At 40.1% G+C, this 71587-nt stretch overlaps 5 protein-coding genes and 2 long non-coding RNA genes across 10 annotated transcripts; 4 read left to right on the top strand and 3 right to left on the bottom strand.

The window, feature by feature from the left end:
• Positions 1-35175: 35175 nt before the first annotated feature.
• Positions 35176-37935, top strand: LOC116028954. Its single transcript, XR_004100256.1, has 2 exons — positions 35176-35728; positions 35922-37935. It is a non-coding gene; the product is annotated as an uncharacterized LOC116028954 (long non-coding RNA).
• A 1208-nt stretch (positions 37936-39143) lies between these two features.
• Positions 39144-40370, bottom strand: LOC116029651 (uncharacterized mitochondrial protein AtMg00810-like). Its single transcript, XM_031271698.1, has one exon. It carries the CDS (start codon positions 40368-40370, stop codon positions 39144-39146), a length of 1227 nt encoding a protein of 408 aa, XP_031127558.1.
• A 6376-nt stretch (positions 40371-46746) lies between these two features.
• On the top strand, positions 46747-57668 carry LOC116030477 (RING-H2 finger protein ATL67-like). 2 transcript variants are annotated; one of them, XR_004100416.1, is made up of 3 exons: positions 46747-47497; positions 49109-49285; positions 57627-57668. XR_004100416.1 is itself a non-coding variant. In XM_031272733.1 (1 exon), the coding sequence occupies exon 1, from the start codon at positions 46861-46863 to the stop codon at positions 47464-47466; it is 606 nt and encodes a 201-aa protein (XP_031128593.1). In that variant the 5' UTR covers positions 46747-46860; the 3' UTR covers positions 47467-47772. The 2 variants fall into 2 exon arrangements, 1 of the variants encoding a protein (XP_031128593.1); XM_031272733.1 differs by lacking the exons at positions 49109-49285; positions 57627-57668 and having other exon boundaries at positions 46747-47772.
• LOC116029650 lies at positions 50278-52281 on the bottom strand. The gene is made up of 2 exons (XM_031271697.1): positions 52049-52281; positions 50278-51016 (listed from the first exon to the last, which is right to left on the bottom strand). The coding sequence occupies exons 1-2, from the start codon at positions 52279-52281 to the stop codon at positions 50278-50280; spliced, it is 972 nt and encodes a 323-aa protein (XP_031127557.1).
• Positions 57669-58491: 823 nt separating the features above from the next.
• Positions 58492-60291, top strand: LOC116030476. The gene has a single exon (XM_031272732.1). The coding sequence runs from the start codon at positions 58719-58721 to the stop codon at positions 60090-60092; it is 1374 nt and encodes a 457-aa protein (XP_031128592.1). The 5' UTR covers positions 58492-58718; the 3' UTR covers positions 60093-60291.
• Positions 60292-62557: 2266 nt separating this feature from the next.
• On the top strand, positions 62558-65066 carry LOC116029094. 2 transcript variants are annotated; one of them, XM_031270983.1, is made up of 2 exons: positions 62558-64511; positions 64826-65066. In XM_031270983.1, exons 1-2 carry the CDS (start codon positions 63266-63268, stop codon positions 64858-64860), a joined length of 1281 nt encoding a protein of 426 aa, XP_031126843.1. In that variant the 5' UTR covers positions 62558-63265; the 3' UTR covers positions 64861-65066. The 2 variants fall into 2 exon arrangements, with proteins under 2 accessions (XP_031126843.1, XP_031126844.1); XM_031270984.1 differs by having other exon boundaries at positions 64764-65066.
• Positions 65067-69315: 4249 nt separating this feature from the next.
• Positions 69316-71462, bottom strand: LOC116030785. Of its 2 annotated transcripts, XR_004100448.1 has the most exons (4): positions 71293-71462; positions 71011-71155; positions 70429-70478; positions 69316-69701 (listed from the first exon to the last, which is right to left on the bottom strand). It is a non-coding gene; the product is annotated as an uncharacterized LOC116030785 (long non-coding RNA). The 2 variants fall into 2 exon arrangements; XR_004100447.1 differs by lacking the exons at positions 69316-69701; positions 70429-70478 and having other exon boundaries at positions 70911-71155.
• Between the last annotated feature and the right edge of the window lie 125 nt (positions 71463-71587).

Raw genomic sequence — 71587 nt, 5'->3', positions numbered from 1 at the left:
ACTTGTTCGAGAAGTTCTGCATGACTGGCTTGGGATTCACTTGTACCAGCAGCAGGCATTGATGCGTTGCGAACAACAGTGAGTATGCGCTCAATTTGAGCCATCTTCTGAGATTGATCGGCCATGAATTGGCGCATCTCGCCAATGAAAGCTTCTTCGGCCTGTCGATCACAGTCAGAAGGAGGAGAAGAAGGAGTAGTTCCTTTAGTCGGAGAGGACTTGGGTGCTTCCAGAATTTCACCCATGATTTGCAACTGTGAGTCCTCCTCTCGATTGTGTGTCTGAGGATCAGCAGGGACACTGGGATCAGAGCTTGAAGGTAGCTCCATATCAGGCGCTTCCCGGTTTCCACCTGAGGGATGGATCACTTCGCGCTCATCACCTCTCGAACCTGGAACATCAGCTTCAGCAACTGGTGGTTTTGGATCAGCTAAGGAAGGAACTTCTGTATTGGATGCTTCCTGGTTTCCATCCAATTGAAGATCCTCCTCAGTGGTACCTCTCGAACCAGAGCTAGGAACTTGATCATCTGCCGGAGGGATCGGATTTGAGGGAGGAGGTTGTGCATCGATAGGTGCTTCCCGGTTTCCACCATTGATGGGAACATCTTCCCCCTCAGTACCTCTCGAACCAGCAGGACCTGAAACTGTCTGCTCTCGTTGGTCATCCGGCTGCACTTCAGTCTGCTCAGGTGAATCAGGAATCACGATGGTTTCAGGAGCAGCTGGTGCACTCCACCTTTGTCTATCAACCATCCTGGCTGCAAAGGTTGATGCGGTGTCATCTGGTAGCAGGAATAGTGACGGCAGCTCCATGTAAATTGGAAAGCCTGGCAGTGTGAGCAACGGAATTTCACCCTCTCGAACTGTCTGTGCTTCGTCGGTGTCAACCGAGGGTGTGGACTCAGGAGCTGGCAGAAGTAGGACTGAGTTGGGTTCTGCCTCAAGTGCTTCAGAGGTCTCGGATTCACCTCTCGAAGCTGCTACCTGTTCGTCCANTGCTTGTCTGCTTTCCTCTTCTCGTTGATAGCTGCTCGTGTCTTGATGGGGTCTTTAGAGTTTACCAGATTTAGGTACTCATCCGATACATCAAGATGAAGGTAGTTGATGAAGGCTTCACCTATGAAATCACCTTCGATTACCCCATCTCTCCACCATTCAATGCATTATTGAGGAGTGAGACCGCTGTGAGAAGATAGGTCAGTTTTGGCAAGAAGACTTACTATGATTCCATTGAGATATTCTGTTGTGTCTTCTCTGAACCCTGATTTATAGTTTTTCATAAACTGCTCGTCCTTCTTCTCTTTTGCAGTTTGTTGTTCTAGCCTCTTCCTTTTACTTTCTCGGTCTTTTTCTCTCCTCTTCTCCATTTCCATTGTACGCTGGACCCTTAGAAACTCCTGCCTCTTGGCTTCCTCCATTGCCTTGCTCATTATTTTTGGAACTTTTGGAGGAGGTCCAGTGGTTAAGGGTTCACTTGCTGCCCTTTTCTTGCTGGCTGATGTCCCTCTTGATCCTTGATTCCCTTGATTTTCCCCCTTGTTGGCATCATCCATACGGGAAAGGAGAGTGGACATACCTTCAAAAGCATTTGAAGCTGGGCAGGTACTTGGTTCGACAGGTCATCGAGTAGGGCTTTGATTACATCCTGTCGAAGTTCACTAGAGTTCTGGAAAGCTCGAAGTTCAGCTCTTAGTTCTACAACTTCAGCTTTTGCTCCTGCAGCTTCTGCTCGAGCTTCCGCATCCTCATTTGCGGCTCATCTTGCTGCATCTTCAGCCCATACTACTTGTTCGAGAAGTTCTGCATGACTGGCTTGGGATTCACTTGTACCAGCAGCAGGCATTGATGCGTTGCGAACAACAGTGAGTATGCGCTCAATTTGAGCCATCTTCTGAGATTGATCGGCCATGAATTGGCGCATCTCGCCAATGAAAGCTTCTTCGGCCTGTCGATCACAGTCAGAAGGAGGAGAAGAAGGAGTAGTTCCTTTAGTCGGAGAGGACTTGGGTGCTTCCAGAATTTCACCCATGATTTGCAACTGTGAGTCCTCCTCTCGATTGTGTGTCTGAGGATCAGCAGGGACACTGGGATCAGAGCTTGAAGGTAGCTCCATATCAGGCGCTTCCCGGTTTCCACCTGAGGGATGGATCACTTCGCGCTCATCACCTCTCGAACCTGGAACATCAGCTTCAGCAACTGGTGGTTTTGGATCAGCTAAGGAAGGAACTTCTGTATTGGATGCTTCCTGGTTTCCATCCAATTGAAGATCCTCCTCAGTGGTACCTCTCGAACCAGAGCTAGGAACTTGATCATCTGCCGGAGGGATCGGATTTGAGGGAGGAGGTTGTGCATCGATAGGTGCTTCCCGGTTTCCACCATTGATGGGAACATCTTCCCCCTCAGTACCTCTCGAACCAGCAGGACCTGAAACTGTCTGCTCTCGTTGGTCATCCGGCTGCACTTCAGTCTGCTCAGGTGAATCAGGAATCACGATGGTTTCAGGAGCAGCTGGTGCACTCCACCTTTGTCTATCAACCATCCTGGCTGCAAAGGTTGATGCGGTGTCATCTGGTAGCAGGAATAGTGACGGCAGCTCCATGTAAATTGGAAAGCCTGGCAGTGTGAGCAACGGAATTTCACCCTCTCGAACTGTCTGTGCTTCGTCGGTGTCAACCGAGGGTGTGGACTCAGGAGCTGGCAGAAGTAGGACTGAGTTGGGTTCTGCCTCAAGTGCTTCAGAGGTCTCGGATTCACCTCTCGAAGCTGCTACCTGTTCGTCCAGAGCAGAGTCACTTACTTGGGACAAAGGGATTGCTGCTATTGCAATTGGATTTTCAGGATCATCTCTTGCAACCCTTGAGTTTTCCCCTGTACCTCTCGTATCCTCTACATTCTGTCCCAAGGATAGAGCAGTGGCGAGCCTGATGTCTTCTTGGTACTTTGCCTCTACTTCAGGATCCATTCAGGCTCGTTCTCTTGGTCATCAGCAGCTATGCCCTTGCCTTTGTCAGATCGTCCAAGATTCCCCTTGTACACATACATTTCATGGGCTAGGTCTTGAAGTTCATTGGTTGAGATCTCGGTAAGATTTAGCCAGTTCAAAGCAAAGATTTCCTCATCCTCCATAACTGCTGCCTGAGCTACCAGTTAGTTACAGGGACCTGTTCTCCAGTTGATCCATCGAAGCACTCTAGAGAGATCATCCAAGTGTAAATCTGTTTCAGCACAAGAATTCAACTGAGCAGCTACTTCTCTTTCCGTCTCAATCTATCCAGCAGATTGATCCTCCATAATATGTGCATCTTGCACAGTTTGTTCACTGATCTCTCGGCCCTGACTAGAGAGATCATCACCTGTCTCCACATCCGCTATCACTCTGGCAATAGATCCTTCGACTTGAGCAGATTCAGTGGGTGTCAACTTCACATTATGAGCACTTTGCACTGGGTGACCACAGTGCCCTGATCATCAGCAGCAGTTACCACTGTGTTGTCTTGGACTTCAACTGCTGGAACTGCTATCTCTTGAACCACCTCTCGTGGTTCCTCAACATTTCTCTGCACTGGATCACTGATCCCAGTGCCTTCAAACTCTCGAGTTTCCTCTCGAGACATATCCACAGATTCATCAGCATCACCAGCACCATCAATATTCAGATCAACAACAATTTCACCCGAGATGGACCTGGTAGGGGGCACTCTCTCAACCTCAGCGGCCATTGTAGCCTGAGGTTCCCCCTGGGCTTGTGCCCTGTCCTCAAATGGTACTGGAATCACAGAGGGTGTCACCTCTCGAGTCTTGGTGACAGCATTTGAATTGGCTTTCTTAACCTTTTTTGGCAAAACAACCCTCTTAATCAGTACACCAGTGGTGTATCATCAGAATCCTCTTCCTCAGATTGGGCTTTCCTTTTGCCTTTTCCCTTAGGCTTTGAGGGAGAGGGTGCAATCNGCAGTTTGTTGTTCTAGCCTCTTCCTTTTACTTTCTCGGTCTTTTTCTCTCCTCTTCTCCATTTCCATTGTACGCTGGACCCTTAGAAACTCCTGCCTCTTGGCTTCCTCCATTGCCTTGCTCATTATTTTTGGAACTTTTGGAGGAGGTCCAGTGGTTAAGGGTTCACTTGCTGCCCTTTTCTTGCTGGCTGATGTCCCTCTTGATCCTTGATTCCCTTGATTTTCCCCCTTGTTGGCATCATCCATACGGGAAAGGAGAGTGGACATACCTTCAAAAGCATTTGAAGCTGGGCAGGTACTTGGTTCGACAGGTCATCGAGTAGGGCTTTGATTACATCCTGTCGAAGTTCACTAGAGTTCTGGAAAGCTCGAAGTTCAGCTCTTAGTTCTACAACTTCAGCTTTTGCTCCTGCAGCTTCTGCTCGAGCTTCCGCATCCTCATTTGCGGCTCATCTTGCTGCATCTTCAGCCCATACTACTTGTTCGAGAAGTTCTGCATGACTGGCTTGGGATTCACTTGTACCAGCAGCAGGCATTGATGCGTTGCGAACAACAGTGAGTATGCGCTCAATTTGAGCCATCTTCTGAGATTGATCGGCCATGAATTGGCGCATCTCGCCAATGAAAGCTTCTTCGGCCTGTCGATCACAGTCAGAAGGAGGAGAAGAAGGAGTAGTTCCTTTAGTCGGAGAGGACTTGGGTGCTTCCAGAATTTCACCCATGATTTGCAACTGTGAGTCCTCCTCTCGATTGTGTGTCTGAGGATCAGCAGGGACACTGGGATCAGAGCTTGAAGGTAGCTCCATATCAGGCGCTTCCCGGTTTCCACCTGAGGGATGGATCACTTCGCGCTCATCACCTCTCGAACCTGGAACATCAGCTTCAGCAACTGGTGGTTTTGGATCAGCTAAGGAAGGAACTTCTGTATTGGATGCTTCCTGGTTTCCATCCAATTGAAGATCCTCCTCAGTGGTACCTCTCGAACCAGAGCTAGGAACTTGATCATCTGCCGGAGGGATCGGATTTGAGGGAGGAGGTTGTGCATCGATAGGTGCTTCCCGGTTTCCACCATTGATGGGAACATCTTCCCCCTCAGTACCTCTCGAACCAGCAGGACCTGAAACTGTCTGCTCTCGTTGGTCATCCGGCTGCACTTCAGTCTGCTCAGGTGAATCAGGAATCACGATGGTTTCAGGAGCAGCTGGTGCACTCCACCTTTGTCTATCAACCATCCTGGCTGCAAAGGTTGATGCGGTGTCATCTGGTAGCAGGAATAGTGACGGCAGCTCCATGTAAATTGGAAAGCCTGGCAGTGTGAGCAACGGAATTTCACCCTCTCGAACTGTCTGTGCTTCGTCGGTGTCAACCGAGGGTGTGGACTCAGGAGCTGGCAGAAGTAGGACTGAGTTGGGTTCTGCCTCAAGTGCTTCAGAGGTCTCGGATTCACCTCTCGAAGCTGCTACCTGTTCGTCCAGAGCAGAGTCACTTACTTGGGACAAAGGGATTGCTGCTATTGCAATTGGATTTTCAGGATCATCTCTTGCAACCCTTGAGTTTTCCCCTGTACCTCTCGTATCCTCTACATTCTGTCCCAAGGATAGAGCAGTGGCGAGCCTGATGTCTTCTTGGTACTTTGCCTCTACTTCAGGATCCATTCAGGCTCGTTCTCTTGGTCATCAGCAGCTATGCCCTTGCCTTTGTCAGATCGTCCAAGATTCCCCTTGTACACATACATTTCATGGGCTAGGTCTTGAAGTTCATTGGTTGAGATCTCGGTAAGATTTAGCCAGTTCAAAGCAAAGATTTCCTCATCCTCCATAACTGCTGCCTGAGCTACCAGTTAGTTACAGGGACCTGTTCTCCAGTTGATCCATCGAAGCACTCTAGAGAGATCATCCAAGTGTAAATCTGTTTCAGCACAAGAATTCAACTGAGCAGCTACTTCTCTTTCCGTCTCAATCTATCCAGCAGATTGATCCTCCATAATATGTGCATCTTGCACAGTTTGTTCACTGATCTCTCGGCCCTGACTAGAGAGATCATCACCTGTCTCCACATCCGCTATCACTCTGGCAATAGATCCTTCGACTTGAGCAGATTCAGTGGGTGTCAACTTCACATTATGAGCACTTTGCACTGGGTGACCACAGTGCCCTGATCATCAGCAGCAGTTACCACTGTGTTGTCTTGGACTTCAACTGCTGGAACTGCTATCTCTTGAACCACCTCTCGTGGTTCCTCAACATTTCTCTGCACTGGATCACTGATCCCAGTGCCTTCAAACTCTCGAGTTTCCTCTCGAGACATATCCACAGATTCATCAGCATCACCAGCACCATCAATATTCAGATCAACAACAATTTCACCCGAGATGGACCTGGTAGGGGGCACTCTCTCAACCTCAGCGGCCATTGTAGCCTGAGGTTCCCCCTGGGCTTGTGCCCTGTCCTCAAATGGTACTGGAATCACAGAGGGTGTCACCTCTCGAGTCTTGGTGACAGCATTTGAATTGGCTTTCTTAACCTTTTTTGGCAAAACAACCCTCTTAATCAGTACACCAGTGGTGTATCATCAGAATCCTCTTCCTCAGATTGGGCTTTCCTTTTGCCTTTTCCCTTAGGCTTTGAGGGAGAGGGTGCAATCTTCACACCCTTAGACTTTGGAGCCTAAGATTTCGTCCTACCCATATAGGTATTTCGATGAATCTCTCTCCCTTCCCTCAACTGCAAACCCTTTAAACTTAGTAAATACTGAACAACAAAGCCGAAACCAACCTTTTTACTGATCGACTGGTTGGTGTTTGAAACTGAGCCTTGCACTTGTAGTTTTACGAAGTTGAAGATGATGTGCGCCCAGTCCATTTGAACGTTGTTCTAGATGGCATGGAGGATTTTGAGGATGTCCAGATTTATCTCATCGGTTCCGGACACCTTGCTTAGGATGAACTTCATGATGAGGTCAATTGCAATTGCAAACCTCTCCTTCAAATGGAACTTGCGGAGAGCAGAGGTTGCACTGGACGGAGCAGTCTCCAATTGAATTTTGTCCCAGAAGGCTTGCTTGTCTAGGCTGTAATCCGAGAGGTGCTTGACTGCCTCCTCTGATGCAGTAAAGTCGAATGCAGCCCTTAGGTCACCCACGGAGGTCGTGATGTCAATCTCATTGAATCGGCTCTCAATCTTGCCCTTTGTGACCTTAGCATTCGCGAACCATTCGGTGAAGTCGAGGTCGTGGATGGTTTGATAATCATGAGTCATATATTTCATGAGCCCGGCCTTCTCGAACTTCTTCAAGACTTTCTCTGCTAGCTTCGGGTTCGTCGAGTGGTTGACGAAACCTTCTCTGTCAAGGATGCTCCCCGCCTTGACCTGCTTGATGAGAGTTCGAATGTGGGCCAACTCTCTTTGGTAAGCATCGGAAGATGAGGTTGATGTTGATGATTCGGANGATGTTGATGATTCGGACGCCATCGTTGAAAGCTTGATGTTTTGGAGGGAATGTGTACAGTGTTTGGAATTTGGGGATTTTGGGTATTTGGTTTTGAGCTTGAATCCGGGTAAAGAAGATGGGTTTGGCTTTTATATCTTGTGGATTTGGGTTGGATATATGGGTAGGGTTGAGAGTGTAACCCGAATTAGGATCCCGGTTGATTTAAACGAATTGAAAGGTTAGAAAGACCCTTTTATAACGGTTATGTGCATATGATATGGTGATGGTATTTTTGGGAAAGAGTGTGACGGTTTAGGGCGAGAAAGTGGGGTTATAAAATAAGATAACTTTATAAGCATGCTCCCACTAAACACGATAGCGCCCTTAAAACTTGGAAAACCGTCAGTAACCGAAGACCACGTGGCTAACATTAATTTCCAAATTAGTCGTTCCACATATATCCGTTGAATACATCAGTTTCACCTTTCGAAGGTGAACACTTGGCTGTACTAGTTTAAGGATCTTCCCCCTGAGTTATTGATCCCTAAACCTCCTTATTCCTCCGTCTTGACTTGGTTGAACCTATGGCAACATATTCAAGCGGTTAAGGATCTTCCCCCTGAGTGATTGATCCCTAACCCTCCTTATTCCTCCGTCTTTGAGATACATATAGAATCAGTTTGTTATCTTTCGAAGTGATCTCTCGAACTCCCCTTCTTCGAGATATATCGTATATAGCCAAACTGAATGAGTATCTCTCGAACTACCTTTCGAACACATATTGCAAAAAGAACAAGATTGATTCATCCAAAAGATATCACTAGGAACATTTCCTTGAGTTCATTTAGTGATTTCCAGATACATTACATATGAATCAATATACTATTAGATTCCCTAGAAACTTTTGTTTGGCCTTGGATAGTCATATAGGAATCTAACGTCAGAGTAGGAACTAGCCATCTAAAGTCCTATTTATTTTAGTTATAGAACTAGAGGTGGCTTAATTTTTCTTGTTCTTCTCGACCTCTCCGCTGCTGCACTCCTCACAGGCTCCTTCTCCCTTTTCCTTGGTTCTCCATTTGGTTTAGGGAGATCCTTTTCCGGAATGTGCAGCTGTAAGAGTCCCACTTATACGAGACTCTTCTCCTGATTCCAGTATCCCACCGTTGTGGATCTCCTCGCATTTGGGGATCCATTCACCTTGGATGGGAACAGAATGCTTGCTTGGATTATCAGGAAACTCCGCAATCTGTTCACCCTTAGTTGATTCTGGATAGTTTTCTCCTTGAAAGTCTTTGGACTTGGCTGCCGATTTCCTTCCTCTATACCAGAATGGTACATCGTCTTTTCTTTTCTTCTTCTCCATGAAGAAGTCGATGACATGAATTTCTGAGAAAACCCCTCTATTTATAGCCCAAAAACTTAGCACTGTTGAGTCACGGGGTGCTAAATAAATGACCATTCAATGCTGTGTAACTCCAAAGCTGCCATAAAGTTGATGAAACCACTCCTCACATGCGAAACAGTTCATGGCACTAAATACAAGGAGATAAGATTTGACCGTTCAACCCAATTCTATCATTCCCAATTCTAACCTTAGTTGAGAGAATCTATTTTCACATAACACCTTTGTGAAAATATCTGCTAGTTGCTCCTCCGTTGCAACATATTCCAAAGTTATATCCCTTTTCTCAACATGGTCTCGGATGAAGTGATATTTTATGTCAATGTGCTTTGTCCTTGAATGTAACACCGGATTCTGAGTAATAGCTATGGCACTAGTGTTGTCACACATAATCTTAACCTCTTTACATTCAACACCATAATCCAGTAATTGTTGCTTCATCCATAAAATCTGAGCACAACAACTTCCAGCTGCTACATATTCTGCCTCAGCGGTACTTGTAGCTATCGAATGCTGTTTCTTGCTAAACCATGAGACAAGTCTTCCACCTAGAAACTGACATGTCCCAGATGTGCTCTTACGATCAATTTTACAACCGGCAAAGTCCGCATCTGAATATCCCATAAGTTCGAAAGATTCACCTCTCGAATACCAAAGTCCAACACTTTGCGTACCCTTGAGATATCTAAGAATCTTTTTAGATGCATTTAAGTGACTCTCCTTAGGACTTGCCTGAAATCTAGCACATACACCTACTGCAAAGGATATATCTGGTCTACTAGCAGTTAAATAAAGAAGAGATCCGATGATACCTCGATACGTAGTTTGATCAACCTCTCGGCCTTCACTATCAACATCGATGCGTAGAGAGGTTCCCATAGGTACTTTGACTGAAGATTTCCCTTCTATATTGTATTTCCTGAGCAGATCCTTGGTGTATTTCTCCTGGTTGATGAAGATACCTTCCTTAAGTTGTCTTACTTGTAGTCCGAGGAAGTAGTTGAGTTCTCCCATCATGCTCATCTCGAACTTCCCTTTCATCAAACTGGAGAACTTCTCGCACAAGTCTGGATTGGTGCTTCCAAAGATGATATCGTCCACATAGATTTGCACCAATAAGATATGATCTCCATCCTTAATTCTAAACAATGTTTTGTCCACTAGGCCTTTGGTGAACCCACACTGAAGTAGAAAACAGGATAAAGTGTCATACCAAGCTCTCGGAGCTTGTTTCAAGCNGGATAAAGTGTCATACCAAGCTCTCGGAGCTTTTTTCACGCCGTAAAGTGCCTTCTTCAACTTGTATACTTTGTCAGCTCCCACGTCCTTCAAGAAACCCGGAGGTTGTTCAACATACACCTCTTCTTCAAGAAGTCCGTTCATAAAAGCGCTCTTGACATCCATTTGATACAGTTTGAAGTCTTTGAAGGCGGCATAAGCGAGAAAGATGCGAATGGCTTCGAGACGTGCTACCAGAGCGAAGGTTTCATCAAAATCTATTCCTTCCTCCTGGCAATATCCTTTAGCAACAAGTCTGGCCTTGTTCCTAACAATAACTCCATCCTCATTCATCTTGTTTCTGAAAACCCATTTTGTACCAATGACATTCTGATGATGAGGTCTCGGAACCAGTTCCCAAACGTCATTCCTCTCAAACTGATGAAGTTCCTCTTGCATGGCTTGTACCCAATCAGGATCACTTAGAACCTCATCAATCACCTTAGGCTCTATTTGCGATAGAAAGCAAGCAAGCATGCTTTCTCTGTATGCTGATCTGGTTCGAACTTTGTCACGTATATCTCCAATCACTTGATCAGCGGGATGACTTCTCAGCCATCTTAGATCGGGTTGTGGCTCCTCAGTTGACTCCTCGAGTGTTGGTTGGGATGTGGGTTGATCATCCATGATCTGGATTGGATTAACTGAGTCAGGAGCATTTTTCTTTGTAGTCTCTTCATTGTCTGATTTTGACTGGAGTTCTGCTACGTCTCGAACTATCGGCTGTTTCCCATCGAGAAGTAAGTCTGATCTCTCGATCGTTTCCAGTTGAGCTTCCTCAGAACTTTCAGCTGCTTCTATTGACTTTGATGGTTGATTAGCTGATGCTTCGTCATCAAAAGAGACATGTATAGATTCCTCAACCACCAATCTTCGCTTGTTGAAGACTCTGAAGGCTTTACTTGTCGATGAGTATCCCAGAAATACTCCATCGTCTGCCTTTTCGTCAAAGGCTCTTAACTGAGTCTTTCCATTGTTGTGGACATAGCATTTGCATCCGAATGTATGAAAGTAGCTTACATTAGGTTTCCTTCCATTCCACAACTCATATGGAGTCTTTCCGACTCCTTTCACGATCAAGGACCGATTTTGGGTATAGCACGCTGTGTTTACTGCTTCTGCCCAAAATCCTTGTGATATGTTAGCCTGTGAGAGCATGGTCCTTGCAGCTTCCTTGAGAGTTTTGTTCCTCCTTTCAGCAACGCCGTTCTGTTGAGGTGTTCGAGCAGCTGACAACTGATGATGAATCATGTTCTCGCTGCAGTAGCTCTCGATCACTTGGTTAACGAACTCTCCACCTTGATCTAACCGAATCTTGAGTATCGAGACATCCTTCTCAACTTGAACTTGCTTCAAAAGATTTGATAGGGCAACTTTTGTCTCGCTTTTCTTGGTTAAGAATACGGTCCAGGTGAATCTTGTGTAGTCATCTACTACCACAAGAGTGTACTTCCTTCCTCTCATGCTGGGTGGATCCACCGGGCCAAATAAGTCCATATGAAGAAGACTTAGTGGTCTGGTAGACGATGTCTCAGCTTTGGTTTTGAAAGAGGATTTGATCTGTTTGCAACGTTGACATGCCTCACAAATCTTGTCCTTCCGAAACGTGACTTTGGGCAGTCCTTCCACAAGATTCCTCTTAGTAAGCTTGTTGATGGTTTTGAAGTTTAGGTGGCTAAGCTTACTGTGCCAATCCCAGCATAAGTCCTCTTTGCTCCTTGCTAGCATACATAGGGATGGTTTGGCAGATCTCCAATCCATTATGTACATGTTTCCTTTCCTTGCTGCTTCCAGGACGACTTCGAGAGATTCCTCTTGTANAACAGGATAAAGTGTCATACCAAGCTCTCGGAGCTTGTTTCAAGCCGTAAAGTGCCTTCTTCAACTTGTATACTTTGTCAGCTCCCACGTCCTTCAAGAAACCCGGAGGTTGTTCAACATACACCTCTTCTTCAAGAAGTCCGTTCATAAAAGCGCTCTTGACATCCATTTGATACAGTTTGAAGTCTTTGAAGGCGGCATAAGCGAGAAAGATGCGAATGGCTTCGAGACGTGCTACCAGAGCGAAGGTTTCATCAAAATCTATTCCTTCCTCCTGGCAATATCCTTTAGCAACAAGTCTGGCCTTGTTCCTAACAATAACTCCATCCTCATTCATCTTGTTTCTGAAAACCCATTTTGTACCAATGACATTCTGATGATGAGGTCTCGGAACCAGTTCCCAAACGTCATTCCTCTCAAACTGATGAAGTTCCTCTTGCATGGCTTGTACCCAATCAGGATCACTTAGAACCTCATCAATCACCTTAGGCTCTATTTGCGATAGAAAGCAAGCAAGCATGCTTTCTCTGTATGCTGATCTGGTTCGAACTTTGTCACGTATATCTCCAATCACTTGATCAGCGGGATGACTTCTCAGCCATCTTAGATCGGGTTGTGGCTCCTCAGTTGACTCCTCGAGTGTTGGTTGGGATGTGGGTTGATCATCCATGATCTGGATTGGATTAACTGAGTCAGGAGCATTTTTCTTTGTAGTCTCTTCATTGTCTGATTTTGACTGGAGTTCTGCTACGTCTCGAACTATCGGCTGTTTCCCATCGAGAAGTAAGTCTGATCTCTCGATCGTTTCCAGTTGAGCTTCCTCAGAACTTTCAGCTGCTTCTATTGACTTTGATGGTTGATTAGCTGATGCTTCGTCATCAAAAGAGACATGTATAGATTCCTCAACCACCAATCTTCGCTTGTTGAAGACTCTGAAGGCTTTACTTGTCGATGAGTATCCCAGAAATACTCCATCGTCTGCCTTTTCGTCAAAGGCTCTTAACTGAGTCTTTCCATTGTTGTGGACATAGCATTTGCATCCGAATGTATGAAAGTAGCTTACATTAGGTTTCCTTCCATTCCACAACTCATATGGAGTCTTTCCGACTCCTTTCACGATCAAGGACCGATTTTGGGTATAGCACGCTGTGTTTACTGCTTCTGCCCAAAATCCTTGTGATATGTTAGCCTGTGAGAGCATGGTCCTTGCAGCTTCCTTGAGAGTTTTGTTCCTCCTTTCAGCAACGCCGTTCTGTTGAGGTGTTCGAGCAGCTGACAACTGATGATGAATCATGTTCTCGCTGCAGTAGCTCTCGATCACTTGGTTAACGAACTCTCCACCTTGATCTAACCGAATCTTGAGTATCGAGACATCCTTCTCAACTTGAACTTGCTTCAAAAGATTTGATAGGGCAACTTTTGTCTCGCTTTTCTTGGTTAAGAATACGGTCCAGGTGAATCTTGTGTAGTCATCTACTACCACAAGAGTGTACTTCCTTCCTCTCATGCTGGGTGGATCCACCGGGCCAAATAAGTCCATATGAAGAAGACTTAGTGGTCTGGTAGACGATGTCTCAGCTTTGGTTTTGAAAGAGGATTTGATCTGTTTGCAACGTTGACATGCCTCACAAATCTTGTCCTTCCGAAACGTGACTTTGGGCAGTCCTTCCACAAGATTCCTCTTAGTAAGCTTGTTGATGGTTTTGAAGTTTAGGTGGCTAAGCTTACTGTGCCAATCCCAGCATAAGTCCTCTTTGCTCCTTGCTAGCATACATAGGGATGGTTTGGCAGATCTCCAATCCATTATGTACATGTTTCCTTTCCTTGCTGCTTCCAGGACGACTTCGAGAGATTCCTCTTGTATGATCTGGCACTTGCTTTTGGTGAAGATAACTTTGTAGCCCTTGTCACAGAATTGGCTCGTGCTAAGGAGATTGAACTTGAGCCCTTCAACGTAGGATACTTCCTTGATCACCAAATCATTCTTATGAATCTCACCAACAGCCTTCGTGCGTCCTTTCTTCTCGTTGTCTCCAAATGTCACCAAGGGACCTTCGATAGGGTGGATGTTCTCTAGCAATGTTAGATTTCCCGTCATATGTCTCGAACATCCACTGTCAATGAACCATACGTCCCTAGTGTCCTGCATGCAAATCAAGCAGATTTAGGTACCCAAACTTTGGGTCCTGGTTGGTTAGTAAGTTTAGGCATCCATTTATACCTGGGCCCATTACTCCAGGCCTAGGTGCAATGTAGCCGTTATACGATTGATAATCATAAGAAATGCTAGCAAAGACTCTGGGCCTCTTAGGTGCATAAATCAGGTTAGGTTGAGGCTTGACCTCGAACTTACGCACCATGCCCTTCATGGCCTGTTTGGTCACGTGGTACCGTTAAAACTGAGATTTATTCCACGGTTCATATTCTTGTGACCAATCCCCATCAGATGGGTAGTGTCTACCTTCCTCCATCCGTGAGTTCCTAACTCTATGGATCTCAGACCTTCCATATTTTCCTTGAGGCGCATTATATGGAATGTAGCTTCTTTTGTACTCGGAATGGCCTTGCGAGAGATAGCTAGGTGATCTTTCGATATTGTTAACCCGGCCATTCTTCGTAGCTTTCCTATACTTTCCATTGCTGGTGTATAGGGACGGTTTGTGAATAGCTACCCTGGTCTTTCCTGTTGGTCCTTTATGACCTTTATTCGGTTTGGATTGAGATCCTCCATTACTTGAAGTTCCCAAACCGTTGGTCTGCTTATCTCTCGAGAGACAGTTCTGACGGAACCCTAGTCCGGTTCTATCATTCGTAGGTCTATGATCATTTACCATTTTCTCCACTGCTTTGGAGGAATTAGTAAACGATGCAATAACCTCTCTAAGATTAAGCTCTCTAGCCTCTCGAGCTTTGCACTCTTCCTTAAGTTGGATTATTTCAGCTTCTAAATTGCTTACTTTGAGATTTAGCTTTGAATTCTCTTTCGAGACATTCTTAAGCATTTCTCTTTCAGCAATTAGTCTGTTGTTCTCCTCCAGAACTTTAGCATGAGTGCTATTAGCGTTGTTGAGGTCCCTCCTGAGTAATTCCATGGTCTCGAAGAGATCCTCATCGCTTCTAAAAGAAGAACATTGGGAAGTAGAGATAGAGCAGCGAGATGTAGAAGTGGAGGTTACTTCATTGTTAATAGCCATTAAGCATTGATCCTCCTCTTCTGTAGTGTATAAACAGATGAGCCCCCTCTCATCCTCTGAGCTGCTGCTGCTCTCGCTGGAGCTTGATGTCTCGGACTCCTCGATTGCCTTCTCAAGTTCCTCAGCCACAAGCGCCTTCCTGCGCGAATGCGTCTTTGATGAACTTTTGAAGCCTCCTTGTGTTGGCTTCTCTCTGGATTCCTCTTTCCTCCTGGAATCCTTGCCTTCTTGGCCTTGATATTTGCTTACCGGTGGGTAAGGACATTCGGCCTTGAAATGCCCCGGTCTCCTGCAGTTATAGCATAGACCTTGGTTTTCTTCCTCCGTCCTTCTGGATGGATATCTTTCATTTTTCTTTCTTGAGGAGGAAAGTGAACTTGTATTGCTCTCTGGTGTCTTCTTCATGAACTTCCTGAATTTTCTCATAAAAAGAGCAAATTGTTCGTCAGATAAGAGATTTGTGGGATTAGGATCTAACCTTGAGGAGATGGATGGTTGATCAGCAACCAGTGCCACATTCCGTCTGTCCACCACGTCCTCATCTTTCGGAAACATCTCAAATTCGAAGGCTTTGAGATCTCTAAATAGTTGGTCGGTTGTGGTGTTCTTCAGATCCCTGTGATCGCGCATTGTGATCACCTTCATCTCCCACTCCTTGGTAAGGCCTCGTAAGACCTTCAGGTTTAGCTCCTTTTGTGGGATCTCCTTCTTGAGATCACTAATCTCGGTTGACAACTTCATGTACCGAGATTCCATGCTGTCGATGCTCTCTCCTGGCTTCATCTTGAAGTCCTCGAACTTCTTCATTGCCACAGTGAGCTTGTTCTCCTTTTCCTGTTCATCACCTTCACCAATCAACATCAAAGTATCCCATACCTCTTTTGCCGTGGTGCACTTTCTGACTCTTGGGAAGATGGTTTCGTCTATAGCTCTGAAGAGGATATCCTTGGCAATGTTGTCAAGGTTGTTTCTCTTCCTATCATCACTCGTCCATTCTTACTTAGGTTTTGGTACGTACTTTGGTGTGTCTTTGGTTTGCTCTGCAGAAGTGTTGACCATTAAAATCTTGACTGGTCCAGTTGATATAACCTCGGCCATCTCATCATGGAGGGCTGATAAGTACGCAATCATGCGTGTCTTCCAGTCATCGAACCTGCTAAGATCAAAAAGGAGATGTCTCGACAACATGCTGTCCATATTGAAAATTATCTCATGCTTTGAAAACTTTTTAAAAGATTTTTCAAAGAAGGATCTCTAGGCAATATAAACAAAGGTTTATATCGATCAGAGAGGGGTCCCAAGGGGATGGGGTACAAGTCTAGAGGGGGGGGGTGAATAGACTTGTATAAGATTTTTTTGCAAATCTTTTTCGACCTCTCATGTGTATTGGACTTAGGATGTTTAGGTCCGATACCTCACAAGATGAAGACAAAGTTTTATGCGCAGCGGAAAAGTTATCCCCTTTTAATTTGCACGAGTTTGAGTTAGTTCGAGAGGTGTGGTTATATGCAATGCAGTTCGAGAGATAGTTAGCGAGAGGTAAAAACAGAAAGTAAATGTGAGAGAGAGTTTTAAGTGGTTCGGCCAACCCGCCTACGTCCACTCTTCTTCTAGAAACTCCCTAGAAGGATTGCACTAAAACTTCCCTTTTTAGTACAATATCGAGCGCTTGAGCTTTGATCACGAAGCCCGCCTCAAGCCTCAGGTTTTTCGCCCCGCTTCTTGTTACTCCACNATATTTGCTTACCGGTGGGTAAGGACATTCGGCCTTGAAATGCCCCGGTCTCCTGCAGTTATAGCATAGACCTTGGTTTTCTTCCTCCGTCCTTCTGGATGGATATCTTTCATTTTTCTTTCTTGAGGAGGAAAGTGAACTTGTATTGCTCTCTGGTGTCTTCTTCATGAACTTCCTGAATTTTCTCATAAAAAGAGCAAATTGTTCGTCAGATAAGAGATTTGTGGGATTAGGATCTAACCTTGAGGAGATGGATGGTTGATCAGCAACCAGTGCCACATTCCGTCTGTCCACCACGTCCTCATCTTTCGGAAACATCTCAAATTCGAAGGCTTTGAGATCTCTAAATAGTTGGTCGGTTGTGGTGTTCTTCAGATCCCTGTGATCGCGCATTGTGATCACCTTCATCTCCCACTCCTTGGTAAGGCCTCGTAAGACCTTCAGGTTTAGCTCCTTTTGTGGGATCTCCTTCTTGAGATCACTAATCTCGGTTGACAACTTCATGTACCGAGATTCCATGCTGTCGATGCTCTCTCCTGGCTTCATCTTGAAGTCCTCGAACTTCTTCATTGCCACAGTGAGCTTGTTCTCCTTTTCCTGTTCATCACCTTCACCAATCAACATCAAAGTATCCCATACCTCTTTTGCCGTGGTGCACTTTCTGACTCTTGGGAAGATGGTTTCGTCTATAGCTCTGAAGAGGATATCCTTGGCAATGTTGTCAAGGTTGTTTCTCTTCCTATCATCACTCGTCCATTCTTACTTAGGTTTTGGTACGTACTTTGGTGTGTCTTTGGTTTGCTCTGCAGAAGTGTTGACCATTAAAATCTTGACTGGTCCAGTTGATATAACCTCGGCCATCTCATCATGGAGGGCTGATAAGTACGCAATCATGCGTGTCTTCCAGTCATCGAACCTGCTAAGATCAAAAAGGAGATGTCTCGACAACATGCTGTCCATATTGAAAATTATCTCATGCTTTGAAAACTTTTTAAAAGATTTTTCAAAGAAGGATCTCTAGGCAATATAAACAAAGGTTTATATCGATCAGAGAGGGGTCCCAAGGGGATGGGGTACAAGTCTAGAGGGGGGGGGTGAATAGACTTGTATAAGATTTTTTTGCAAATCTTTTTCGACCTCTCATGTGTATTGGACTTAGGATGTTTAGGTCCGATACCTCACAAGATGAAGACAAAGTTTTATGCGCAGCGGAAAAGTTATCCCCTTTTAATTTGCACGAGTTTGAGTTAGTTCGAGAGGTGTGGTTATATGCAATGCAGTTCGAGAGATAGTTAGCGAGAGGTAAAAACAGAAAGTAAATGTGAGAGAGAGTTTTAAGTGGTTCGGCCAACCCGCCTACGTCCACTCTTCTTCTAGAAACTCCCTAGAAGGATTGCACTAAAACTTCCCTTTTTAGTACAATATCGAGCGCTTGAGCTTTGATCACGAAGCCCGCCTCAAGCCTCAGGTTTTTCGCCCCGCTTCTTGTTACTCCACNGCCTCAGGATCTTCACAAGACAGCTCCTAGGTTACTCCGCCTCTTCTTGCCTTCTCCAAAGCAAGGTTGTTCCAGTTGTCACAGGTTGAGTGTAACAATCTCCAATCTGACCAAAAGCTTTCGTTGGATAATCTTCCTTGTAGTGCAGCTTCGGTCACCTTCTAGATGTGTAGTAGTTTAAGCTTTGTAACTCTCTCAAAACACTAAGATGTGTTTTCTCGTTGTTATGAATATCAAGTATGATATTCCAGATTAAGCACTTGCACTTTTGAACGTTTGAACTAGACACCTCTCATGATAGCTTGAATTTTTCGAACATCTCTGAATTTGTGTCTTCACGTCCTTATATATGAGAGTTGAGGAATAATTCCGTTGGAGGGAAAATTATTCCGTTTGAAATCTGTCTCCCATGCCAATCATGGGACTTGCATATATTTAGCATGTTTCATGGAGTGGTGATCTTGTAACTTGAACCTTTTGTCTTGTAATGAATATCCCATATTCCACTATCTTGAGTCCATACTTCACTTACTTCTTTTGGTAAAAGTTACTCTTTTTATATTCCCATTGATCCTCGTTTTAGGGAATAAGACCGACCTTTGATTGGTGCATCTTTTATCCGTTGGTTGTGGAGTTCTGACGTGGCATCCACTTCCGGCTGTTCTATTTTCCCATAATACTCTGTCAGCACCTCCTTAATATTTTATCTCCATGATATTCTTTTTCTCCAAACTTAGATTACTTTATCTATGCGTGTTAACTGTCGTTCAGTTCATTGGAGAAGTGCTAGTCTATCGAGACCAAAAATTGATGTCTCGACTACTTGATGTCTCGATCTCATGTCTCGAACTGGATTGATGTTTCGAGAGATTCCATCTCTCGAACTTTGCTTATGTCTCGAGACTTAGTTGATGTCTCGCAGACCCTTATTCCTCTAGTGATGTCTCGTGCCTTCTTCTGATCTATCTATAAGCTTCCAACACGAAACTTCTAAGATGTTCAAACAAGTTCACCTTAAACTTAAATAATTTCCGAGTTGAGCTCAATTACCCGGTTGTATTTTCGCTCTTAGTTTACTTGTCGAACTTACATATATTTCCTATCTATCGAGACTTAGGGGATTGAACATTACATTTGGTATCATCAAAACCTGTTACAGTATGTTCCTAACACTTCAACTTATATTATATTCATATATATAGCGTATAGGACAAGAGAAATACGAGTAATAATACACTATACAAGTGAACATGGATTCTAATTGGCGCGGATGTATGAAATTAATTAAATAAATTGTAAATTAAAAATGAATCTTAAAAAATTTTTTTTTCTTCTAAGCGAGGGCTTCTCTATCGAGTTGAATGAAGAAGTTAACTTCTTCGTCCAAGTCTAGATGGAGAAGCTATTGGATAGCGTGAGGGCGGCTTCTCCATCCAAAACAATTTTTTTTTTAAATAAAATGCAACCTTAGTAATAGTTTTTTTTTTTTTTTTTTTGCTAATTGACTTAATTGTATTGAGTATTAATTTGACAAGTTGAAGTGGCAAATTAAATCATGAACTTGTTGCAAGTTCGACTTTCGACAGAAGCATCTAGTATCTATCCATCGTCTCCACTAAGACTCGAACCCACCCCTCCTATGTGGGTAGGTGTACAATCGGATGCCACTAGACCACAAGGTCTTTGGCTAATAAACACATAATTTAATAGTTGAACATACATAATATATTAACACATATAATTTGTATATTGTTTTAAATCAGAGTTCATAATGCGAGGTGGACCAATTGATTTTCCAACTACTGGGTTCTAACCAATCATTTTAGTGGGTTGGGGAAAAAGAGAAACAGTTTTCCTATAATTAATTTGGTTAGGGCAACGACTTTTATGTGGCTCATGGTTCACACTGTGTTCGGTGGACTATTAAAAAAGTATATTTTTAATATATTAAAAGTACATTATTTATATATTGAATATATATTTTTTAATATTCAAATAATGTACTTTGCAAGAATATAATGTACATTTTAGTATATTACAAATACATTATTTGTGTACTAAATATATATTATTTGATATAGTATATAAAATAATATATTTTCAGTACTTAAATAATATATTTTCAAATAATTTACTTTATACACATATAAATAATGTACTTTTTATTTGTAATCCACACAACTATATGGACCATAATGCATATAATAATGATTGGCAACGAGTAATGATTCAAGCCGACGGTATTAAGTTGCCCAAAGGGATCAAGGTTCAATGAGAGGCCAAACTGAAACGTGTTTTCCTATAATTAGAATGGTTAGTTGCCAACTGGTGCAAATGAGCCCAGAGGGGATCAAGGGAAAATGACGCAAATTATGCCGTGGATCCAGGTCCACCTTGCAAGGTGGACCTGATCCAATACGATGTCGTTTCACTATTTTTTTTCTTTTTAATTTTATTAAACATATAGCCCTGAAATGTGTGAATGTGGAGGTTTCAAATTGTGAATATGGAGTATAGAATTTGTGAATGTAGAGTTATGAATGTGTGAATCTGTAGTAGAGTTAACAGAGTTCTAGCAGCCTTGAAATGTGTGAATGTGGAGGTTTCAAATTGTGAATATGGAGTATAGATTTTGTGAATGTAGAGTTATGAATGTGTGAATCTGTAGTAGAGTTAACAGAGTTCTAGCAACTTGTAGCCTTGTAATGTGTGAATATGGAGTTCCCAAGTTGTGAACATGGAGTATAGGACCTGTGAATATAGAGTTTTGAATGTGTGAATGCATAACAGTGGTAATACAGTTACTAAACATATAACCCTGTAATATGTGAATGTAGAGTTTTCAAATTGTGAATATGAAGTATAGGGTCTGTGAATGTAGAGTTTGTGTTCTGTTGCGATGAGGGGACGTTAACGCCGTTAATTTTTTTTTTAAATTGTGAAATGGTGTCGTATTGGACCCAGGTCCACCTTGCAAGGTGGACCTGGGTCCACGGCATAACTACTGGGAAAATGAAAGGCCTAACTCAGTAACTCAGTAACTGCAATTTTCCCAATGATTAATAATTTTTTATAAAAATAGTTCATTTTTGAATAATAATTTAACAACATTGCATCGCTGACAACTAAAGACCTAAAAATGTTAGCACAAATTACAGAGAGCTTAATTCTATTACTTTGCTATAACCTGCAAAAAAGGGGTTATTTTCTCTAAGAAAAATTGTGTTTTTGGTGTTTAAGTTATAGTACAAACGTTAGGAATGTCATCTTAACTTAAAACTGAGAGTGAATACCTCCATTGGTCCCCCGAGTATTAGCGAAATACCAGTGGTGGTCCCTCGTCTTTAAAACGACTAGGAGTCGTCCTCTATCTTTTTCAAAATAACCACCCGTGGTCCTCTCGTAGAAACGGTGTCAAAGTGGCGTTAAAAATGAGGGTAAACTTGTCATTTCCATGTATTTCATGTTTAATCTCAAATTTTTTCCAATTGAGGGCGTCGTGTTCCCCCAATTCTCAGCCCTAATCTCATGTTTAAGCTCAAAATTGTGTATAGATTCCTAGTTTTGGCCGTTAATGATCGGCGGTCTTGGCCACACTTTCAGCGAAACTTACGGCCTTGTAGCTGTTACATCCCAAGAGCCCGCCGGAACTACGGCTTTTAAGCTTTTAAGCGACGATTTGGCCGTCGCAGTATTATTGGCGTTCGCGACGGCCAATTGGAGGCATAATCGGCGGAGCTGGCCGTCATGACGCTCCACTGGATGCTAGCCTCGCTAGGCGCGTAGTGAGTCGGAGATGAACACCTAGAGGTGTAACCCGCCGTCCGACGAGTTCCATATCTGTGGCCGGCGGTGCTAAAAATATCCTCGATTTCGAATAAATCAGAACTCACGACGGTAGGATCCTAGGCTTTGCTAGTAAAATCCCAGGCTTCTCGTCTTTCCTACTGATCCTATGACTCCATTTCTTTGTCCAACAGATTCCAATGTTTCTGGGTGGGATCCGACAAAGATTCTGAACACGAAGCGCGGCTCCAATCCTTTGGCGTTTGAACTTCTGCAAATTCAATCCATAATGGAAGTTAAATTTGTTTCCCTTGTCCAAGAATTTTCGTGCCTTCCTCATGTGTTGCCACGTACTGAATATATGCAAGCTTTGGTTGATTTAGAATAAAGTCTTTGCCCCATATGTTGCCACGTACTAAATATATGCAAGCTTTGGCTGATTTAGAATTGCATTTAGAATTGCATAAGGAATGCAACTCTACATTACCACACTTTTCCGTCGCTGCTAAGCTCTGCTGCTGCTGACCAGCAGCCGTCGGTGAGAGGGAGCACTCCACCGCAGCTGCTGCCTTGCTCGTCGAAAATAGATGACGGGGTGCAGATTAGGGCTAAGGAATTTGGGGGAAATTCATCCATCTCATATAGCTTAAGGATGAAATAATTGTAATGTCAATTTTATCCTTAACAGTAAACGTTCAATTGACACTTAATCTAACGGAGGACCACAGGTGGTTATTTTGAAAAAGATAGAGGACGATTTCTGGTCGTTTTAAAGACGAGGGACCACAGCTGGTATATCGCTAATACTCGGAGGACCAATAGAGGTATTAATTCTTAAAACTGATAAGTCTTGCCTGAATGTGCTAGCCCAATAACTTTAGTCACATAAGGTTATTCTTTATTTTAGTGTTCTGGAACAAAATATACAAAGATTTTATACGTAAGTAGTAAGCTCATATTTAGTATTTTTTTTTATTAAATTTGTAAATAGAATTTTAATAAATATATTAATAAATTTATTACAAAATAAAATATGTTTATGAAAATAAATAATGAAAAATAAAATACTCATTATAAGTATTATATTATAGTGTAAATATATTAATTAATTACTTTTAGTTAAAATTTGAAAATGGAGATTTAAATTGATTGAATTTTGAATGATGTATAAGTTTATATTTATTAGTGTAAATGTGCTAGTTTATTAAAATTAAAAGTTTAGAATGTTAATTTTAAAATGTTAAAAATTTTTATTAGTGTAAAGACCTTGTGGTCTAGTGGCACTCGGTTGCACCCCCACATGAGAGCGGGTGGGTTCGAGTCTCAGTGGAGGGGATATTGGTTCTTTGTTCTTCATTTGGTTGAGAAAGTAGCTATGAACAGATACTACATTGTAATAGAGTCAATAGTACTCAAAAAAAATTTAATTGAGCTCGCTTGATAAGCTCGACAACCTAAGTTGTTAGGGTGACAAAAAATTTAAATTCGACCAGAAAAACTGTTCGGTTCGACAGCCCGATAAGGCTAGTGCGAAACTGAACGAGGTGGCCGGATTGTTATGCTTAACAAGCATAAGTTTAATATTTAGTTCTCATGATGAAGTTCCAAATTTNAAAATTTAAATTCGACCAGAAAAACTGTTCGGTTCGACAGCCCGATAAGGCTAGTGCGAAACTGAACGAGGTGGCCGGATTGTTATGCTTAACAAGCATAAGTTTAATATTTAGTTCTCATGATGAAGTTCCAAATTTTGCCTTTGAATATTCACAAAGTAGCTATTTTTGTCATTTAAAAAATTGAAATTGCCACTTGTAAATGTTTCACTTGTAAGCCAATGAGTTACAGTAATGGTCCTCCGTCTATTGTGATTTTTCAAAATTGTTCATCGTATGGTCCTCCGTCTATTGTGATTTTTCAAAATTGTTCATCGTCTTTTAATTTGGACAAAATAGACGCTTGACTATCAAATTTGTTCCACAATTGGTCATAAGTTTAATATTTAGTTCTCATGATGAAGTTCCAAATTTCATAAGTTTAATATTTAGTTCTCATGATGAAGTTCCAAATTTTGCCTTTGAATATTCACAAAGTAGCTATTTTTGTCATTTAAAAAATTGAAATTGCCACTTGTAAATGTTTCACTTGTAAGCCAATGAGTTACAGTAATGGTCCTCCGTCTATTGTGATTTTTCAAAATTGTTCATCGTATGGTCCTCCGTCTATTGTGATTTTTCAAAATTGTTCATCGTCTTTTAATTTGGACAAAATAGACGCTTGACTATCAAATTTGTTCCACAATTGGTCATAAGTTTAATATTTAGTTCTCATGATGAAGTTCCAAATTTCATAAGTTTAATATTTAGTTCTCATGATGAAGTTCCAAATTTTGCCTTTGAATATTCACAAAGTAGCTATTTTTGTCATTTAAAAAATTGAAATTGCCACTTGTAAATGTTTCACTTGTAAGCCAATGAGTTACAGTAATGGTCCTCCGTCTATTGTGATTTTTCAAAATTGTTCATCGTATGGTCCTCCGTCTATTGTGATTTTTCAAAATTGTTCATCGTCTTTTAATTTGGACAAAATAGACGCTTGACTATCAAATTTGTTCCACAATTGGTCTTTCCATGAACATGGGGTTAGACAACTGTTAAAATTAAAGGTACAAGCGTAATTTCCATTAGATATGTCTCCTTAATCGCGGTGGGAGCAGCGGAGCAGGGGTTGTGCCCGGTGGATTTGGAAATAGATTAATCAACAGAGCATCTCCTCCTGTTCAAGATCACGTCCTCCATCATCCTCTCGAAGAACGCCTTCCATTTCCGCTTCTTCTAGTGCCGCTGCTGGATAACCTCGTCCGACGAGGTTGAATACGACAATGCGTTCCTGGCTGGGAACGCATTGTTGGCCACTGGAATTGGCTCAAACGTCGACCTCAACGACACCAGAAGTGCGGAACTACTAGTGGTTTGCAAAGATGGTGTTCTGACAGTAGTTATAAGGCACATGTCTTCGGATTTTGCAAAGATTAGGAGGCTGGTTCGACTGTCCAAGTGCTTGCAGGATAGGATGATTGCTAAGGAGAACTTGATTTTTTTGAGTGCATTAGGCAGAATGGAGGCAAGTTGCAGTGAAATTGGGTTAGGCGGTACAAGTGAGGCTTTGGTTTCGGTTCCGGTTAGGCCAAATAAGAGAAGTAGTTGTGTTAGTGATCTCAGTAGTGAGGAGTGTGATGTGAATGGTTTTGATGATGATGGACTTGAGTTTGTTTCTTCCAGGTATGATCAGAGTGGAAACCAGCAAGGCTGCAAGGGAACGGGAATGTAAAGCGGCAACAAAGGAAAGGAGAAGAAGTGAAGAACAAATCCTAATTACAACATGTGTTGATGATGGGTCAGAGGGAATGGGAGCTTTGGCCAACATCCAATCTCAATTGCCATGGATTGAACCTTCTTCTAAGTACTTGATGATTCCATATGCCAATGATAGTATATATGTTGTAGTAAACAGGTCTGAACTAGTACGTACTTGATGATCCAATAAGGAGTATTGCAACTCAGACTTCCTCTACATTCTTATGCAATATACCCACATAGTCATCAACTACATCATTGATTATTGCACTTCTCAGCGATGTTGCATGATGGAACAACATAAACTTCAATGTTGCAATATGGACCACCTCAAAACACTTCTCTTTGCATTTCTTGGAAAGCCTCGAGCTGATCGAAGAAGCAATAAGTCTTCCCGTCGAATTTAACAAACACTTCTTCCCACAGTGGACCTTTAAGGATCGAGTCTCTGAAAACTGCATCCATATCATACCTAATTTTGAGCAAAGCTAAAGATTCTTGCCTCTACCATCAATTTCTACTGGAATTCCTTTCGCTTTCCTCGTCAAATCCACCAGGCACGGCCTCCGCTCCGCTGCTCCCACAGCTGTTAAGGAAATTACTGAAACAGTCGAATAGGAAGGACAATAAGAGACATAGCTAATGAAATTACACTTGTACCCTTTATTTTAACGGTTGTCCAGCGCCATATTCACGGAAGGACCAATGGTGGAACAAATTTGATAGTCAAGGGTATATTTTGTCCAAATTAAAAGACGAGGACTAATTTCAGAAAATAACAATAGTCGGAGGACAATTGCTGGAATTAACTCTAAGCCAAGCCAATAGTGTGACCAACTTGGTTAGGATTGCCCCTATATTTCTTGAATTTAAAAACAGACATTGAATAGGAAACTAGATAAAGGAAAACAGGAAAACGAAGGAATCGCAGCTGTACAATTTCCTTATTCTTGAAAGTTGAAGTTTTATTTCTGGCTATCTTTTTTTTTCCCTGAATCTATTAGATTTTGTTGCTATTTTCTATTATATGTATTTATGTGTATGCTGATGGATGCTGCTCTAGAGGGAAGTAGCAGCTATTGTAGTACTGTAGTTCCAAAAGAGTATTGGAGTGCTGCTCTATGTCAATGAATGTATATTTGTTATCTTTAAATTGTGTCAAAAACTGGCAAATCCTATCAAATTTGTAAAATGAAAAGCTTTCCCTATTTTGTTCTTTCTGATAGTTTTCTAATGTTGCTTACACTCAAATACTACACCAACTTTCCCTGCTAGGTTATAGATTTAGAAGAGGTCGGATGTATCGTTGATTGAATAATTGGACCCTCTTGTGCAGGATGGTGAGGGCTCACACCTATAATTGTCGAGGAACCATTAACCGGTTCGAATCTCCTACTAATCCACTGATACTCCACACAATTCCACAGTTAGCTTCTGATACTAATCGAATTTCCTCTCGCCAACCCATTGGCCCAACCCCAATTATTCCTAAGCTATGCCCTAGGTCGATCAATCTCTAATATATCCAAAGAATGAAAATAAATACTTTTGTGATTAATTAAGACCAACTTTGCAGCTTGTAAATTTGTGAGACTTGAATGCTAGTGAATTCTTATCTTATTTCTACTTTGTTGTTAATTAAATTAATTATTTGTATTTAATTTTTGTATTAGAAGCAAAATAGATAATTAAAACAGTGCAGGGAAAACAAATGAACCAAAATATGTTTACGCAGTTCGGAGAATTCTTCCTACGTCTGCGGGGTCACACAAAGTGAAACTCAACTCCACTAGATGATCACCGATGATGCACGGTTCAACAGATCAAACTTCTATACAACTTATGGCCTAATCTTTCATACACCAACAATCATCATCATCTCCTGAGTTGGTAGTTATGTAGGAATCATAGTTCCTAACTTCTTCACCTTTCCTGAACCAATGAACAAGTCTTATGCTTCTTCAAGGATACCTGATTACGTGACAAGTCTAATTTAGATAGCCATCTAACATAAAATAAGTCTGTATAATTTTCACAGATTTTACATATTAAAACAGCAGTGCCAAATGTTAAAACAGCAGGGAGGATTGGCATAAATTTAATCAGTAGGTTCACGACATCAACATCTCAGAAGATTCACCATCTATTTATACTTGTAATGTTGAAATAATCTTGCATGTAGATTTCCTTGAATCATGGAGAAACAACCACTCAAATCTTTACCTGAAATATCTTATCACAAACATCTTTGCTTGAACAAATATCAGCTACTTCTTTAAATACCATTAATCTTATACAAAGTATATTGCCAACTAATTTATCCAATACATATTAATTTTTCACTTACAATCTCCTCCTTTGACAATTATTTGTCAAAATCTATACACATACACTCTTAAGGCAAAATAAAATATAATCAACATAATATTCTTATTCAATGGTGCCTTAAGATATGTTGTGTCAATAAGCAAACATGTCGAAATTTGCGTCCAAACATGCTGACTCTCTACGAATGGAAGCTGAAAACCCCAATCCCCTTTCTCGCCATCTTCTATCTTACAACTCTGACCAACCATATGTAGTGATTGAAATCAGGGGACTCAAAATTAGAACGCTGAAGTGAAACCCTAGAAACTAAACAAGAATATAATACAAGACCCTAGCCTAGCCCAAAACCAAACTGCAATTGATTGAAGAAAATGTTGCGAAGAGTTGAGAATCGGAGGAAATCGACGAAGAAGCCGACTTTTTATTCCAAAAAGAAAAAGAAAGAAAATTAATAAAAAAAAGCTCAAAATTGGAGTTGGACTCCAAGTTTTATTCACTGTCAGGTTAGAAAACACGAGGAAAAAAAAACTTTTTATGTCAGTAGTGGTGAGTGGTCATCCTCCGTGAACGGCGGCGGCGATTGCGGCATGAAGGGAAGTGAAACGAAGAAGAAGAAAAGAGGAGAACAAATGAATAAATTGCCCTTAATATTTTATCTTTTAAAATTTTCCGGCCACTTTTTGCCGGTAATTTGACCGGATGGATCAAAATTGATAAAAATTACATAGTTAAGGTACGAAATTAACAGTTTTGAAAGTCGTGGATTGTAATTAACAATACCCCAATAGTTAGTGGACCAAAATGACAATTTTCTCTTTATTCTTTTAGCATTAGTCAAATAAAAAAATAGCTATTTTGCTAAAAAAATTTGGTTATATTTAACCGACCGAAAACCGTCGGTTTCAGTTATTTCGGTTATGAAGATTGATCGGTCGGTTATGAAGGTTCGGTTAAATTTTCGATTATTTCGGTTATTAATCGAAAACCGACCGAAACCGACCGATGCTCACCCCTAATGATATGGGAGCAGAAGCTGTAGAGAAAGATACATCTCAGCAGCTTTTGCCTCCATCTGTTCCTAAAAAGGAAAAGAGGTTGAAACCAGATCTCCTTTTTGGGATCACAGCAATGTGCTTATACTGTAAGAAGGCGTACAAATGTGAGTCCAAGAGACGTGGGACTTGTTCTTTGAGAAATCACATATTAAGTTGCCTAAAAAATCCTCACTCTAAGGATACTAGGCAATCTCTACCCACATTCTCTCCTGCCCCTAGTTCTTGTCTAACTGAGTCTGAAGGTGCAGGAGGGGTTTTAGGAACCTGGGTTTTTGATCAAGAGTTGATTAGGAGAGCTCTTTGTGAAATGATTATTGTTGATGAGATACCTTTTAGGTTTGTGGAGGGTCAAGGTTTTAGGAAATTTATTCTTGTTTGCTGTCCTATGTTCAAAATTCCTTCTAGATGGACAGTAAGTAGGGATATATTCTGAAAATTTAATCTGATGAGAGGGTTAATTTGAAGAATTTCTTTAGGACTAGCTGCCAAAGGGTTAGTATCACTACTGATACTTGGACTTCTATACAAAGAATAAACTACATGTGCATAACTGCACATTTCATAGATAATGAGTGGAAGCTACAAAAAAAAAAAAAAAAAATTCTTTGTCCCTATTTCTTCACATATGGGGGAATACATAGCTAAGGCACTGGAAAGTTGCCTACTAGAGTGGGGGTTGAAGTCTGTTTTTTCTGTCACGGTTGATAATGCTTATAGCAATGATATTGCCATAGGATTTTAAAAAAAGAAAATGATGTATCGGGGTTCTACTGCAGTAAGGTGTAAGTATTTGCATATGCGATGCATTGCTCACATCCTTAATCTGGTTGTGCAAGATGGATTAAAGGAATTTGATGATTCAGTTAAGAAGTAAGGGACTGTGTTAGGTATATGAGAAACTCTCTTGCTAGGCTCCAAAAATTTAAGGAGCTTGCTGACTTAATTGGGGTGGAAGCCAAAAACTCTTTGGTTCTTGATGTACCTATAAGGTGGAATTCCACATATTTGATGTTGCATACTGCTTTGCTGTATCAAAAGGTTTTTGAAGTGTATGAAGATCATGACCCTTCCTTCAAATCTGATTTGGGTGGGAATGTTCCTAAATTCTTGGATTGGGATGCAGTAGAAGGGTTGGTGAAAATTCTGAAATCCTTTTATGAAATGACTGTTAGGATATCTGGTTCTTTGTATGTAACTTCTAATACATTCTTCTCTAAAGTGTCTGATTTGTCTTGCATACTTACTGATCTGGTCGAAGTTGAAACTGATTCTGTTAAACTAATGGGAAAGAATATGAGGGCTAAGTTTGATAAATACTGGGGTGATCCAAGCAAGATGAAATTTCTGATTTTTTATGAAAATATAATGTATCCTAGGGACAAAATTGAATACATGCCATATCAGTTTAATCAATTATATGGTGATGAAGTCGGCAAGTCCTTGTTTGAGAAGGTTATGAAAGACTTGAAGGAGTTGTATGCGGATTATGTGACAAGTTTCCCAGTCCAGTCTGATCCTGTAAAACAGTCTGTTCCCCCTACTGTTTTGTCTGATCCAGTTTTTGTTGGGAGACCCCAATCTTTGTTAAAATCCCAGTTAAAAAAACAAAGATTGGAGAGTGGAGAATTAGGTAGAAAGAAAACTGAGTAGGAAGTTTATTTGAGTGAGACAATTATAGAAGAGGAGAGTGAATTTGACCTCTTGAAATGGTGGAAGCTTAATGTTGGAAGGTTCCCTGTGCTTTCTAAAATGGCTAGGGATATACTTGTTGTTCCCATTTCTACAGTTGCATCAGAATCAACATTTAGTACAAGTGGGAAGGTTCTTGATGCATTTAGGAGTTCTCTTACTCCTAAAATTGTGGAGGCACTTGTATGTGCACAAGACTGGCTTAGGTTACCCAATCAACCTCTTTCAGTTGAAGAAAACATTGATGAGGTTGAGAAATTTGAAAAAGGTAATTATTCTTTTAAGTTTTAACTTTAATTCTAATTTTATTTTTTTTAGTTTAAAGTCTAACGTTGTTTTTTTTTTTGTTTTTCTTTTTGTGCAGAGTTCTGCACTGGAGTTGGTTCTTCCCTACCTACAATACCTGTAAATTAATTTCTAATTCTCTGAAACTATTTCATATTTTTATTTGTTTACTGTTTTACTGTTTTCTGCTTATTCTTGTGCCTTGTGCTGTTTAAAACTAAATTATGTATGTTTGAGTGCTTGAGTGTTTGACAGCCTGAGCATGAACCATGGTGGCTGTGGCTCTACATAATAATGAGTTGAGTTGATGACTCCCTGGCTGGAAAGTTTGCTGCCTCAGTGGCTAATAACTGCCCCAAGTTTGAGGAATCACACTATCCACTGACCACTGGAATACTAGACTAGATCAGTAGGGTTGTAAGTATAACTGTATAAGGATGCTGTCTGGTATATCTCTGACTCTCTTCTCTATTTTTTTTTAAATGTTTAATAAGTAATAACTGCCCCAGTGCAATGATGATGCTTCTACCATACTCTGAAATTTGGGATTTGTTGGATTGAGTTTGGTATGTTGCCATGAACTGTGGTCAATGCATAGCTCATTGGCAATTTGCCCCCAATCCTTACATGATATGAAAAATAAGCAATCTGAGAACACTTTGTCTCAATCTTAACTTTCTGTTATTACTAATAACAATATACTTATTATATTGTATATATTTTGGCAAGTTTACTTAATTTTTAAGTTTTAATCGTTTCTAACTTTGAATATAATCAGGAAGAGGATTAGGATTAGGATTTAGAGAATGGAGGATTGGAGGCTGGAGGCCTGGAGCTGTGGTTTAATTGTTCTTTTGTAAAATGTAAATTCAGTGAATCATGCATGTCTGTAATTTGAATTGTATTTTGGTGTAATTAAGTTTTTAAGATGTAATTTTTGTGAATGATTTAGATTTTAGACTCTTAGACACTTAGAGAGTTAGAGTCTTAGTCTCTTAGACATTTCACATTTGTATAATTTCATTCAGTTTCTTAGTTCTTACTATTTCAGACTTCAGTATTTGTATATGCTATATTGAATGTTTGGTACTTTGGTTGTTTGGACTAAAACTAATTTAGTTTTTGCATTGTTTTTTTTTTCTAAAAAATCAATTTATCCGACGGAAAGTCAGAAATCGGACGGCGATCAAAATCTCCAAAACCGACGGTTTTCATAATTATTTTAAACGGTTTGGGGTTACAAATCCAAAACCGATATCGGATCAGTTGAAGCCTCTGAGCACCCGAACTGTCCGAACCCAACCGCTGCACACCCCTATTTCCTACTTCAGGAGGAAATTACTTAGTTAATTTCAAGTTAAGTGAACATTTGTACTACAACAACAAACATGTTGTTAGATTTCCAAATTATAAATCAATCAAAGATTTCTCAAATAAACATATCAAATTTAGTAATTCTACGCTCATTTACAACTCAATAAAGAACACTTATGGTACATATTATCCCTTCTAAATGAGGGTAATAACTCCATTCGCAATATTTTAATAATGACACATAATTTCTTCTTCAAAAGGAGAATTACTCAGTCAATTATTATCTGTGCTAAGTCATATAAAGACCATATCGTCCAATGACCCATTATCATGTTGTCATGACATTTATTAGCTGCATTTCTAAGTTTATCCTGCCAATGATATTGTGTAGCGGAACTTAATGTCATCTTACATGGGAGATTGTATTTGTTTAAAATCAACCAAGGGTCTCTGCGTGAACCCATGTGCTACAAAAGCTCGCTATTATACCACCTCATCATTTTTCATTTCTCTTTCGTACAAACACCCATTTGTAACCAACAGTGTTAACATTCAATGGTGTATGTGTTATAAAGAGAATCTATTTTAGCAAGTCGAGCTATGCCTTAATTGCTCCTTTAAATATTAAACAATGAGGATGCTTCTGGCACCTGACCTGGATCCAGTTTATTTAAATGAGCAATTATATAGGCAATTGTGTTGTCGACAACTATACTATTATAATGTTCTCCCATATTCATAAAATTCATGACAAGTTTTAAATTAACCAAATTGTTTGACATTTCTCAAAAAATATTAAGATCTGGTAATTCCACATCCCTAGTATTATGTTTGTTTGGTGCACCTTACTAGGATTTTCGTCATCTGGACGAACGTCTTAAAGACATGACATTTAAGATTTTTCAAAGAGTGACATAATTCCTTACTAGATCTAGTTATTGTGGATTCCTATATAATGAATCTCCTGCACTTCTGGTGTCAAGGAGTACTGATATATGGTCCGATTTGGAGAATGTGTATGAGACCTAGTCACTCTTTTTATAAAATAGATTTATTTGGCAAATATGTTTGATATCTTTCTAACCTTCCAATTTTGTCTAATTGGTACGTGGTTTTAAGTTTTGAAGATCATTTCATCCAGTGATGAAATTTCACGGCATTCCATTTCAATTTGATCATATCTCCCCTTAATGTCGTGAATCGATCTTCATTTAGTCAGTGTATTCATTGTGTCTCTCTGAGGGGCAATATTTGAGATAACAATTGGAATGTAGTATGGTGGGTATGTAATTTGGACTGCATTCATAAAAATATGAACACAGATTGGGAAATGTGTAATTTGAAACCACGTATTGGATGTAAGGGGGATAAGGCTATGTAGTGTGCCGGAGTTTTATAATTACTGTCTTTCCCCAACAAGTATCCGACACATTGGATTTTGAAACATGAAATTTTCTCGGCATTCTATTAAATTTTGAACTCCAATCTTCCCATAATGCCGAGAGATGATCTTATATTAAGCAATCAGAATTCCTTTTGATTCCTCATTATGGGCTGTAAGCAGTTGATAGCCTTTAACGATACAATGGTAGAGATATAAGGAAAGGAATGATTGCATACTAAAAGTCTTAACAATTTGGGTTATGATAAGGTATTGCAAGTTATGAATAGTTTTGGTTTCGTCATGAAAACCAGTTGACTTAATGTCTCTAAACTGATAGAGTAAAAGTGAGGCTCTACCAAATCCCACAAAAAAACCTTATCAATCATGGCAAGAAGAATTGTAGAGGTTTAGTATATAAAGATCACCCCAAAGGGAACATCACTAAGAGGATGTTGAATGAAAAAGTAGGTTATCAATATTACCAACAAGAGTATTTGCTTCAGGCAATATTACTTGGTTGGATTCAACATTGTGATATCCATTTATGTTTCAACAAAATGTTTCGGGGTGTGGCACGCACAAGAGCAGTGACTTTTCCACCCATACGTGAAGCATAACTTGCTGTTGGGCCAAAGTTATGACTTTGCGGTTGCTTATCTTCAAGTTGGATCATTTTTGCTTTTTATTTAGGTTTCGAGACTGATTGTTATTGCCACCTCTACCATATCTCTTTCCCGTCTTCTTTTGCAGCTCCTCTCGTTGTTGCACAATTAAGCGACATTTGTGCTTTAGGTACTGGTGCAAAGCCAGCTAGGCATGCATTATAGATTTGCATCAACAGGTGTTTTGTGCTTCTACAGTTATGGGAGGAGGGTGGCTTGGAAAAGAAGACAAAGTCTCACCAATCAAATCCGTGCCAGAGACATTCTGCTTAGTGCTTACACAACTTTAGTTGGGTCATAATTGTGCATATAGATAATTTAGAATCAGTCATTTGACTTATAGTTTTGAAAGATCAAGGTAAGGCAGTCAAATTATGATTTCAGAAAGGACCATTAAAATGTACTAGTCAAAATTATCATTCGGAGATATTTATAAGGCATAAGGGTCCGTTGCAGGAAGGTATTTAGGATTCTTTAATGTGCTTTTTGAATTGACACAAACGGGAAACAATAATATGCAAAAGCATCCCTTAATGCTAATTCCTTTCTAAAAGCACTAAGGCATATTGAAACATGATATTCTTATAGGTATATTCATAGCAATAAATTGAATATACAAAGCATAATAGGATTAAGCATGTTATTAAATTTGAAGAGCTCATATATCATAAGTAAATTGTAATACTTAAACAATGAACACATATATTAAATTGAAATTCAATTAAGAAGCTTAAATTGAATTATAATTTAATATAATTTTCTTAATGAATAGGCTCAAAAACCTCAAAATTAATTTGGTATAAAATTTAAAGGCAGTCCAAATACCTTAAATAATTAAAGAAGCCCAAATTAATTGATCCAACAAAATAATTCATCACCTTGATATATTATTAGAGCCTAACAACAAAAATAGGCCCCGAAGATTTTTCTTTGATTCGGCCAGACCTAGCCCAAGCCCATATAACTTATTATGGAGTAATTACCCCAACCCAAGCTGCCTTCAATCTAATGCGTAATCAGACAAAACGTGTGAGAGAGGGAGAGATGCGCAGAGGTAGAGAGGCCATCACGGTCGGAGCCGCCATCACCGGTCGTCGTCACGACCGGAGCCTCCATCACCGCTCGTCGTCACGGCCAGAACTCTCCCACTGCCGCGCCGGGCTTTGTCACCAGCATCGCCAACCAGGAGCGATCGCGAGCCACCGCCGCACTCTACTGGAGCGTGATCTACCGGAATTCGCTTTCCTCCACCGGCGAAGACCAGCGACGAGGGGTTCTTTTAGATGCTTGACAGATGAATGTTCGGATGAAAGAAGTTTCGCCACCACTCAGCACCGCCATCTCTCTACAAGAGAGAAGATGCCACCACGGCCGGGGTTGATGTCGCTATCTGCTAAAACTAGCCCCGTCTGCCGTCGAGCCAACCGGGCTCGTCCAACCACCACCGCGACTGATTGCTGCCACCAACGATAGACAAAATACGGAACGAAACCTTCATCGCCGCGCGACTCCGCAAAACAGGACGAAATCGTCATCGCCGGCGACTCTGCAAAACAGGTTTCGATATTTTTTAAATATATAATACGGTTGTGTATAATCTTATAAATCACTAGACTATAATACTTTATCATCAATAAAGTGCCATCCCACACCATGAAATATAACTGATTCTTCATGCCGACCCTAACCTTTCATAACTGATGTTTCAATGTACAAACGATAATTTTTTTTCACCTAGACTTTTTTACAGGTTTTTCGGTTCTCCTCAAATGGGTATCAAATAAAGGGTAATGGGTTTTGGTGAAAGTATTTAGCATGTTTGGTAGTTGGGTGGAATGGGAATGAATATTAATAGTTGGGGAAGGAATGAAGAAGTGAAATGAAACCCTTATTTAATAAGGGTATGGGTTTCTCCATTAATGGGATATTCCATACCCATAGTAGCATTCTTAGAACCTATCAACCAAACACTAACAATCACTTTCATACCCATTCCCTATACCAAAACCCCCAACCAAACACACCCTTGGTTTCTCCTAAAATCATCAGGATTCTATCGTTAACGCCCAGCTTTCTTCCCTCCCTCATTCGTCTCTGATTCGCCACCCACCGCCATTTTAAACACTTCTCCGCCACCTATAAATCCCGGCCGAGGGTGATTGCGTATGGAGGATTCAACACAATTTATATCGGTAAGTTCTCTGATTCGACACCGGCATTGAGGTTTTGCATAATCTCGGGAAGTTCTCCGATTAAATCACGTCCGTCGTCTTCATCCATACCTCCCAGGGGATTTAGATTCGCCGGTCGTCTTCCTCCATACCTCCCGGAAGGTTGATAGTGATATTATCCTGGTGATTAACCGAGCAGTGATGTTCAACGAAGACTCCAGCAGCAAGCATCGGCAGGCATGGTGAACTCCGACGAATAAACCAGGTGGTGGTGGTTCCTCCAGCTGCGACTAACTTCTCGTCTCCTCGTCATAGTGGTTCCCCCTCCGACGACTTGCGATGAACAGAGCAGCGACTGGCCTCTTCTCTTGTTGACAGCAGCAAGGAACGGGATCCGGCAACCTTCCTTGTACAGCGGCTGACTCCGGCGCAGTTAGAACTTCCGACGACGGCAGCACGCAGCATTAGCTCCTCCCAGCGACCTCTGTTTCTTCTCAGCGAGCAGAGCAACGGTTGTGGGCAGTCCGGTAGTGTCTTCTCTTCTCTGGCGATGCTTGGTGAGCGAGGAAGATGATGTTGGCGGTCGACGAATCAGAGAAGCCATGGATTAAAGATGGATTATCATGGAATAGTAGTTGATTATAAGGCACATTCTGTCTGTCTTCTTTCTTGAACTAAAACATCACGTAACCGGGAGAGTTTCAGCTTCGCATTTAGCGTTCCAAGAGTTGGCCAGGCCTTTCACAACTTTCATGCCCAGAAATCACCCAGCGAATCTCCCAACCAGTTTGAGTATTCTTTCATCCTAAAAAATAAGCACTTCATCTGGCTCAAGGTTAACCGCTCCCTATAAGCACTGCAATTATAAACAAGTCATGCACAAGCAACAAATAACAGTATATCACTTGTAATTCACCACGTCCAAGTGATGGCTTTAACATATTAGCAATATCATAGCCGCGATGGCCGCCATGGCTGGAACAGAGGTCACTGCCGGTGGAGAGCTACTGCTCACGCCACTGGAAGAAGCCCAGACTTCGCTAGAACGAGAGAGAAGTCTAGGAGGGAGCTAGGATGATCAAAGAAGAGAAGGACGATGGAGGGAAGGAGAGAGGAAGGCCGGTGACATGCTCGCCGGTGACTGCTACTACCATTTACTCTCGCCAGCTGCCATGAGGAAGGAGAGGGGAAGAGATACACGAAAATGTTGCTATTGGACAAGGGACGAAGAGGCCGTTGGGTCAGAAACGACGAGGAAGGAAGACGTTTGCGCAGAAAAAATCCATGTCAGCATATTTTTACCTATAACATATAGGTAACCTATGAAAAATTCTAAGTGAAAAAAAATTATCGTTTGTGCATCGAAACAGAAGTTATGAAAGGTCAAGGTGCAGTATGAAGAATCAGTTATAGTTTATGATGCGGGATGACACTTTAGCCATTAGTAAAATGAAGTGCAAGTAGAAGTAGATCTATTTCATAAAATATGAACAACAATGTATTCCCAATGTTGACACTTATAAAGTAGGCATCACATGCATTGCAAGGCAGTGTTAAACACTGTATATGTACCATTTTCATACTCTAGGAAAATATATATGCTATATAAACATATCTCATATGCATCCACAACTTCGTGGGTTCGTTATTATCATACAATTAAAGTAGCAATGATATGTAACAAGACCGATTCTAGTAGGAAAGCATACTCAAAACACAAAATTAATTAAGTACAAAGCAAGTAAAAAAAACTTATAAAATTACAGTTCATCACGGTGTATTGAGCGTGCTGATAACATGTAATAATTGGTTAGTTGTGCCTGTTGGCCTGTTAGCTCCGAACCAGTGAATTGCAGTATAGAAAAGTGATAGGGAAAATAGGGGTAAGGAGAGCTTCCATTTCATTAGATCAATCACTTACAAGAGATGATACAATATATATAACACTAGTAATAATAACAACAATAATGATGACAGTTACAACGATTACAAAATAATAGCCACACTAATTACATTATTTATTATTTATAACAGTAATAAAATTTTAAAATAAAACTAAATGTGACAATATAACAATAGTTAATGACTAATCGTGAAATTAACTCATTAATAAAATTTTAAAATAAAACTAAATGTGACAATATAACAATAGTTAATAACTAATCGTGAAATTAACTCATTTTGGCCCCTATTAGTTGAATTTAGTGTCTCCGTTAATAGAGGTTGAGACCAAAGCATCACTTTTCTCACAACTTGACAACTAAAAGTATGATGCAGTAAACAAAGTGAAGGATAAAGTTTTAATTTTCTTTTATTTTATATTATAAAATTTTTTATTTATAAACAAAAAGTCAAGGAAGCCTTATCTTGGCTTAGAGATGAGGGACATCAAGCCGTCACGATAAAGATGGACTGCCTCAATGTATGTCAACTTCTAAACACTCCATCCCGAGATCATTCCTATGCTGGCTGCGTCATAGAAGGATGTCAAATATTAGTCAGACATTTTGATTTAGTGTCATTCAGGTTTGTTCGAAGATCAGTGAATGTGTTTGCTCACACTCTAGTCAGGGTTGATCCATCAATTTAGAACAGTAGTGTTCCTAGCTTCTTGCATTCAATATCTCTTTCCTTTTACTTAATCCATAATTAGTTATTGGAATAGCGCTACATGCATACTACGAGAGAGAGAGAGGGAAAACAGAGAGCTATCATTGATGGTAGTGTTTGTTACATTCTGCATGACGGGAGCATTTGTTTATATACTGGGAATGAAGGTAAAGGTGGCGGTTACAACAACTTCAAGAAGCGTGAATTGGCGTTAATGCCCTTCTTCTAAACTGCCTTTCATACCCTCTAATACCCCCGTAAACTGGCGCATGCAAATTTTGGATGCCCAGTTTAGATACAAACCATTGAAACATAGAGGTAGGCAGAGTTTTGGTGAACCCGTCTGCAGTTTGGGATGTCGAGGTGACAGATAGAAGCTTGATGAGGCCTTGACTGACTTTCTCTCGCACAACATGACAGTCTATGTCTATATGCTTGGTCCTCTCGTGAAACACGTGGTTTTCAGCAATTGCGATGGCAGATTTACTATCGCAAAACACCACTGCAGGTTTGCTAGGCTTAGCTTGCAGGCCGTGAAGAAGCAGGTTGAGCCATTGTAATTCACAGACTGTGGCGGCCAGGGCACGATACTCAGCTTCGGATGATGAACGAGAAACCGTAGCCTGCTTCTTTGAGCGCCATGAGATAAGGGAGGATCCAAGGAAGACACAGAAGCCAGTGACAGACTTTCGTGTCTCCGAACAAGATGCCCAGTCTGAATCAGAAAATGCGTTGAGTTGTAGAGCACCATTCTTGGGATAGAACAAGCCCTGACCAGGGGCTTTCTTTATGTACAGGAGGACCCTGTGTGCAGCAGTTAAATGTTCATCAGTTGGAGTGTCAACGAACTGACTGAGTTGCTGTACCGCATATGCAATATCGGGCCTTGTAGCGGTGAGATATAGCAATCTTCCAATCAGCCGTTTGTAGCTACTGATATCAGCCAGAGCAGTGCCTCCTTCTTTGCTTAGTTGATGACCTGGAACCATCGGAGTATTCACCGGCTTGCAATTTATGAAACCAGACTCATTCAGAATATCTAAGGCATATTTTCGTTGGCAGAGGTTCAGTCCTGAGTCCCCAACATGTGCCTCAATTCCCAGAAAGAAACCCAAGCTGCCCAGATCTTTGATTTTGAAAGTATCATCAAGAAATGCCTTGAGTATTTGTATTTGATGTAGATTGGGACTTCCAACTAGGATGTCATCAACATATATGAGAATTGCAATGAAATCCTTACCACTTCCTTTGGTGAGTAATGAAGGGTCTGATTTCGATTGTTCGAATCCTCTACTGGCCAACGCACTGTTTAACTTCGCGTTCCACTGTCGGCTAGCTTGTTTCAGCCCATATAAGGATCGGAGAAGTTTGCAAGCTTGCCCTGGTTTCTGACCTTGAAAACCCAGTGGTAAAACCATGTAGACTTCTTCGTCCAAATCCCCATGTAGGAACGCGTTATTGATGTCAAGTTGGTGAATGAACCAAGCTTTAGAAGAGGCCACAGCTAGGAATGTTCTTATGGTTGCGATTCGTGCAACTAGTGAGAAAGTTTCAATGTAGTCAATTCCAAGTTGTTGTGTGTAGCCTTTGGCTACCAATCTAGCTTTATGTCTCTCCACTGATCCGTCAGCCTTGAGCTTAACCTTGTACACCCATTTGCAACCTATGGGTGTTTTGCCGGGAGGTAGATCAACTAGTGTCCATGTGTTGTTATCTTGCAAGGCCTTGATCTCGGCNCCCCCCCCCCCACCCCGTAAACTGGCGCATGCAAATTTTGGATGCCCAGTTTAGATACAAACCATTGAAACATAGAGGTAGGCAGAGTTTTGGTGAACCCGTCTGCAGTTTGGGATGTCGAGGTGACAGATAGAAGCTTGATGAGGCCTTGACTGACTTTCTCTCGCACAACATGACAGTCTATGTCTATATGCTTGGTCCTCTCGTGAAACACGTGGTTTTCAGCAATTGCGATGGCAGATTTACTATCGCAAAACACCACTGCAGGTTTGCTAGGCTTAGCTTGCAGGCCGTGAAGAAGCAGGTTGAGCCATTGTAATTCACAGACTGTGGCGGCCAGGGCACGATACTCAGCTTCGGATGATGAACGAGAAACCGTAGCCTGCTTCTTTGAGCGCCATGAGATAAGGGAGGATCCAAGGAAGACACAGAAGCCAGTGACAGACTTTCGTGTCTCCGAACAAGATGCCCAGTCTGAATCAGAAAATGCGTTGAGTTGTAGAGCACCATTCTTGGGATAGAACAAGCCCTGACCAGGGGCTTTCTTTATGTACAGGAGGACCCTGTGTGCAGCAGTTAAATGTTCATCAGTTGGAGTGTCAACGAACTGACTGAGTTGCTGTACCGCATATGCAATATCGGGCCTTGTAGCGGTGAGATATAGCAATCTTCCAATCAGCCGTTTGTAGCTACTGATATCAGCCAGAGCAGTGCCTCCTTCTTTGCTTAGTTGATGACCTGGAACCATCGGAGTATTCACCGGCTTGCAATTTATGAAACCAGACTCATTCAGAATATCTAAGGCATATTTTCGTTGGCAGAGGTTCAGTCCTGAGTCCCCAACATGTGCCTCAATTCCCAGAAAGAAACCCAAGCTGCCCAGATCTTTGATTTTGAAAGTATCATCAAGAAATGCCTTGAGTATTTGTATTTGATGTAGATTGGGACTTCCAACTAGGATGTCATCAACATATATGAGAATTGCAATGAAATCCTTACCACTTCCTTTGGTGAGTAATGAAGGGTCTGATTTCGATTGTTCGAATCCTCTACTGGCCAACGCACTGTTTAACTTCGCGTTCCACTGTCGGCTAGCTTGTTTCAGCCCATATAAGGATCGGAGAAGTTTGCAAGCTTGCCCTGGTTTCTGACCTTGAAAACCCAGTGGTAAAACCATGTAGACTTCTTCGTCCAAATCCCCATGTAGGAACGCGTTATTGATGTCAAGTTGGTGAATGAACCAAGCTTTAGAAGAGGCCACAGCTAGGAATGTTCTTATGGTTGCGATTCGTGCAACTAGTGAGAAAGTTTCAATGTAGTCAATTCCAAGTTGTTGTGTGTAGCCTTTGGCTACCAATCTAGCTTTATGTCTCTCCACTGATCCGTCAGCCTTGAGCTTAACCTTGTACACCCATTTGCAACCTATGGGTGTTTTGCCGGGAGGTAGATCAACTAGTGTCCATGTGTTGTTATCTTGCAAGGCCTTGATCTCGGCTGCCATGGCATTCCTCCAACATTCATATTTGATTGCTTGGTTATATGATTTTGGCTCATCAGCATTAGTCACAGTCATAGAGAATGTCCTGTGATTTGGAGGCAAAGTGTCATATGAAACAACTTTAGACAAGGTGTGAGGAGACGAACCTGCTGTTGTAACAGATTCACAATAATAGTCCTACAATCCGCTGGGAACTCGGCAGTTTCTCTTGGGCCTAGTAACAGGAATTGCAGGAGGCTCACTTGACTGATTAGTGGGTATTTGTGGCATGGGACTACCCTCTTGAGGGTGATCATTCATGCTGCCTGACTCACATACTGGTTGTTCATCATTATGCTGTGGAGTGATGTCCAAGGAGTCTGGTGGCTCAATGTTTATAGAAATAGGGATGTTGGGAAGAGACGGCTCACACACTGATTGATCATGTTGCAGATTATCCTTGTCTTTCATGGGAAATTGGTTCTCATAGAACTTGACATCTCTTGATATGAATATAGAGCCATCATCCATATCATATAATAAATGCCCTTTAATACCAGCTGGAACCCCAATAAACATACACTTCCTTCCTCTGGGAGCCATTTTATTCCTTGCATGAGGCAGTGTAGCAGCAAAACACAAGCATCCAAAGACTTTAAGTCCACTGATGTCCGGAGTGTTACCATACAACTTTTGATAAGGGCTCGACCATTCAATCACAAGAGAGGGTAACCTGTTAATCAAGAATACTGCATGCATTACGCAATGACCCCAAAACTCTAAGGGGAGGTGGGCTTGGAATCGAAGAGATCGAGCAACGTTCAGAATATGCTGGTGTTTCCTTTCGACTATGGCATTCTGTTGTGGCGTGTTAACGCAAGATCTTTGATGGATTATGCCTTTTTCTGCAAAGAACTCGTCCATTTTGAATTCTGGACCATTGTCACTTCGGATGGTTTTGATCAATACTCCAAATTGTGTAAATACAAAGGCATGAAAATTTCTTACAAATCTCCTTGTTTCAGATTTATCCTTCATTAAGTGTATCCATGTGTATCTGGAGTGATCATCCACTATGGTAAGAAAGTAGTATTCACCCTTTAAAGAGGAAACAGGGAATGGTCCCCAGATATCAATGTGCAACAAATCGAAACAAGCATTAGAGTGTGAAACACTTAAAGGAAACGGTAATCGTTTATGTTTGGCCATATGACATACATCACAGGCTATATCTGTGTTATTGGAAGCATCAATATTACCAAAAAGGTGGAGCTTATTAGTTGGGAAGTGCCCCAACCTTTGGTGCCAAACATCAGCACTGGTGCACAGCATGTTAAGGGGTCTGTCTTGTGTTCTCTGAGAATCCAGTAAGTACAGTCCTCTATCCTCTCTAGCTGTACCAACTATCGCTCCACTGCTCTCCTGAATTAAACACTGTCCGGGAATGAAAATCAGTTTATAAGAAGAATCTTGAATTAGTTTGCTCACGGAGATAATATTGAACTGGAAATCTGGAATGTGCATAGCATTTCTCAGCCACAAGTTATTGATGTGTTTGACATCCCCTACATTCTGGACAGAAATGCGTTGTCCAGTGGGTAAATTCACTTCAACCTCATTAACATTGTGATGATTGATGAGGAAGTCCATGGAACACACTATGTGGTTCGTAGCACCTGATCAAGAATCCACGTAGAAGAGCATAAGGCAATAGAATTAATATTAAGTAGAGAGCACTTGCCTTCCTCATTTGTCTGCTGTTCATCAAACTTTGATGATAAGGAAACTACAGCAGTAGTGCTTGAGGCATATGAACCAGATACCTTCCCATTTTGTAGAATTGAAATAATTCTGCTCAATTGTTCAGAGGTGACTCCCAAATCCCTTGCATTATCCGTCATTGATGTATTTGCCTGCTGTTTGCCTTTGTTTTTATATCCTTGCACCCAACCGGGAGGATATCCGTGTTTCTTATAACACTTCTCCACGGTGTGTCCATTCATGCCACAATATGAACATTTCGGTCTCACACTCAAATTATTCCGTCTGTTATTGAAAGCATTTACTGTCGCAGCAGCAATCTCATTGTTATCAAGGCTTTGAACAACATTGGTGTGATTAACAGAATTAGACTGAATGATATCCAGGTTTCCTAGATTTAGATTGGTAAGGCTGATCTGTCTTTCCATTTTTTCGGCCATTACAAAAACTTTATAAACCTCAGGAAGGGGATCCATTACAAGAACATTATGTTTCAAGGTAGTGTAGTCATCATTAAGACCTTGTAGGAAGCGTATTACCTGATCAATTTCTTTTTCTTCTCTGATCGCGTCAACTAGATCACAAGAGCATCGTGGATTACATTTGCATAGGGGAAGAGGCCTCAAGGTGTTCATTTCTTCCCACAGTGTTCGGCTCTTGGTGTAGTAATCATTGACGGACATCGATCCTTGCTTCAAGCCATAGATGTCGGTCTGTAGGATCGAAATGCGTTGAGCGAACCTCCTCCTCAGGTCCTCCCATATGTCTTTAGCGTGCTCAAAATGCATCACGCTTTGCGCAATTGAGGGATGCAGTGACTTGAAGATCCAGGAGCATATGATCAAGTTGCATCGTCTCCATGCGTTATACTGATTTTGACCTATGTTCGGCGGTGTGATTGTTCCGTTCACCAAGCTCCACTTGTTCTTCACTTCAAGTGCGATCCGCATGGATACGGACCACGTATTGTAGTTTGAGCTCCCGTTGAGCGGCGGACTCACTAGAATGGTGCAAGGATTGTCATTCGCGCCCAAGATAAGAGGATTCTCCTCTTCTTCTTCATCACAGACTCTCTGTGACTGAGAATTCTGATTCCGCTGCGGAATTGTTTCTGGAACTGCACGGATCGGCGATCGTGTGGTTGGTGTGGCGTTGCCGACTCTAGAGACGGCGGCTGCATAAGTGGTGCGGCGTGGTGCGGCGTCTGATACCATATTGGAATAACGCTACATGCATACTACGAGAGAGAGAGAGGGAAAACAGAGAGCTATCATTGATGGTAGTGTTTGTTACATTCTGCATGACGGGAGCATTTGTTTATATACTGGGAATGAAGGTAAAGGTGACGGTTACAACAGCTTCAAGAAGCGTGAATTGGCGTTAATGCCCTCCCTTCTTCTAAACTGCCTTTCATACCCTCTAATATTAGTTTTAATTTTCAAAAAAAAACATTATAAATTTTTTTATAAACAAAAAGTCATGACAGTTAAAAGAAATAAAGTTAACAAATAAAAGAAAAATTTATTTGGATATCCACATCAAAATAAATTGACATGACAATAATAACATTATTATCGTATTAAATTTTTTTTATACTGTACTAAATTTAAAATATGTAAATTAAATAATATTATATGACCAATTGATAGAATAGTTGGGGGCTTTGTTTAAGTTTTAGGGTGGGTTAATTTATTACATTGAAGTGATTGAACAGTGTTGAAAGATATTTTAATGCTTTGAGCAGTGTAGACGTGGCGTGTGGTTGGGATTTTGTTTTGGACAGATTTTTGTGAGAACTCGTGATTATTTGAATAATTGAATGTAAGATTTGACATTGTATCCTTGAGTATTAGGTATCCTTTCTTCTATATTTATATTTGTGGAAAACAATATTTTTGTCGTTTCTAGTAAGAAAAAGGGTTGCAACCAATAATCATTCATTTGAAATGATAATTAGGGTGACATCACATTACATGCTAGTTAGCAATTAAATGATATATATTAATCAAATACTTCATAAAAAAACAATAAGTATATTAAAATTCATTAAAAATGGAAATATTATATTTCTCTACCTATAAAAACCATTCTCTAATATCCCCTAATAATTTATGCATTATTATTGTTATTGTATTATTTTTTTTATTACAATTTTTTCTTTATTATCTCATAAAAACCAACAAATTTATCAATAACTATAACATAACGTTTGGTTGAAAAGTGGGAATTAAGAGGAAGGAATTGTAATTCGATCCTGAGAAAGAATAAGGTGAGAATAAAATGAAATTCAAATTTCATTGTTTGGTAAGCATGAATAAAATTACTTGAAATTGAAATGAAAGAAGTGAATAAATACTAAAATGACCTTATGTAATAAAAATAATAATAATGTCCAATAGTGTGTAATGTGATAATACCTCTATTACCATTCCAAATGGGTGGTACAGGATTGAACCCAGACTTTTTAAATTTAAAAGGATTAATAAAGTATAAAACATATACTACCTTAAATTTCAATTCCAATCTACCCTACACTCCCGTAAAATTTTGTTAAGAATTGAACTTAGGTTAAATGCTTATTTAAGATAGAATATTAATGTGGGTTGAGAAAGTATATTTAGACATCATGTAACATGGTTAATAGTATTAAAAAAATGATTGAATACTAATAAGAGTAATGCATAGATAAGCAAAGTGTAAGAATTAAATAGTGAGACATAAAAGAGTGAATTATGCAGTGAATTTACTATTTGAGTGAGGGAAAATAAGGATAAAAATATGGGCAGTTGGGCATCAATCCCAACAGGCATTGAATGAGCTTTTTGTGTTTTCTAAACTACAGTTTTAAATGCAGCAAGCAAAGCCAGCCAACTCCGCACTTGTACGTTAGTTCCTGCTCTCCCCAAACAAATGGGCTATTCCTCTCCCTCCCAATGTCCTCCGCCGCTCCTCCACCATCTCATCCTCCTTTAACTACCACTTCTTTCCCCGACAACTTAGGCACCATTGGCTTAGGCTACGCCATTGCTATCGCCTTTGGCTTCCTTCTCCTCTTCTCCGCTCTCCTTCTCGCTTCCTATAGCTGCTGCAGGACAATCGCCTCCCGCCGCCGCCGCCTTCGCCAGGAACAGTCGTTTCCCGCCGCCAGAGAGAACAGTGTCTATCTCCACCGCATGATCTTTGTGGCCGCGGACGAGGATGATGACGATTCTGGGGCGGCTCAGAACGTCGCCGTCGTTGGCCTCCAACAGGCCGTCATCAACTCTTACCCGAAGCTCGCCTACTCCCAGAATAACTCTCGTTTCACCGGAGATGATGCGGTGTGCTCCATATGCCTTTGCCACTACAAGGATTCGGAGATATTAAGGATGTTGCCGGATTGTAAGCATTGCTTTCACGTAGGTTGTATTGATGCGTGGCTGAAACTCAACGCCTCGTGTCCGGTCTGCCGTAATTCCCCGCTGCCAACGCCGCTTTCTACTCCGCTTTCGGAAGTGATCCCGATTTCTCAGTACTCCGATGGCCGGAGGAGGCTATAATTGACTCACACCCCGATCCGACACAGAGAAGGTAAATCACTGTAACTCAGTGCGTACAAGGGATTTGTTTACTTTTCACATAAAGTCCACATTGTGACTGCTGAATTTGGAACATTAATTTCTTCTTCTAAATACTTCTTACTGAATCAGTGAGTTAAGATTTGGTTTTGGTTAGTTTAGATCTCTTGTCAATTTTTTCAATTTATCTTCTTGAATAGTTGAATATACTCTGGAATATTTAGTTATCTACATAGAGTGGAATCTTGCAATCAAATTAGCATATTATATCTTTCCTTCTAAAACGAATGAATTATTATGTTTATCATTGAGAATGCCAAAAAGCTGGGATCTTGGTCATCATTAAGTTTTTTTATCCCTAACTTTTTAGTATGAAGCTAAGGAGATTGGTGATTCTATGACAGCACCAGCTGTAAGTTCATGTATGATTTTATTACTATACAGAACTTGTATGTGTTAACTGATAAACTGACTTTCTTGTTTGTTTATGGATGAAACATTTGCATTTGAGTCATGAATTGGAGAAGGCAGAAAAGCTAACTTCAAAGGTGGGAACTTGGGACATCCCATGTCTTTTTGAGTCATCTTTTGTTGTTTGCTTTAACTTTTGTCTCTTTGAATCTAATTTATCTATGCACTAGGAAGTGTGGAACTATTTGGAGGCATTTTAATCTTGTCTACATTTTATGATCCTTAAATTGTTTTTACTTCAATCAAGATGAAAAAAAAAAGGGTCAAAAGGTAGGCATTTGGGATCCACCAATCACCATGGCCTTTTGGGGTCAACTTTGTGGTTTCCCTTGCCTATTTTTTTTTTCTCCATTTGAATTTGAATATAAAAACTAATAAGTGCAGAAAAACTCTTATTACATATTTTAATTTAATTCTATATTAAGTTAATTAGAGCATGACATGCGAATTGAAAAATCAAAAGTGATAATATATGCACAGTATTAGGGTGAGCATGCACCAACAAATTCGCTCCAATTCGTGAATTTCACCTCAATCCATTCTGCATCTGTCTAAGTAAATGCGAATGCGACTTTCTAAAATCCAATCCAATCGTCTCCATTGAGGCTCAAACTCATACCCTTCCTTGTGGAAGTGTAAACCAGGTGCCACTAGAGCACAAGGTCTTTGACATTCCATTAATTTGCTATACATACATACATACATATATATATATATATATATATATATATATATATATATATATATATATTAGGGACAAATTCAAGTATGGAACTATTTGGAGGAATTTTGATCTTCTCTACATTTGATGATCCTTGAACTATATGGCCAAGAGATTCAACAACAAGCCCATTGTAAAAATAGCGGATTAATTTCATTCATCCATCTAGGATGATCAAGGGTTGATATTTAATGGGAAAACACAGTGATATTCGGAGCTTGTTCTCATATAATTTTGCAATTGGCCACTGAACGTAACACGAAAGTGCAATTAGACCAATGGACTAAAAAATATGCAATTACTCCATTCAACGCCCCAAATGCCTTCAATTTCACCTAGTAGCCAGTTGCAAACCATTTCTTCCGGTTGATTGCTGACTTGGATGATTACATGAAAATATTTATTATTTTCCTTTGTTTTCCTTTCTTCCAGCGTGTAAGAAACAAATCGATAGTATAAGAAATCTCCAAATCGCTTCAATCAGAAATCACCAAACCCTTCGTTTACTCTTGCTTCAATAAAAGATCCCCAAAGACTACTAGGGTTGTTTCTTCGTTGCTTCAACAGGTTGAAGGCTTTCAGTTCGCTTTTTCAATTTCTCAAGTTAAGGTATGAGTTTCTGAGTTATTTCATTTCAATTTTATAGTTGGGTATGGATTTTTGTTAGTTTTTGTGAAAAGCATGTGATTTTATCTTGCTTGTAAACTGAAATCCCGGCATCTCTACTATGTATTAGTTTTGTTGTTGTACATTGTGGTCCATCTTTGTTGCTATCTTGTTGTCATTTGTTGTGCATTTTAATGGAACATAGAGTCATACGTGTGGTCCCTAAACCCTAAGATCAAAGTAGAAAATTGGTTTCTTTGTTGAATGGAATATTGAGTCAAAGTTGTGGTCCCTAAACCTTAAGAATAAAGTAGAAAATTGCTCTCATTGTTGAATGGAGTGTTGAGTCAGATTTGTGGTCCCTAAACCCTAAGGAAATAGAAGAAAAGTGGTTACATTATTTAATGAAAAATTGAGTCAGACTGGTGGAACATAAACCCTTAAAAAATTGCTTATATTATTTAATGGAAAATTGAGATAGATCTGTGTTAGGTTTTAAAAAAATTGCTTATATTGTTTAATTGAATTGATAATTAAAATGCTGAGAATGGATTCTTAGTTGTTAGGTTTCCTAGTGATGTGCAGTGTAGAACTAATAATACACCATGGGGAGAATACCAACGGCTCGGCCTCCACCATGAGGCCGACATTGTTTCTTTTCGAGCAAAGGCCTGACAAGTAAGGCACTTGGCTACTTTCCGAATGCAATCCCTAACCATGGTCGGCCAATAATAGCCTTGTAGTACTAACTTTCGCGCTAAGGTATGAGCCCCTTGGTGCACTGAACAAATTCCTGAGTGCGCCTCCTCCATCACTTTTTTCGCATCGGCCGGGAACAAACACAACAAGAGGGGTCCCCCGAAAGACCTCTTGTACAATCGTCCGTCTTGTACTATATAGGACGGAGCCATCTCTTAATTCTAGCTACTTCTATCGGGTTCTCAGGCAGTTCGATCTTTTCCTTGTCAATGATGAGATCGGCCAATACCTAAACCTTAGGAGGAATTTTCGGCCAATACCTGAACCTTAGGAGGAATTTTCTTTTCAGTACTACTTTCTCTCTGACATTGTCCCTGCTGGCTTATCTCATTCACCATCTCTGCCACCTTATCCCGAGTCTTTATACTTGGTCGTTCCACCATCTCCTTCCGACATATGCCCACTAGGTATTCTGGTATCCTTCCCAATTTTATCTTAGATAGAACATCTGCCCCTGAATTTTCTACTCTAGGAACATGGTCGATATCATAAGCTTGGAACTCCTTTAGGAGTCCCTCAGTCACCTCGTTGTATTGCCTCATTCTCTCTCCTTTAATCTCATAAGTTCCCTTCACCTGTCCGACTACCAGGCGTGAGTCGGTCCGGATGCGGAGTCTCTTAGCTCCCAAAGTTTTGGCTACCCGCAGCCCACCAAGGACGGCTTCATACTCGACTTCGTTGTTGGAGGTTTTGAATTGGTATTCCAGGGCATAGAACAATCCAAATCCTTCTGGGGTGGTTAACATTACTCGCGCTTCGTGATGCTTTTGACTTGAGACACCATCAGCATGCATTTCCCACCATTCTTCAGAGTCAGGAACTATTACCGAGTTGCCTTTTGAATCCTGAGTTGTGCATTCGACTATGAAGTCAGCCAATGCTTGGGCTTTGATGGCAGGTCGCAGTTGGTACTCAATTCCATATTGGGTCAGCGCGACAGCCCACTTTACTAGCCGACCTGACGAGGTCGGATTCCTAAGAACTCCCACCAATGGTTAGTCTGTTAATACTCGAATTGGGTGGGCTTGGAAGTAGGGCACTAACTTCCCAGCCGTGATCACTAATGCATATACCATCTTCTCAAGTGGTGAGTAACGAACTTCGGCAACCTTTAAAGCCCTACTCACATAATATATAGGATGCTGAACCTTATCCTCTTCCCGGATGAGGACCGAGCTGACAGCCTACTAAGAGGCGGCTAGGTAAAGGAAACGCATCTCGCACTTAACTGGTTTGGATAGCAGTGGATGGGATAGCAAGTACTTCTTGAGACCTTCGAAAGTTGTTTGACGTTCTTCCGACAAGACAAATCCGTCCCTGGTATTCAACGCGTCGAAGAAGGGTAAGGACCGATCGGCCGATTTAGACAAAAATCTACTTAATGCTGCCAACCCGACCTGTCAAGCACTACAACTCCTTGATAGTTTTAGGCGGCTGCATGTCTAGGACAACCCTAACATTTTTAGGGTTTGGCTCGATCCTTTGCCGAGTTACCAGGTAGCCTAAGAACATACCCCCTTGTACCGCGAAGGCACACTTCTTAGCATTCAACCTTAAATTATGTTTCTCCATGACTTGGAAGCTGGAAGCAAGGTCGTTCGCATGAATTTCCTCTTTGAAACTTTTCACGAGCATGTCATCAACATACGCATCCATAGACTTACCCAATAGGTCTTTGAATAGTTGAGACACCATTCTGGTATAAGTCGCGCCAGAATTCTTCAGACCGAAGGGCATCACTCGGTACTAGTACACTCCATCCGGAGTCACGAAAGCTGTCTTTTCTTCATCGGGTACATGCATGAAGATTTGGTGATAACCTCTAAAGCCATCCATGAAACTCAATAAAGATCACTCCGCTGTCTCGTCCACCATATGATCAATGCTCGGCAATGGGAATGGGTCATTGGGGTAAGCTTTGTTTAAGTCGGTGTAGTCGACGCACATTCTCCAAGCAAGCGCCTTCGGGACCAACACCATGTTGGCCAACCATTTAGGATATTCTACCTCCTGATCATGCCAGCCACTAGTAATGCGTCAATTTCCTTTTTCACAAACTCTCGTCGATCTATCGAGAGATGTCTCTTTCTTTGAACAACAAGTCGGTAGGTCGGATCAACCGCCAACCGATGAGTTATTATGGATCGATCCACTCCTGGCATATCCTCAGGTCCCCATGCAAATATTTGCCTATATTTCTTCAACACTTGTACCACCGACTCTTTGGCAGTTTCCGTCATACCTTTTACGATCCTCGCCCGTTTTTCAGGGAAGGTCAGATCAATCACTACCTCATCTAGCTCGACTGCTGGTTCGGGTCGCTCCAAGGTCCGTTCCGCCAGGTCTTCTTTCTTAGTGATAGTATGGATCCGTAGATCTGACCTTCCTATCTTGCGACAGGACTGTAGGTAACAGTCACGAGCTACCTTCTAATCACTACGTACCACTCCCACTCCCACTCCCATGGGCGTTCGGAATTTCATGCACAGATGTTTTAGTGAAATTAAGGCTCCTACGTCCTCTAACCGTGGCCTCCCCAATATCGTGTTGTGAGAGCATTCCAAACGAACGACCACAAACTGCATCTCTACCGTGGTAGTCTTCAGGTAGGTGCCTAACTCGATCAGCAACTTTATAACGCCTTCAACCTCGATTTAATCACCGGTGGATCCACCTAGAGGAGTCATGACCGGCCTAAGGATATCTCTATCCAGTCCCAATTTTTCAAAAGTATCGAGATAAAGCACATTACCACTGCTACCACTATCCACCAGCACTCGGCGCACGACAGTACCGACTATATCCATGGCTATGACCAAGGCGTCTCTGTGAGGCCCTTCACTCAAGGGTAGGTCGTCATCTGTGAAAGTGATCGGTTCTTGACATGCCCTTTTCACCTGCTCCGCACGTCCATAGATATCTCTGACGTACAATTGTCGAGCCCAGGCTTTCCTCGACCTGACCGAGTCACCTCCCTCCGAACCTCTGACAATCATGTTGATGACGTTTTTCCCTTTCCACTTATCCTCTCTTTCCTCCGAAGTAGGATGTTTTCCCTTATCCCGGCTACCCTCTCCGGCTTAACTCTGGTTCCCGCGCTGCCAAGGCAAACCCTGACGCCACTGACTCTGAGTACTCCTTTGTATGATAGCCTCTATTTCTTTCTTCAAGAAATCACATTCTTTGGTCGAATGGGTGGTCGACCGGTGCAATCGTCAATACTTGCCGGTCGGACGGATCTTGCTTGCTAAACCATTGAAGGCCCCTCTCTTTCACGAAGCCGCACCTCTCGCTTGTGAATTTCCACCAGTCGAGTAAGCGCTCCTAGAATCCCCTGTTGCTCTGGTCGTTCTTGTGCGACTGGTATAGGAGGCAGGGGTGCCTCTTCGACTCGGGCCCCATTAGCAGGCGGGTCCTCCACTTGCCTTCGCTCACTTTGTGCACAAGATTGATTGAGCTGCTCTCGTAGATCACCATTATAGGGTCGGGACAATTGCTCTCACAGGTCCTTTCCCTGAGAAACGGTTTGCCTAGCAGTATCATTCACTTGTACTTGAGCTTGCGTTCTTCCTTGTCCCTGACCTTGATGACTCCTGATAGTTACCATTGTTACGCACTTTCTTCTTTCTCATTCAGTTAGAGACCACACAACCTTTTGATCGGTCCCCACAGACGGCGCCAATGTTGGTTTTATCTCCCACGGAATGGTCGAACGGCAAGCCAACACCATAGAAAAATCGACTAACACTATCGGAAAAATTAGAGTGACTTCTCAGCCGTCTTTGTATTATGAATTGCCTTTGAGCACAATGAATTGCTTATAAGTGTGTGAGGTTGTTTGTTCTTTCTCTCGAGGCCTAGAACCCCTATTTATACAAGCTATGAGGGATTTCTCCCTTAGGAAACTTCTAAACTACTTTAGGAACTCTTTCCTTATTACATTTTAGCCACTTTCCTAATCTATCTCGACCTTCCTTTCGTATGTCTCGCTTTCTACCGCCAAACTCTTTAGGAAACTTCCATGACCGCCTGTCTTGCCCCGCCCTTCTTGCATCGCCTTTCTCACCTCGGCCCCTTCTAGGTCGGTCCAGTCCGACTCATCCTCTTCTTACTTTCCTAGCCCGACCTTTCTTCCATGGTAATTAATCATTTCAATAGTTATGTTCAATATAATTACTCTCAGTCTAAGATCTACTGTTGTCTTGTCACCTTTTCCATGATCTCTCGACCGACCGACCGATTAAGGTTCACAGCACCATCATACCTTCCTCCGAGCCCTCTCTCTCAACATTGGTCGTCTCTTTCGTCCATACCGAACTTCCAACACCGAGCCTTAGTCTATCCCCCATCAACTACAATTTGAAGAACATTTGCATTTGTGTATATTGTGTCTAAACTCACGAAATCAAACTTAGCTTCCATTTTAATAACTATGTACTGTGTCACTCACAATTCTAATATTGAAGATTTAAATTATTGTTTAATGTTTTGAAGTATTTTATATTCCCTGTGTTCCATTTTATCTGTCTTACTTATTATTCATTGGTCAAATTAACTCTTTGTTATTTGCTTGTTTTCATTAGTATTTACATATAATTTTTAATTTTTTTTGTGTTTAATAGTACTTTTAATGTAGTTTCTAAATATATAAATTTTACATACTAATTATACACTTAATATTATGAAAAACTAAATTCTAAATATCGTCTGTCAAGTCTCGTTAATCGAACCTAACACATAAAATGAGACGAATGCAGTAGTACTTTTATAGTTTTATTTGAGATATTTAGATGAATGTTAGGCTAATTGAATATTTAAATATATCATTTTATAAAATAATTATATAACTAAAGTTATATATATACTTTTATACTATATACCATAAATTGCTACCGAAGATCTCCATCCTCGAAAAATTCCTTAAGGGACGGAGATGAGGATAATTCCCCTTTCCTACCCGAGAGTGAGGCAAGGATGAGATCCTATTCCCTGCCCCGCACCATTGCCATCCTAACGATGCGAATATGAATAAAATCTTCCAAATCTGCTCCGATCCCATCCACACCAAACACCCCTACACAATTTTGTTCTTTGAATTTGGTATGCATTGTCTACATGGTACTGTAGGAAGATACTCTTTGTTTGCTTTTATGGTTCCCAAATTCCCATGCATGGGGAAACCAAACAATCTAGAGCTACTAAACAAACTAACAAAGGCTACCCAGGGCTTCTTTTATGAGTAAATTCCTTTTTTGGTCCTATACTTATTGTGCATTGGACACATTTAGTCCGCTTTTATTAATTTGACCACATTTTGCCCAAAGTTATCAAAAAATGGACAATGTTAGTCCACATTCAGCTTTACCGTTTGATGGCTGTGAAGTGCAAGGGCATTTGTGTCCTTTCATATTCAATTATTCACGAAAGGAAGTTAGCAGATGGTATTTGCAGTAAAATGAAAATACTAAATTTCACACTTTAAATATATAAAATACTCAATAAAAGTTTATGTCTTCAGAGATTCCAAAAACTTTATCGAACTCCATCATAATTCATAAAAAAATAAATTTAATTAATGAACCTTAGGGTGATGCTGCGCCGTGACTGAAGGAGTAATCGAATGCAGAAATCGTTGGATATTGGACACCGATGACACATTGCGAACTTGCTCGGCTACAATGACCGAGTTCTCCTTAAGCGGCTCATCCGCGGATGCTTGGATATTGGACTTGGCAGAACGGCTTACGGTTCTAATGATTCTGACGACTGCTCAGACTCTGGCTCTGACTCCGGCGAGCCTTCGCCGCACAGTAAAATCGATCATCACCGTTCCTACTCCTATTAAACTGCATTCCTGTCCCCAACATCTTTCCTAAGCACCTCAAAACCCCAAACTTCGTATATATTCCAAAATGTTTACACAAATCCAAATATATACAATAGCAACGCCCTATATATTTGTTCGTATCGATACCAGTATGTGTCTGTATATCCAAATATATAGATATATATATATATATATATATATGTTAATAATTTATATATATTACAGAAAAAAGGGAAACAGGAACAATTACGAAATCAAAACGTGAAGGCTAATTGAACTCTTCCCGTGAAAATTCGACTTAGCCTAATTTCCGAAGAGCAATTGCAGAATAAACCCTACGAATGCTAATTTCAAGATCAAATTGAAATGCTTTTTGTTGTTCTGGGTGTACGTGGATTGAAAGAAGAAAGCAATAGATAGAAGGAGAGAGAATCTGATATGGGTCGATGATGGAAAATGAATACTTAGACATGAAAGGACACAAATGCCCTTGCACTTCACGGCCATCAAACGGTAAAGCTGACTGTGGACTAACATTGTCCACTTTTTGATAACTTTGGACAAAATGTGGTCAAATTAATAAATGCGGACTAAATGTGTCCAAGGCATAATAAGTATAGGACCAAAAAAGGAATTTACTCTTCTTTTATTCTACCTTGGACATTGGTGTGGAATTTCTATTTTTTATTGATAGTACTTTTGACCTTTTATTTATTACTCCGTACATATCAGAGTATTATATTACATTAAATAACATTGAAATTAAAGTAATTATACTTACTAAATTAAATCAATTATACTTACTTCTAGAATGGGCTTCCGAAAAAAAAGTATTCGTTATGTTGAAATTTAATTCGATGCTAATAATGTCATTAGCTGGATTCATGAGCAACCTGAGCTTAGAGGCCCCATTCGAGGGCATCTTGAGGAGGTAATAATGAGTAGATGGCTCAATAAGAATTGGAAAGTTTATATCCGTGGTATTTATCGATCGTAGACAGAATGAAGTCGTTGCACTAGTTACTTTGGGACTTGGGAGTGAACTAGAGGTATGATTGGAAAGTGCTTGACACCTGCATCCAGAATTGAAGAGATTGCCTACAATGATATTGTGCGGGTCACAAGAGCGCATAGTGTGAGGCAAAGAGGCTAACCGTCCTTTTTCTTGAGGTCCCCCTTCAATACGATCAAACAAAATTTGAACTCATAAAAATCTTTCATATAAAAGTTATATACAATTCAATGATTAATCAGAATTCTATCATTTTAACACATGCATAATTTTCATTCATAATCTAAAATGTACCCTTCACTTTGTTATAGAAATAGGACAGAAAGGTGCAATAAATTAAAAAGAAAATCTTTTTTTTCAAGTTTATCATGACCATAGAAATTTCCTTTAATTGTGTATTCTAATTCGTTTGTACTATAAAGTTTTGGGTATAGTAAGACACTACCAAGAAGTAGCAGCAATAATAATTAGATTCTTCTTTTGTTTGTTTTTTCACTTTATCACTTTTGACTCCTATCTGTTCATCCTTTTGCACAACTTTTATATTAAAAAACAAATGATACATATTAAACTGACTCTGGCATATGAATGAAATCTACTAATCCCAGATACATATCATGTTATTTTTTTCTTATACTTTTTCTTTCACTTTGCTTTCTGTTTTCCCATCAGTGAGATGGACTAGCCAGGCTGTCCGGCCTGATATCTTCCCATTTCTTTACTGAAATTTTATCTCTTACTACTAGTGGTTAGTGTTGTGCCATTCAAGCATTACAACATATCTCGCTGTTAGCAGATGGTAAAAAGTCAAATCCATCAATTGATGACTAGGAGATTATTGGGTGGAGGTTGGTGAAGAGTCAAGTCCAGCACCTTGCCTCTCAAAAATGTGACGGCGGTATAAGAAATAAAATTGCACCTTTGGCATAATGGTAAGCATGACATGTCTTTGATACCACTTGTTAAGATCAAGCACTAAGTCGCTAACCACTATACTAAAAGTAGCTTCTGTCATAGTGGTAAGCGTGACAATTTATATCATGGACCAAGGTCCACATAACATCATGGACCCTGAATCAAAACGACGAGGTACAATATTCATACACGTAAGGTACAGAGCTTCATAACACAAGACACATCTTCATAACACAAGACACAAAAAAGCACAACACAAGACACATACACATGTTATATTATTTACTTATTTTTCAAATTTAATTTAGGTACATAATTTGTGTTCATAAGCACATAATTTCACAACATAAGACACAACTATTAATTTGTTTCAAATATATAATTCATACTCTTAAGGTACAGAATTTCATAATACAAGACTCAAAAACGCACAAAGTAAGACACATACACATGCACTTTGAATCCTGATCCATGCTATAAGGATTAGGTAATAAGCCCTGATCCTAACAATCACTATGTTGCATGTGTGTTGCATGTACTATTTTTTCAATCATTTCTTTGACTTTAAGATTAATACAATCCCCTATCCGCTAATTGAGCGTTTGTTTCCTGATAATTTATTAATAAAACAAAGCAGGCAGCATGTGACTTGGGAAATCTTCCCGGCCCGTTCCCGGAAGACTGAAGAGTAAATGGTAAGAAAGGGGTCATGTGGGCTCTGATCTCAATGTCATTAATAATCTACATAACATACAAAACGTTGACTTGTTAAAATCCCGTATGTAAGTGTTACTCTTTTTCAATCCTAAGTTAGCATGCTGCAGCCAGTCAAAGTAATCGTATCCTAGCTAAAAAGCCTGATTGTGTGTTCTATTTCGAAGCTTCATTTTTTTCTGAGGTAATATCAACCTTCACAGAAGCAAATGCGTAAATCAAATGTTATAAAGAATCTTAGATCATGGAGGACAGGCAGGTTTATCTTTGCTTTGGGCATGTTTGGTCTTCTAGTTTATCTGACTATGTTGTCTAAGTTTTATTCTCTCAGATCATTGAATTCCTTCTGCAGCTGCAATGGCCCTGTAACTCATTTTAGAATTGACAGCCATGTAAATTCCACTCTTCACACTATCATCCAGAAAATCCAACAGGAAATTGATACATTGAGAGAGATGCCAAATAAGTCAATGCCCGGATCGAAATCTGCTGTTTTTCTTGCAGATATTCTGGGGCTAGTTGAGTTTGTGCAGACATCTATGTATGATGTAGAAGGAAGTGGAGAAGCACATCCTCTGATTCAATCAGATGAACCTGGTGAGTACTTCTTGACAGAAGAGGTTAGGAAATATGTAAGAATCAAGCCAAACAGGCTTGGGAAGCAGAACTTCATGGGAGCCAATGGCACATTCACCAGCATTGGCCATGCTTGCTTTGCCATGAAGGGTGATCTGGAAGAGTACATGGACTACGACGTTGGGGAAATCTGCAACGACGATTGGAAGTTAGCCCAGAAGCTGATGGTCCATGGATGTGATCCTCTACCAAGGAGGAGATGCCTTGCCAGAGCCCCTCAGTTATACAGTAAGCCTTATCCCATAAATGAATCCCTGTGGAGGTTGCCTGATGATAAAAATGTGAGATGGAGCCAATACAGATGCAAGAATTTCACTTCCCTGGCCAGGAATGCCACTGGGAAAGGATTCTTTAAGTGTGCAGATTGCTTCAATCTTACCCATCATGAAATGCCAAGATGGGTAGTTCCTGGATACCAAGACTTGAACTCGAACTTGACGGCTGATATATTGATCACACAAGTGCTCAACTTGAAGCCTGGAGAGATCAGGATTGGCCTGGACTTCAGTGTTGGCACTGGCACTTTTGCTGCTAGGATGAGGGAGCACAATGTGACAATAGTTTCTGCCACAATCAACCTCGGGGCGCCATTCAGCGAAATGATTGCTCTTCGCGGGCTGGTCCCTCTTTACTTGACCATAAACCAGCGGCTTCCCTTCTTCGACAACACCTTAGACTTGATACACACGACCAGGTTCATCGATGGCTGGATCGATTTCGTGTTGCTGGACTTCGTGCTGTACGACTGGGACCGAGTTCTGAGGCCAGGGGGGCTGCTGTGGATTGATAGCTTTTTCTGTGTGGAGGAGGATCTAAATGATTACTTGGAGGTGTTTAAGATGCTCAGGTACAAGAAGCACAAGTGGATTGTTGTGCCAAAACTGGATAAAAATGGAAGGGAGGTTTTCTTCTCTGCAGTCCTGGAAAAACCTCCTAGACCTTTCTGAATTCTCATTATAATTACTTTCTGCAGGTATGCTCAACAAATCCCAGATGCAATCCAACAATATAATGTAACAACAAACCTTTATACTCCTACAGATTTTTTACTGACTTATCTGATGCAAATTGGTTTAAATTAGTTAAACTATATACGCAGTGACATGAATGTTGGGTTGACTGATTCTTGTAGCAGTTAATTGTTTCATCTTTGCCTTCTTTTTTTTCTTTTTATATTTCCTTGCTTTGTAGACTTTACCTACTTACTGATTCCATCTCCTGTGGTTGCATCATCTTCTTCTTCAAAAAACAAATAAAAATTGGGTGAATAAAGAAAGATTGAAATAAGAATTATTTGACTTATTATAAAATTTCTCTGTTAGAGCATTCTCAATAGATAAGTTTTTACATAAATTTTTACAAGTAGGGGAGAGGGGGGAAGACAAAAAAAAATGAGTTTTCACGGAAAAAAAAATGTTTGGTTAACATGTCCAGCGGGCACGTGGAGTGCACGCGTCCAATTGAGCGCTTCTGGTGCACCTCACGCGCACCAAACGGCTTCATTATGTTTTTAGGTGGGGCTCACAGTTGAGACCAAAAACCAGTCTTTCCTGCAATACTCTCAGATCTTCTCTCTCTTTCACATAGGATTGCAAACCTCAAAAATCACCCCAAAAGCTCTAAGGGGGCGTTTGGTTCACGGAATCTTTGATTACCCCAGGTATTAGGATTACCTCATGGAAGGTAATGTGAGATTTTGGGAATGTAAGATTACCTGGTGTGTTTGGTGTGTTTGGTTTGGATTGTGAAATATAATATTACTTTTGTTTGGTTAAGGGTTATATTTTAGGTTATATGTGACAATTTACTATAATGTCCTTATATATATATATATATTTATTTATTTATTTATTTGTGTGCCTTTATTGTGTGTATTTTTATTTATTTATATGTATGAATGTATTGATGTTTAATATTAAAAAAATAAATATATAAATATACACACATATATATTTGATTATATAAACATACATTTATTTTATATATGTTATTGTGTTAGTATTATCATTATTATTATTATTATTATTATTAGATATATATAAGGATTAGTTAACAAAGGCAAAGTTGGAATAATCCAAGGTAATCTTAGATTACCTAAAAAAACGGGGGTAATCACATTACCTTGAAACATTACCGCCACATCAACTTTTAGGTAATATAACATTACCAGGTAATCTCATAACTTGAAACAAACAATGTAATATAACATTACCAGACTTAGATTACCTAGGTAATCTCATATGACCCGAACCAAACGGCCCCTAATGGTGATTCTCTTAAATTCAAACTATTTATGAAAATGTAATGACAAATTCAAATACATTTTGAATAAAGATAGGTGAATGGATCTGGAGTATCGACCTTTATCTATGAGACTTTATCTATCCATTCAATTCTTTTTCAATTCAGTGATGAAGTATTTATTAAAGAGTGGAATTGAATCAATTTGCTATGTCTATATCTTTATGTCAATTAATATCAAAACAACACATTGATAATGTAGAAAAGAAAATTCCTGCCCACATAAGCAGCTCAAGTGGTCTAGGGGTGAAGTTTGGAAGGAAAGACCAGGATTGAATTTCACCCGCGGTAGTATGCAGGCAGCAGAAACATCAAACAAATTTTTAATTGATTACATTTAAAGAATAGATTAGACTGTTAAAAAAAAGAATTTGATTACATTTAAAGAATAGATTAGACTGTTAAAAAAAGAATAGATTAGAAAATTTATTACCTTATAGCATAGCTAGCGTTGGGGCAGAGGTTGATGTAACATATAATTAGGCAAAATATGATTTTACCATTAACGTAAACGTACAAGGAACTCCGAATCTTATGATTATGAACAAAAAACGAGTAGTTCATTGTTCCTCTGTTCTTTTCTCTATAATTACCACATAACGATAAGATAGGCAACATGCAATATGATATATATAGATAATCACATTGACGCAACGGACTAATCTTTAAATATAAATAATATAAAGAGCCACCATTTTTGCCCAAGACTTTTTCTGGCGAGATTTATTGTACTTTGTGCTTCTATTGTTGTTCATTGCATAATTAGTACCCTATTTTGCCCTTGCCGATAATCGGACAGCCAATTTCCGGATGCAAAAGACGAACGGGCAGTTAAAGATGAAGCCCACCACGTGATAGCTCAATATTAAATAGCAAACAACAAGAAAATGAAGACAAAAAAAAAAATTGGAGTGGTTGAATTATTTTTGTTTGTGGTGCTCATACTTGTTCGTTGGCAAAGGCAAAAACAAAAACAATTGGAGTAGTTGGTTTTCTTTTCCCGGAGTGACTTTGTTGAAGATCAGACAAAAACAACAAAATAAGAGTGGTTGGGTTTCATTATTTGGAAGAATGGCTGGCTTATTCTTCTGCCTAAATCAAAAGAAAACAAACCATTTTGCAGCAAACCCGCGATCTCAACTTTCGCACGCGTCTCCCATATCTTCCGACGGATGCTTTCGCCTCGGCGAACAAGTAGCATTTGGTGGCGGAGGAGTTCTACGATCTGCGATGGTGCTCCTTGGATCTCCAGCCGGCTACGCTCGCGATGGATGACATCGAAGACGTCGGAGGGCTGCAATGGAGGCTATCGCGGGTGAGTTCAGTGGCGCGCGCTGGTAGTTGGTGTTGCTTTAACGAAACCTGATGATGATTTCCCACCGCTTCCCCTCGTCGCTCCTAAACACGTTTACCCTTTCTCTTTCTATCTGTATGTGCAAATTCTTATCAATCTCAACAAACAAGAGAGGAGAGAATAAGGCAGCTGCTTAGAGGAAGAATTGAAGAATGTGTAGAGCACACTGCTATTACAAAAATAACGCGAAGATGTTTCAGGAGTGAAGACACCAGTCAGCAGCAAGCCTAAACCAAGCAGTTTAAATACAAAATATCTACATTCTGTTACAGTCTGTTCATTCTGTTACATTCTCGTTACTTTTCACCCTCATGTATTCACTTGTATATAAACTCCCTTAAGCAATGAATAAAGCAGTTTTTCACCCTTCCAAATCAGTTAGATGTTCAAATCACTTTCTTGCTTCTAACTCCACAACATGGTATTAGAGCATTTGAAAGGAGTTTGCTAAGCAGTTTTCCGATAATGGCGACATGGCCTTCAATCGGCACAAGGTCAGCTGCATCCGACAATGCAACTAGAGTTCCGGCAACTAGGACTCCGACACCTATTCCTTCTCCGACGACGGAATCGATTGCGACAGAGGTAACATTCGATCCAGAATCTCAGTCGAATGCATATTTTCTTCACCCTAATGAAAATCCGGCTCTGGTTCTGGTCTTCGTACCACTGGATGGTCCGAATTATCACCCTTGGGCAAGAGCTATGACGATGTCGCTCTCGTGCAAGAACAAACTCAAATTCATCGATAGTTCTATTATCAAACCATCAAGAGATGATCCGAAGTTTGAAGTATGGAACCGATGCAATGATATGGTAATGTCTTGGATTGTGCGATCGCTATCACCGATGGTTGGCAGAAGCGTCCTCTGGATTGATACGGCATATGGCATATGGAAGGACCTGAAGCATAGATTCAGTCAACAAGACCTATTTCGAATTGCAGAGATTAAGTGTGAAATTTACCAGACAAAGCAGGGTGATAGCTCCTTGAATGAGTATTTCACACACCAGAAGCTGCTCTGGGATGAACTTCAGATCCTCAGGCCTACTGTGGGTTGTGAGTGCACTACAAAATGCCAATGTGGAACAAAAATTGATGAATTGAATGAGCAATTTGAGAAAGATAAACTGTCTATATTTCTCATTGGTCTTCATGATAGGTTCACCGGTGCAAGAAATCAGATCATGCTTATGAGGCCCTTACCAGAGGTGTGTGATGCTTATTCCATGATAGCTCAACAGGAGAGACAGTTTCATATTGGTGTTACTAGCTTTGCTAGTCAATTACATCAGGCAGGTGAGAATGGCCTCACAGGGAATGTGTTGATGGCTAGAACAAATGGTGGTACACAACAGAATTACAAGAGATTCATAGGGGGAAACAAGAGGCCTGTATGCACATTCTGTGGATTCACAGGACACACAGAGGACAAGTGCTACAAAAAACATGGGTATCCTCTCGGTTGGAAGCCCAAATCAAGGAACCAAGGTTCTGTCAATCAGACTCTTGGACCTCTTCCAATCCAGCAGCAAGGTTCTGATGAGGGCATCTCATTCACTCAGAATGACTTAAAGAGATTCTTGGAATTTGTTCAGGTTCAAAAGGCTTATGGAGATAAGCCCATGAGCACACCACTGGACCACTCAACTCATGAAGCACATGCCAACATCATCTCTGCAAATCTCATGCCTGGAACTCACACTGAAGGTACAAATTCTGGTCCTAACTTGGCAAATTACAAAGAATATGAATGGATATTAGACAGTGGTGCTACTCATCATGTTGTCTGTTGTATGAGTTTATTGGTGAATCAAAAGAAGGTTCATAACATGCATGTTAGCTTACCTAATGGACAACAAGTTTCCATCAATTGCATTGGATCTGTGCATTTATCTGAGGAGTTTGTATTGCATGGTGTTCTCTATGTCCCTGGGTTTCAATACAATCTGATATCTGTAGGTGCCTTCATTAAGAGTTCTAATTGAACTATGGAATTACACACTGATAAGTACATAATACAGGGTGCTACCCATGGCAAGATGATTGGAATGGCTGAACTTCAGAATGGACTATATCACTTGACTTTCCCTGTAAATTCCTCTGTAAATAGTGTTGTTTCAGTATTGAATAAGTGTACCTTGTGGCATGCTAGACTAGGGCATGCCTCACATTCTAAACTTCAGTTGTTGCATGAAATAGATTCAACAATTCAAGTGAATAAGAATTTGATCTGTGACTGTTGTCATTTTTCCAGACAGAAAAGACTTCCTTTTCATTCTAGTACTTCTATTTCAGCTGCTTGTTTTGATTTGTTGCATATGGACATTTGGGGTCCTTATAAGGTTCCCACCATACATGGTCATCTTTACTTTCTTACCATAGTAGATGATCACAGTAGGGCAGTATGGGTGCATCTAATGAAAAGAAAATCTGAAGTAAGAGGTCTGGTTATGGGATTCTGCAAGATGGTTGAGAATCAGTTTGGTACACATGTCAAAAGCATAAGATCAGACAATGGCCTTGAGTTCTCCATGTCTGACTTTTTCAGTCAAGAAGGGATATTACACCAAACCTCATGCACATACACTCCTCAACAGAACAGTAGAGTTGAAAGAAAGCATGGTCATCTCCTCTCCATTGCTAGGGCACTCAGATTCCAGGCACATCTACCAGAAAGATTTTGGGGGGAATGTATCTTACATGTTGCCTACATCATAAACAGGTTACCCTCTGTGGCAATTAACCAACAAATACCATACCAAGTTCTACTCAAAAAGGTTCCTCAATATCAGCATTTGAAAGTTTTTGGTTGCCTAGCCTATGCTGCTACACTATGACCAAAATCAAAATTTGATGCTAGGGCTAAGAAATGTATCTTTCTTGGATATGGGAATGGCACTAAAGGATATAAGTTGTATGATCTATGTTCAAAAGTGGTTTTTCTGTCCAGAGATTGGTGTTCTATGAAAGCACATTTCCCTTCCAACAGAATATCAGTCCAGAGAGGGACTTTCCCCAAATCATTCTTCCAACTGATATTTCAGCAGGTCTTTCTGATGATCAACAAGAGCAACATCATACTGTCAGCCCTGAGCATGCTCCTGAACAATCACAGAGTCCTCTTCTTGGTGAAATGTCTGAATATACTCCTGAACAATCACTTGAGCAACAACAGAATCCTCCTATTGGTGAAGTATTTGAACATATTCCTGAACAATCACCTGAGCAACCACCTCAACAGCCTGCTGTCAGGAAGTCTACCAGACAGAAACATACTCCAGCATATTTAGGAGATTATGTGTGTCATGCTTCCACAATAAGGACATCACCCCATGACATCTCTAGAGTGGTAAACTACACTAAATTCTCACCATCCTTTCATTCCTTTGTTATGAATATTGACTGTCACAGTGAGCCCAAGAGTTACAAGGAAGCAGTCAAGTATGACTGTTGGAAGAAAGCTATGAAAGATGAACTTGATGCTTTAAAGGGTAACAATACCTGGGAGTTGGTAGATCTACCACCATCCAAAAACCCCATTGGGTGTAGATGGGTATACAAAATCAAGCACGATGGCACCATTGAAAGGTACAAAGCAAGACTTGTGGCTAAAGGGTACACACAAACCCTTGGAATTGACTATCTAGATACTTTTAGCCCAGTGGCCAAAATGATAACTATCAGGACTATGTTGGCTGTTGCAGCAGCAAAAGGGTGGCACCTTCACCAGATGGATGTGAACAATGCATTCCTTCATGGGGATCCAGAGGAGGAAGTCTACATGGAACTTCCTCTTGGATACACAGAAGCAAAAAATGGTCAAGTTTGCAGATTAACAAAATCACTATATGGCCTAAAGCAGGCCAGCAGACAATGGAACACCAAGTTGTGTGATGCTTTGCAGAGAATGGGGTTTAAGCAGTTTATTCCAGATAATTCATTGTTTACCAAAGGAGAAGGCTCATCATTTGTGGCTCTACTAGTATATGTAGATGATATAGTAGTAGCCAGCACTGATCTCAAGCTAATTCAGCAGATAAAAACTCAGCTCAATGACCAATTTTAGATCAAGGATTTGGGGCCTTTAAGGTATTTTTTAGGCTTGGAGGTGGCAAGACAAGAAAAGGGAATTGCAGTATCACAGAGGAAGTATGCTCTTGAGTTATTGGAGGAAGCAGGTTTCACAGATTCTAAGCCTGTTCACAGCCCTACAGTCCCCTCACACAAATTAAGCAAAGATGAGGGAGAGTTCCTTGATGATAACACTTAGTATAGAAAATTGGTTGGAAAGCTTCTATATTTGAACATTACAAGACCTGACATAAGTTTTGCCACACAACAATTATCTCAATTCTTGGATAAGCCTACACACCTACATTTACAAGCAGCACACAGAGTCCTAAGATACATTAAGAATGCTCCAGGACAAGGCCTATTCTTTCCAGCATCCAGTGATTTACAATTAAAAGGCTTTTCTGATTCAGATTGGGGTGCCTGTATTGACTCCAGAAAGTCTGTCACTGGATTTTGTATCTTCCTTGGCCAAGCATTGATCTCTTGGAAATCAAAGAAGCAACCCACAGTGTCAAGATCATCCTCAGAAGCATAATACAGGGCATTGGCAGCAACTACCTGTGAAATACAATGGTTACTCTATTTCCTTGCTGAGTTTGGGCTGCATCACAACATACCAGCTTCTGTCTACTGTGATAGTAAGTCTGCCATAGCAATCATTGAAAATCCTGTGTTTCATGAAAGGACAAAGCATATTGAAATAGATTGTCATCTAGTCAGGGAAAAATTACACAAGGGAACAATCAAACTATTTCATGTTACCTCTACAAACCAGTTGACAGATATCTTTACTAAAAATCACTGTCCAGGTTCTTTCTATAGCTATGTTTCCAAGCTGGGATTGCTCAACCTATACAATCCAGCTTGAGGGGGGCTTTCAAGAGTGAAGACACCAGTCAGCAGCAAGCCTAAACCAAGCAGCAGTCTTAGTTTAAATACAAAATATCTACATTCTGTTACAGTCTGTTCATTCTGTTACATTCTCGTTACTTTTCACCCTCATGTATTCACTTGTATATAAACTCCCTTAAGCAGTGAATAAAGCAGTTTTTCACCCTTCCAAATCAGTTAGATGTTCAAATCACTTTCTTGCTTCTAACTCCACAACAAGATGCATGTGGAATCTTACTCCATGGCATAACTTTTGCATTTAGTGGATGATGAGCTGTAAATCTACTCTTTCGCCAACAAACCACCTTTGGCGTGGTCTTGAATCTTGATTTCTTAGAATTAAATATTCAATATTGATGTGAGACATTTTTCTTGGCATTTCAGATTCATGTATAAAGATATATAATTTGCTCAAGACTTTTTCTGAGGAATTTGTTGTACTAATATTAGTTGTTCCTTGCAACATGAAATTATTATTTTAAACTTTATGGTGCTTCGCAGTTGGTCGCAGTTTAAATTCCGACTGATTAGATGACAAGAGTTTGTGGAGCAAGTTGGGTATGTGGCTTTATTATATTTACATGTAAGTTCCATTGAAATTGAAGACTGTGTTTAGTGGGAATTAGTGGGAATTTTTGTTTGTTTGCGCTTAAAAGATAGCAAAAGTGAAGGAATAAGGAATAGGGAAATACATATGTTTTGTGATTGAGAAGGAGCCAAAAGTTAGGGGAGTAAAAAGATAGCAAAAGTGGAGGAATAGGGAATTAACTCAAAAAAAGAACTTAAAAAAAAAAACTCAAGAAAAGAAAGAATAGGGAATTAAATATGTTAATTTTGTGATTGAGAAGGAGCCAAAAGTTAGTTGAGGAAAAAAAAAAAAAAGGAACAGCCGACACATCCATCAGATTGGTGTCTAAAATTGTCATAGCCTATGAGCCTGTTTGAGAAATTGGAACTGGAAATGTTGCAACACCTGCCCAGTCACATACAAGGAGTTGGAACTTCTTGCTGCACATTTAACTTTTTATGTCTGCATTATAACTTGTTCATTATATTCCCAATAATTTGCTGTTATTTTCCTTTTTCATTTTAAGGTGTTCTTCGACTTAAACCTGTATCTTATCATTTGAATTGCCCCAAAAAGATACAAAGTATTATATTTTAGTTGTTCTCTTGAGAGAGATGATTCTTTTTAAATTGAAACTTTGTTTATTCTGCACGTTTTCAATTGAATACCAAATGAATTCAATTGAATGATTACAACTCCATTGCAAAATTAATTCAAATATTAGAAAAAATAGTCACTTTTGATAATCGGTAGTCCAGGTCGAAGACCATGTGAGTCATGGGGTAATGACAAACACGGAGCTCAATAATAAGTAAGAAAGAAACAATAGGAACAAGTTAAAAAAAGTACGGACAAAACCCAACAAAAAACAAATAATAATAATAAAGAGGAAGAAAACAAAAACAAGCAATAAGAGGAACAAGACAAAACAAATATGGAGAGTCATCAAAAGTGGAAGACAAGGGAAGATGATCGAAATTAATGGTTGTTAATAGAAATTTCTCTGTTTTTATTAATGTACAGGTACTTTGTCATTAGGTTATAAAAAGTGGTGCACATATATGTATATGTATATAAAAAAAATATAATAAGTCTCAATCAAGGTTATATATATCTTTGATTTATATCTCTTTTTGTATCTTTAAATAATATAAATAATATAAAGAGCCACCATTTTTGCCCAAGCCACCATTTTTGCCCAAGACTTTTTCAGGCGAAATAATTAATACATTGTGCATTAGTTGTTGTTCTTTGCAAATAGAAGGGTCTATTTTGCCCCTGTCGATGATCGGCCGTCCGAATTCAGGTTGCTAAAGGACAATTCTAACACTGTCACCAACAACACGAAAACCAATAAAGTATTCCTGACAAAAAAAAAAAAAACAAGAGTTGTTAGAGCATCCCCATCAAAGAATATAATGGAGATAATGTCAGGGAAGATTAATAGGTGGAGGAGTGAGAAATGGAGAGAGAAGAAGAACTGAAGCATCTGCAAGCACCCCAATATTGGAACAGTAATTGTGTCCTTTGCATCCTCCTATGTTTCTCGCGTCAGGCGCGTCAGGGGCAACTAATGTGCCTAGCTGCACGCGCCCGCTGGGCGCGTCAGCCGCGTCTGACGCGGCTGACCATCCATTATTATTATTATTTTTTTTTGTTTTAAAAATATGATTTGTTTGTTTTTTTTTTCTTCCCCATTTTCTTTTTCCTAATCACACTCACAAAAACTCCTCAATTACCGCGAAAAAACCCCACTGATAAGGATGCTCTTAGAATTATTTTTTTCAAAACACGAAATCCAATAAACAAAACAAAAAAAAAAAAACAAGAGTGGTTAGAATTGTTCTTTTGATTGGTACTGCAAAAAAGTAGTTTTTTTTTTATTATTTTATTATTGTTGACAGATATCTGAAAAAAATCAACAAAAAAACATTAACAAAAAAACAATAGTTGTTAAAAAAGCTTTTGTGCTTTAAAAAAAAATCAACAAGACAAGAGTTGTTAAAATGATTTTTCAGGAATGATTACGATGAAACAGTTATTTCTTTAAGCTAAGACAATAACAGATGAAAAATGGTCCTTCCTCAAAACCTTATAAAACACATGCTCGGAAATTCTTCAAATTGCATCAATTCCGGTATCTGCACTTCCAAACATGTAAGTTGCAATTCAGATTGTAATAAAAGTTAATTAATATTATTGTAAAATAAATTATTTTTATTATATTCATTTATGTTTTTTTAGCCATTTATGTGGAATTTAGTTTGCTCCTCACAGCAAATATTGAACAAGTCATCTGCTACTCATTTCTTACATCAATTCAGATAGCTGCACTTCCCTAACTGTGAGTTCAAATTACCAACTTTATATACTTCTTTTAATTGTAAAAGGCGATTTCTATTATTATAAAATTGTTTTTATTTATATTCATTTATGATTATTTATTTATGTTGCATTTAGCCATTTAAGTGGAATTTAGTTTGCTTCCCAAAGCAAATATTGATCAAGTGATCTGTTACTCATTTGTTTACTAATTTTAATTTCCCTAAAACAAACATATATAAAGACAGTTATCAAATTAATAATTTCACAAGGTATATAATTAAAAATCTAAAAGTCAAGGAATTGTAACAACTTTTTACAATGCATTCCTAAAATCATATCAACACATACAGTAACAATCTTGCTGCCATAATGCCTCCAAAAAAACACCAATACCACAATGGTAATATATTTGTTGAAGATTAGATCATATCACCAAAAAAGTCTGGTCGCGAGTAGAAGAATTTCCACAATTCATTTGTTGAGATTCCATACACTGAGTTAAAGAAAAAAATCACAAACTCACAGTGATGAGAAATGGATTAAAAAAATATATAATAGCCTTGAAAAACATAAATCAAAGATGGGTTACAAAAAATTAAAAAGCAGATGAATCAAATAAACTTACTCTACCTGATAGCTTGAGGAGATTGGCTTGACTGCTTTAAATTTTAGAAGAGGAAGAGAAGGCGAGGCAACAGGCAAGTCAGTGAAGTCACAAATGAGACTTTAATAGTAGAGATCTGCAAAACTTTATCTCACACATGCTGTACTATACTAGCTTATATAAAGTACAACACTCCTTCACGCCTGCACTATCTATAATGTATATATGTATTAAAAAATTTAATATATATATATATATATAAATATTATATAATATATGTAATGGACAGCATGCTGCTGTCCATTACATATATTATATGTA

Source organism: Ipomoea triloba, chromosome 9 (assembly GCF_003576645.1).
Source record: "Ipomoea triloba cultivar NCNSP0323 chromosome 9, ASM357664v1".
Classification (NCBI taxonomy): Eukaryota; Viridiplantae; Streptophyta; class Magnoliopsida; order Solanales; family Convolvulaceae; genus Ipomoea; species Ipomoea triloba.
Note: the sequence above shows the minus strand (reverse complement) of the source record. Positions and strands in the feature narration are given on the sequence as shown.

Excerpts from the sequence above, each read along its gene's own strand:
- LOC116029651 (XM_031271698.1), bottom strand. The coding sequence starts at position 40,370 with ATGGTTTTACCACTGGGTTTTCAAGGTCAGAAACCAGGGCAAGCTTGC.
- LOC116030477 (XM_031272733.1), top strand. The coding sequence starts at position 46,861 with ATGTCCTCCGCCGCTCCTCCACCATCTCATCCTCCTTTAACTACCACT.
- LOC116029650 (XM_031271697.1), bottom strand. The coding sequence starts at position 52,281 with ATGACGGAAACTGCCAAAGAGTCGGTGGTACAAGTGTTGAAGAAATAT. Across the intron at positions 51,017-52,048 it reads GTGGCTGGCATGATCAGGAG|GAATCCGACCTCGTCAGGTC; the intron begins GTAGAATATCCT and ends GGGAGTTCTTAG.
- LOC116030476 (XM_031272732.1), top strand. The coding sequence starts at position 58,719 with ATGCGTAAATCAAATGTTATAAAGAATCTTAGATCATGGAGGACAGGC.
- LOC116029094 (XM_031270983.1), top strand. The coding sequence starts at position 63,266 with ATGGCGACATGGCCTTCAATCGGCACAAGGTCAGCTGCATCCGACAAT. Across the intron at positions 64,512-64,825 it reads GCCTGGAACTCACACTGAAG|GGTGCTACCCATGGCAAGAT; the intron begins GTACAAATTCTG and ends TACATAATACAG.